Raw genomic sequence first — 72,089 nt, forward strand, 5'->3', positions numbered from 1 at the left:
GTACCGAGTCTTCCCCCATGTGCAGCGCACCCTGGAGCCGCCGGCTGGCGCGCGCGACGGGTCCGTCTCCCGTAGCGGCGCCTGTGTTCCTCTCCGGCGATGGGCTTAAATACTTGCTGCTATTGCTGACAGGGAAAGACAGGGTGAGTCACAGAGAGCTCCCGCGCCGCACTAGGGCTCCCACGCGCCGGCCATACTCTGTCTGCTCTGCCCTTTCCTAATCAGTTTCTCTAAAGGGGAGTTAACAGCAAGCTATAAGAGGAAGAGAAAAGAAAAAAAAAAAAAAACTTTTACTACTGAAAGACCCTAGTCTAATTTATACGACCAGTACCCACTATTTTGGAGGATCTCCTGTGGAGAGATGCAGGTCCCTTCAATAGGGATCTTTGTCTCTCTGACCTGAGGTAGCTTTGTCCCCCCTTTATTAGGGTTACGCAGCCCCCCTGTTAGTCTTTGTCAGGAGCTCAAGTGCTCCACGTATTGTGACTCCAGCACAATTTTTCAAACTGAGGGATGTGAAGGGGGAGGAGCCGGCTGTGCAGACAATGCTAATTTAAGATTGTGCCACACCTCCGGTTCAAGGCTTCACACCCATACTGTATAGGACTCCAGTGTCCCCTAGTGGATGAAAGAGAAAGAATGCCGATACCTGTACCTTCAAGGATCCCAAGTGCAGGCCTGCCGCAAAACCTTGAACGATGTAGAGGGAACATTACAATTCTCGCACAACTTAACACAAGTCTTCCAGATCCGGTAGTACTGCTGAGATGTAACTTCTTTTCTGGCTCGAAGCATAACCGGAATGACTGGTAGCCGCTTTAAGTCTAGATAGACAAAAGGGCCTTGCTATTAAAGATCCTCTCAAAGTGGTAGTGGCCACGGATCGTCAACAGGTTGTGAAGATCTGTGTACCAGGATCTGCGAAGCCAGTCTGGTGCCACCAGTAGCACTGTGACCCCTCTCTGTTGATCCGTTTGAGAAGACGAGGCAACAGTGGAAATGGTGGGAATAGGTATACAAAGTAATTCCAAGGAGCTGTCAGGGCATCCACTGCCTCCGCTTGCAGGTCCCTCATGTGGGAGATGTAGCCAGGGAGTTTGTGATTGCGTCTGGACGTCATGAGGTCTATCTGCGGAAGACCCTATTGGTTTACTAGTTGAAAAACTTGGTGATGGAGTACCCACTCTCCCGGATGTAGATATTGACGACTGAAGTAATCCGCCTCCCATTTTTCAACCCCTTGGAATGAACACTGCAGATACTGCCTCTGCGTGTTGTTCAGCTCACTGGAAAATGCAAGATACTAATCTAGTTGCCGCTCTGCTGCGAGTGCCTCCTTGTCGGTTTATATATATCACCGCTGTGGCATTGTCCGACTGTACACAGATTGCTTGATTCTGTAATAACGGAAGAGCCAACCGGAGAGCGTTGTAGATTGCTCGTAATTCTAGAATGTTGATAGGTAATGCAGATTCCTGAGTCCATCTTCTCTGAAATTGATGATCCAACGTCACTGCTCACCAACCTTTCAGACTAGCATCCGTGGTGAGCAGAACCCAGTCTGAAATTGTGAATAGTCTCTCTTTGGAAAGGTTGGATGACCTTGTTCACCAAACCAGAGAACTGCGAGTCTTGGGAGCCAGTTGCACCCGGCGATGGAGAAATAGGTGTGATCCCGACCACTGGGACAGAAGGTCTAGTTGGAAAGGCCTGGAATGACGGGTCCAAGACTACAAGATGGGAGGGCGGATGTGCCACCTGCTTTACCCATAACAGGGGAAAAAATAAGAATTTACTTACCGATAATTCTATTTCTCGGAGTCCGTAGTGGATGCTGGGGTTCCTGAAAGGACCATGGGGAATAGCGGCTCCGCAGGAGACAGGGCACAAAAAGTAAAGCTTTAGGATCAGGTGGTGTGCACTGGCTCCTCCCCCTATGACCCTCCTCCAAGCCTCAGTTAGGATACTGTGCCCGGACGAGCGTACACAATAAGGAAGGATTTTGAATCCCGGGTAAGACTCATACCAGCCACACCAATCACACTGTACAACCTGTGATCTGAACCCAGTTAACAGTATGATAACAGCGGAGCCTCTGAAAAGATGGCTCACAACAATAATAACCCGATTTTTGTAACTATGTACAAGTATTGCAGATAATCCGCACTTGGGATGGGCGCCCAGCATCCACTACGGACTCCGAGAAATAGAATTATCGGTAAGTAAATTCTTATTTTCTCTATCGTCCTAGTGGATGCTGGGGTTCCTGAAAGGACCATGGGGATAATACCAAAGCTCCCAAACGGGCGGGAGAGTGCGGATGACTCTGCAGCACCGAATGAGAGAACTCCAGGTCCTCCTTAGCCAGGGTATCAAATTTGTAGGATTTTACCAACGTGTTTGCCCCTGACTAAATAGCCGCTCGGCAAAGTTGTAAAGCCGAGACCCCTCGGGCAGCCGCCCAAGATAAGCCCACCTTCCTTGTGGAATGGGCATTTACATATTTTGGCTGTGGCAGGCCTGCCACAGAATGTGCAAGCTGAATTGTATTACACATCCAACTAGCAATAGTCTGCTTAGAAGCAAGAGCACCCAGTTTGTTGGGTGCATACAGGATAACAGCAAGTCAGTTTTCCTGACTCCAGCCGTCCTGGAACCTATATTTACAGGGCCCTGACAACATCTAGCAACCTGGAGTCCTCCAAGTCCCTAGTAGGCGCAAGGCACCAAAATAAGCTGGTTCAGGTGAAACACTGACACCACCTTAGGGAGAGAACTGGGGACGAGTCCGCAGCTCTGCCCTGCCCAAATGGACAACCAGATATGGGCTTTTTTGAGAAAAAAACCACCAATTTGACACTCGCCTGGTCCAGGCCAGGGCCAAGAGCATGGTCACTTTTCATGTGAGATGCTTCAAATCCACAGATTTGACTGGTTTTAAACCAATGTGATTTGAGGAATCCCAGAACTACGTTGAGATCCCACAGTGCCACTGGAGGCACAAAAGGGGGTTGTATATGCAATACTCCCTTGACAAACTTCTGGACTCCAGGAACTGAAGCCACTTCTTTCTGGAAGAAAATCGACAGGGCCGAAATTTGAACCTTAATGGACCCCAATTTGAGGCCCATAGACACTCCTGTTTGCAGGAAATGCAGGAATCGACCGAGTTGAAATTTCTTCGTGGGGCCTTTCTGGCCTCACACCACGCAACATATTTTTGCCACATGTGGTGATAATGTTGTGCGGTCACCTCCTTTCTGGCTTTGACCAGGGTAGGAATGACCTCTTCCGGAATGCCTTTTTCCCTTAGGATCCGGCGTTCCACCGCCATGCCGTCAAACGCAGCTGCGGTAAGTCTTGGAACAGACATGGTACTTGCTGAAACAAGTTCCTTCTTAGCGGCAGAGGCCATAAGTCCTCTGTGAGCATCTCTTGAAGTTCCGGGTACCAAGTCCTTCTTGGCCAATCCGGAGCCATGAGTATAGTTCTTACTCCTCTACGTCTTATAAGTCTCAGTACCTTAGGTATGAGAAGCAGAGGATGGAACACATACACCGACTGGTACATCCATGGTGTTACCAGAACGTCCACAGCTATTGCCTGAGGGTCTCTTAACCTGGCGCATACCTGTCCCGTTTTTTGTTCAGACGGGACGCCATCATGTCCACCTTTGGTATTTCCCAACGGTTTACAATCATGTGGAAAACTTCCCGATGAAGTTTCCACTCTGCCGGGTGGAGGTCGTGCCTGCTGAGGAAGTCTGCTTCCCAGTTTCCATTCCCGGAATGAAACACTGCTGACAGTGCTATCACATGATTTTCCGCCCAGCGAAAAGTCCTTGCAGTTTTTGCCATTGCCCTCCTGCTTCTTGTGCCACCCTGTCTATTTACGTGGGCGACTGCCGTGATGTTTTTCCCACTGGATCAATACCGGCTGACCTTGAAGCAGAGGTCTTGCTAAGCTTAGAGTATTATAAATTTACCCTTAGCTCCAGTATATTTATGTGGAGAAAAGTCTCCAGACTTAATCACACTCCCTGGAAATTTTTTCCTTGTGTGACTGCTCCCCAGCCTCTCGGGCTGGCCTCCGTGGTCACCAGCATCCAATCCTGAATGCCGAATCTGCGGCCCTCTAGAAGATGAGCACTCTGTAACCACCACAGGAGAGACACCCTTGTCCTTGGATATAGGGTTATCCGCTGATGCATCTGAAGATGCGATCCGGACCATTTGTCCAGCAGATCCCACTGAAAAATTCTTGCGTGAAATCTGCCGAATGGAATTGCTTCGTAGGAAGTCACCATCTTTACCAGGACCCTTGTGCAATGATGCACTGATTTTAGGAGGTTCCTGACTAGCTCGGATAACTCCCTGGCTTTCTCTTCCGGGAGAAACACCTTTTTCTGGACTGTGTCCAGAATCATCCCTAGGCACAGCAGACTTGTCGTCGGGATCAGCTGCGATTTTGGAATATTTAGAATCCACCCGTGCTGTTGTAGCAGTATCCGAGATAGTGCTACTCCGACCTCCAACTGTTCCCTGGACTTTGCCCTTATCAGGAGATCGTCCAAGTAAGGGATAATTAAGACGCCTTTTCTTCGAAGAAGAGTCATCATTTCGGCCATTACCTTGGTAAAGACCCGGGGTGCCGTGGACAATCCAAACGGCAGCGTCTGAAACTGATAGTGACAGTTCTGTACCACGAACCTGAGGTACCCTTAGTGAGAAGGGCAAATTTTGGACATGGAGGTAAGCATCCCTGATGTCTCGGGACACTATATAGTCCCCTTCTTCCTGGTTCGTTATCACTGCTCTGAGTGACTCCATCTTGATTTGAACCTTTGTAAGTGTTCAAATTTTTTTAGATTTAGAATAGGTCTCACCTAGCCTTCTGGCTTCAGTACCACAATATAATGTGGAATAATACCCCTTTTCTTGTTGTAGGAGGGGTAATTTGATTATCACCTGCTGGGAATACAGCTTGTGAATTGTTTCCCATACTGCCTCCTTGTCGGAGGGAGACCTTGGTAAACCAGACTTCAGGAGCCTGCGAAGGGGAAACGTCTCGACATTCCAATCTGTACCCCTGGGATACTACATGTAGGATCCAGGGGTCCTGTACGGTCACAGCGTCATGCTGAGAGCTTGGCAGAAGCGGTGGAACGCTTCTGTTCCTGGGAATGGGCTGCCTGCTGCAGTCTTCTTCCCTTTCCTCTATCCCTGGGCAGATATGACTCTTATAGGGACGAAAGGACTGAGGCTGAAAAGACGGTGTCTTTTTCTGCAGAGATGTGACTTAGGGTAAAAACGGTGGATTTTCCAGCAGTTGCCGTGGCCACCAGGTCCGATGGACCGACCCCAAATAACTCCTCTTCCTTTATACGGCAATACACCTTTGTGCCGTTTGGAATCTGCATCACCTGACCACTGTCGTGTCCATAAACATCTTCTGGCAGATATGGACATCGCACTTACTCTTGATGCCAGAGTGCAAATATCCCTCTGTGCATCTCGCATATATAGAAAATGCATCCTTTAAATGCTCTATAGTCAATAAAATACTGTCCCTGTCAAGGGTATCAATATTTTTAGTCAGGGAATCCGACCAAGCCACCCCAGCTCTGCACATCCAGGCTGAGGCGATCGCTGGTCGCAGTATAACACCAGTATGTGTGTATATACTTTTTATGATATTTTCCAGCCTCCTGTCAGCTGGCTCCTTGAGGACGGCCCTATCTATAGACGGTACCGCCACTTGTTTTGATAAGCGTGTGAGCGCCTTATCCACCCTAAGGGGTGTTTCCCAACGCGCCCTAACTTCTGGCGGGAAAGGGTATACCGCCCATAATTTTCTATCGGGGGGAACCCACGCATCATCACACACTTCATTTAATTTATCTGATTCAGGAAAAACTACGGTAGTTTTTTCACATCCCACATAATACCCTCTTTTGTGGTACTTGTAGTATCAGAAATATGTAACACCTCCTTCATTGCCCTTAAAGTGTGGCCCTAATAAGGAATACGTTTGTTTATTCACCGTCGACACTGGATTCAGTGTCCGTGTCTGTGTCGACCGACTAAAGTAAACGGGCGTTTTAAAACCCCTGACGGTGTTTCTGAGACGTCTGGACCGGTACTAATTGTTTGTCGGCCGTCTCATGTCGTCAACCGACCTTGCAGCGTGTTGACATTATCACGTAATTCCCTAAATAAGCCATCCATTCCGGTGTCGACTCCCTAGAGAGTGACATCACCATTACAGGCAATTGCTCCGCCTCCTCACCAACATCGTCCTCATACATGTCGACACACACGTACCGACACACAGCACACACACAGGGAATGCTCTGATAGAGGACAGGACCCACTAGCCCTTTGGAGAGACAGAGGGAGAGTTTGCCAGCACACACCAAAAACGCTATAATTATATAGGGACAACCTTATATAAGTGTTTTCCCTTATAGCATCTTTTATATATTTCTAACGCCAAATTAGTGCCCCCCCTCTCTGTTTTAACCCTGTTTCTGTAGTGCAGTGCAGGGGAGAGCCTGGGAGCCTTCCCTCCAGCCTTTCTGTGAGGGAAAATGGCGCTGTGTGCTGAGGAGATAGGCCCCGCCCCTTTTTCGGCGGGCTCGTCTCCCGCTCTTTAATGGATTCTGGCAGGGGTTAAATATCTCCATATAGCCCCCGGAGGCTATATGTGAGGTATTTTTAGCCAAAAAAGGTTTTCATTTGCCTCCCAGGGCGCCCCCCTCCCAGCGCCCTGCACCCTCAGTGACTGCCGTGTGAAGTGTGCTGAGAGGAAATGGCGCACAGCTGCAGTGCTGTGCGCTACCTTAAGAAGACTGAGGAGTCTTCTGCCGCCGATTCTGGACCTCTTCTCGTTTCAGCATCTGCAAGGGGGCCGGCGGCGAGGCTCCGGTGACCATCCAGGCTGTACCTGTGATCGTCCCTCTGGAGCTAATGTCCAGTAGCCAAAGAAGCCAATCCATCCTGCACGCAGGTGAGTTCACTTCTTCTCCCCTAAGTCCCTCGTTGCAGTGATCCTGTTGCCAGCAGGACTCACTGTAAAATAAAAAACCTAAGCTAAACTTTTCTAAGCAGCTCTTTAGGAGAGCCACCTAGATTGCACCCTTCTCGGCCGGGCACAAAAATCTAACTGAGGCTTGGAGGAGGGTCATAGGGGGAGGAGCCAGTGCACACCACCTGATCCTAAAGCTTTACTTTTTGTGCCCTGTCTCCTGCGGAGCCGCTATTCCCCATGGTCCTTTCAGGAACCCCAGCATCCACTAGGACGATAGAGAAAGATGAAAGAAGCCATAGCTTTTCTCTTTGTAGATTGTACACAAAACATCAAATGTAAATTAAACAAAAAACAAAACCTGAATGTTCACATGGTAGATTCTACATCAGGAAAATACACAAAAGACAACACAAGGAAACCAAATAATTGGTAGTAGCAACCATATATAAACATAAGTAGATTCAGGAAAGTATTGGAATCCACATTATTTCTACTATGTTTAATAAGTGGATGAGAACAGACTGATGCATTCTTAAGTTAACATGCAAACAACTCTTGAACTATATTGTACAGTTTACTTTAATATGGCCACTTAAGGTGGAATTTTACCATAATAAACTTCCCACCTGCAGTCACGTATACACACAAAAAAATAGACTGTAAAAATAACAGAAGACTGCTATTAGAATATTTTGAGCATTTTATTAAAACATTTCCATCCAATGATTACTGATTGCAAAGTGTTTGATGCGGTCGGTTGCCCTTAAGTCCTTATAAATATTTTGTCTATGTGGATTCTTTTCAAGGTTTCTGGCTCATCTTCTTCAAGGTTTTATTTAGCTGTAAAACAAAATATTTCAATGCAGAGCACAGCTTAGTTATCACGGTAATTCACAATCAAATAATGCTCAATTCAGAACTAGTTTTAATAGATTACTTCTAATGCATTAACCCCTTCAGTGGCAAGTTTTTTTTTTATTTAAAAACACCCTGGGGGGGGGGGCTTTTATATGAAAGTGGGGGAGGGTTGAGGTGCAGGAGGGGCAACTGACTGGGCAGGGCGAGTTAAATTGCCCGACGATCGCCCGCGGGGATAGCCAGCCCCAGCGCCGATTCCTGGCCGCCTTGCGGCACCCGGGAATCAGCATAATGCATTTTACTGCTAAGCCCGGCTCCCGGCCAATAGGAGTCCAGGGGGCGGGCTAAACTCCATAATAGAGTATACCGATTCCCGGGCGCCGTGCACGCTGCACGACTGTCCCTGGGACATCAGCAAGTAATATGCCCGGAAATCTTCCGGGTTTGCCAGCGCTGTCATCCCTGGCAAGCCCGGAAGATTTATGGGCATGCCACTTAAGGAGTTAAATGGTTTACAGTATATTATAATTCGGATTAATGGATACAATCAACTTCAATATACAAATTCATATTTTGAGTAACAGTTGTTTTAGGTTTATTAAAGAATATGTACAATTAGAAAACAAAAATATTTCTAAAATGGAAAACTACCTAAAATGGTCTATAAAAGCCAAAATCAGACTGTTGCACAGTATAAAACATTGCTGGAAATAAACCAAAATGACTTTGCTGGTTGCTGCGGGATGCAGGGTGCCCTAAAATTCAGCTCAGTGACATTGCAGCCGGCACTAAGTTTGTCCCTATGTAAAAGCCAGCATTTCTCTTTGGCTCAGGTAATGGTAAATACACTCCGATAGGAGGGTATTCAATTCTAAGCACTGCGCTACCGAGCAGCACTGCAGTACTTGGCTATGCACGTCAGCCATATATTGCTGACATCATAAGCTTTCATGCACACCTCCATGGGGTGGCGAGGCAAAACTTGCTTTGTGGTTGGACGCAATCTGCCATTTGAAACAGAACATCGCACGCATCACACTGAATTGAATGCCTACCACACTGGATAGACAGACAGAGACAGACAGGACAGAGACAGACAGGACAGAGACAGACAGGACATATCTCTATATCCAACAATTGTATAGCGGAAGATTTTATTTTTTAAATGTAAAAAAAAATATTCCTTCAAATAGACATTTTCATTAAATCACAACACATTTTGTATACATTCTATTTAGAGAATTACCATGTTCACTATTGTGCCTAATCTTTGTACTGTATGACAGTGAAGCATTGTTTGACCTCTTTCAAAACCAGAACATTCCACTCTTCCCTGACCTTGAGAAGAGCACGGTAAATTGACTTATTAGAAAGAGAAGACTTAACTATATGTTTGAGATCTGCTAGTTTACCTTCAACATCCTCCTGGTGTCTACAGATCTTTTTACGTAAGCATGCTGCTGCCTGAATTGCAGATCCCTAAAATACTGCATTAAGAGCACACCAATGAATGAATAGGGAAGTGTCGGCTGGATTGTTAGTTTCTAAATACATCGTGAAGCATCAACTGTTTACCTCACTGTCCTGCCTTCTAATAAGTGGAAGCTAACCCCATTGCTTTTGTCCCCCAGTCCCTCCCCTACTGCTGCTGAGAAATTTTGGTATTAAAACACCCATCTAATCAAAATAGATTACCAAGGTGAAAAACCCCCCAGACAAACAGGTGAAGGGCTGCCCACTGATTATCTGCACTCTCTACTAGACATTTGAACGACCAGGAACTACACACATAAACACAGCATTAAGTGACCAGCACAGATCTTGATATGGATTGTAACTGGATTAAAAGGGAAAAACAAAAAATCAGAATGACAAATAATTACCTCTTCAAACTTATGTATCTGCCGTATAAAGAAATCTCCATAGCGCCGAGCAACTTTGGTATCTGCGATGTGAATCATGTCCTGTAGTAAAAGAATGTGTTTGAGATTAAAAATGTAAATGCTATTTATTTCAATAAACAGATTAAGATTTATGGATTGTTCCGTCAAGCCTGTCCACTTTTGATCACCTTATCTATGTAGAAATCAACTTCTGATGCAGACTGAAACTCTCCCTCCAGTGCAGAAATACCGCTAGTCCACACCAGATTCTTCATCTTGTGCTTGAAAACAAGCAACTGGATGCGGAACTCCTGCTCTGGCATATCCAAGAATCCTGCCAGTTTAGCTACTGGCATGGTAGTGTACAATTTCAGAAAACTGCAAGCAAGAGAGAAGTTAGGAAACAAACAAATGAAAGTTATAATCTCCTAGTCGCTGGAAGGAAGTCTCACCTGCGGATGGTGGACAGCTGGGCCTGCTGTTGAACTTCATCCAGAAAGACTTTGAGCTGTTGCAGATACGGTTCCTTGTGATAGTTTGGGTGGACATTGTCATAGTTGGGTACCACTGGTGAGAGGAACTTGGGACAGGCAAAATTATAGAGCTCCTCATAGATCTGGGTTTCTCTGTTGGATACAAAAAAAAATAAAAAAAATGAATTGAGCATAATCACAAATGGTCAGAATTTAGCTGCCAACCCAAAAACAAATTGCCATAAATTCAGAAGAGAAATCGGACATCCTCCTCTACAAATACCAGTTATTGATGCAATGGCATAAGAGAATGCAAAAACCAAAATGACTGCATGACATTTAGGGGGGGGAGGGGGAGGGGAACCAGAATTATTTTAGACCTAGGTTGTCCTCAACCATCCAATGAGTTAGAACTCCTGAACTAGAGGAGGTAGAGCTGCTCCTCCTCGTCCCACACTACCATCATTAGCAATCACCCTCTTCTGCTCGTCCTTTTGATATTTGATTTTATGAAAACTTGGCTACAGAGCTCCAAATTGAATTTAAATGGTATCTACATGTCAGTACATAGTCTATAATTACTTTACTTCATTTGTAAGAATTTTTTTTTTTTTTTTTTTTTACATAAAACACCATTTTTACTGGACTATTAGGTAAATTTTGTTTTTAACAACCAGACTGAATGAAGCCAATGAATATAGGATATCTGAGCAAAGTCAGGTCTGACAAAAATGAGCACAATATGAGGATCTGGAATGAACAACAAAGGCAGATTTGAAAAATTTAAAGATTTCCAGACAGAAAGACATGGGCTTTTCCAACAAGAAAAACTTAAAACCCAGAATGCATACTGGTAAGAGGTGGAACCCAGAGAAAGACATTAGCAAATAAAGCAGTCAGAGTACAGTGCTAAAGCAGAGTACACACCTGGGCGACTTGCCCAGCATTTGCGCCGCCTGAATGGCCGATTCAGGTAAGCATACACACTTACTGATTGGCTGCTCAATGTGTCGTCCTGATATCACAACTGGACAGGCATTTGAATTTGCCCGCCCAGCTTTGACTTCAGACCTTGTTATACACAGCAGATATATCGGGCATCAGCTGTGCTGCACAGCCGATGCAATATGTCTGTGAATGACGTCGTTCACAGACACACCGGGTGCAACCAATTGCCGACTGGCTCAGATATATGTCGGTCAGATCGAATGGCCATTTTAATCGGCCAGTGTGTACCCAGCTTAACTCCACTATTACAGTCCAGGTTTTAAGGCTATACATGCTTGAATAAAAAAAAAAAAAAAAAAAAAAGGTATTTCAGAATCAGAATCAGCTTTATTGGCCAAGTGTACTCACGTACACTAGGAATTTTTTGTGGTACAGTGCATAGCCAAGCAGAAACATGAAGGGGGAATGGGGGCGTGGCTTGGCACGGAGTAGGCAGCACAGTGCTGTAGCTCCCTATTAATTCTCCTGTTTCCCATCCTTGGCGCCCGGTTCAGAGGTTGTACTAGCCTATGCTGCTGTTGGAACCCCTGGTGTACCCCCTAAGCAGTTTGGTGCTGCTGTGCGCCTTATGCCCGCTGAGATACAGCCTGAAAGGTGTGTGTGACCTGTCCCAGATATGGACGCCTCAGCCTCGTGGACCCGCGGGAGAGTGCAGCCGGCTATGTAACATCACCTCCTGGCCCTGACTGCATTAGCGGAGGTTACCTGCGGCTGTGGACTCCGGGATCTGGCCTCTTCAGCGGCGTATGCAGCTTGTCTCTGCTCCGGTTCCCCTCCGCTCACGTGACCCGTGAAGGAGCGCTGACGCTGGCACTGTGCTGGTCCCCGGAGTCTCCTGTGCCCCTGCCTCCGTCTGTGGGGACTTGGTGTGGCTGCTGGCGCTCAGAATTGGGCTCTGTGGGGCCCTGCCATTCTGCTCCCGCCGGCGCCATTTTGGAGAGGTGAGCCCTGCCTGCCGGAGCACCTCCCACCCTGTGTACATCCTCTCCTGTTTGAAAGTACTGTGTGCATCCCCTTCTCTAGCACAGGGGCTCATTTACTAGTTGGTGATGGCACTGTGGGGGTCATCTGCTTGTCTCTCCTGTTGCATGTGAAAGTACTTTAAGTCCTGGACGGAGACTGCTATTCCCATCTCACTGAGAGGCTGTAGTAATCCCTTTTACTATTAACTGTATCCTGCACGCATTGTGTCCTGCCCTGGAATACTTTTTGTGAGCATGTGTTTTCTCTATTGAGCCTCTGTCTCACCTACTATACTGCAGACTTCACTGTGTGTGACCATGCCGTTCTTTTTGTGCATCTTTAATATCCCTCTGCTATATTGGCGATTCCTGCCGGCATTGCTATGGGAAAAAGTGGTAATGCTGCCGCTGCTGCGGCGCGCTTAGAAAGATTTGCTAGAAATTCTCAAGTGCCGGCCCCCCCCGCCCACTCAGGGTGCATCCCCTGCTGATGTTATGCAATCTACTCAACAAATTCTGCAGGCCATCACTACGTCCAAACTGAGGGTGACGGACAGGATTGGTCAAGTTTAGGCTGATATTTTGCTTATTCGTCATGACATGCAGAAGTTGCGTGAACGTGTGGGTGGTGTGGAACAACGTGTGTCTGATCTTGAGGATATAACCACACCACTTAAAGATAATGTCGCTGATCTTTCCTCCCAGATGGCTGCTGTTAAAACCAAACTATCAGATATTGAAGGCCGTTTGCGAAGAAATAACAAGTTTTGAAATAACATACTTGCCTAAGGGGATCTCTGATCATTCCCCTGTTTTGTTGTTATTGGATCCTTTGTCTCCTCAGGGTGTTAAATTCTGGAAACTCAACCCGTACTGGCTGTCATTGATGGGTGATGGAGCAGACATGCTTGCTGAATGGCGGGATTTTCAGGATTTTAATGCCTCCTGTCCTACCCCTACTAACATGATGCATTTAAAGCTTCTGTCCGTGGTTCCCTTATTAAAAAGGTGGCAGCCATTAAGCGATCTAGTAGGGAGGAGGAATCCCGTCTTGAACAGACCTGTTGCCAATTAGAAGCCGATTACCTTTTGATTAAATCTCCCTCCTTGTATGCCCGTTGGGAGTTGGCCCGACGGGAATGGACGATGTTTTTGTTTGATAAATCCAAACACAGACTGCTATTTTCCAAATATTCTCTTTACTCACAGGCTGAGGTGGGGGGCAGTTATCTTGCCTTTCTTTCAAAGGAGGAGAGGGGCGGCATTTCTGTCCAACAGATTTGTGACTCTCGGGGTGCACTAAAATACTCATGCCCTGATATTAATGACGTATTCTTTACCTACTACTCCTCATTATACACTTCTAAGGTGTCCTATACCGCGGACCAGCTGTGAGATTACCTCTCCCATATACATTTGCCACGACTGTCCGCAGAATCTATTGCTTTTATGGACTCCCCGTTTACTACTGAGGAAGTGGACGCTGCCATAGCATCGTTCCCCAATAATAAGGCCCCTGGTTGTGACAGCATACACATTGAATTGTATAAAAAGTTCAAAGAATTTTATATCCCCTATTTAGTTGAGTTGTTCAATACCCTGTTTAAGTTGGGTTCTCACCCTCCCTCAATGTCTGAAGCCATTATCATTGTAATTCTTAAGCCGGGTCAAGACCCCACCACCCCGGACTCGTATCGTCCTATTTCTTTGCTTTCCACAGACGTTAAGATTTTGGCTAAAGTTTTAGCTGTCCGTCTAAATACTGTGATTACATCTATTGTCCACAGCGACCAGACGGGCTTTATGCCGGGGAAGTCTACAATACAGAATCTTCGTAGACTCTTCTGCCATTTGCAGAGGGGGGACCGTAATGGGCTGGAGGCGGCGGTGGTGTCCTTGGATGCTGCAAAGACCTTCGACTCGGTGGAGTGGGTATATTTGTGGGAAGTACTTCATAAATTTGCATTTGGTCCTAAATTTGTACGATGGGTCCAGTTGCTGTATTCTTCCCCGGCTGCTCGAGTCTCAGTCAATGGTCATGGGTTACGACCTTTTCCGCTGGAGAGGGGTACGAGGCAGGGTTGCCCGCTCTCCCCGGCCTTGTTTGCCCTCGCCATTGAAGCATTGGCCAGTTGCATACGTACGTCTACAGACATTGAGGGAATTAAGATTGGGGACCATGATGATGTTATCGCACTTTATGCTGATGACATGCTTTTATTTCTTAATGACTCTGAGAGCTAATTACTCTCCATGCTTCGGATAGTTACTCACTTTGGAACTTATTCTAGTTTACAAATAAACTGGAGTAAGTCCAGTATTTACCCCATATCTGGTGTTCTACCTGCTGTGGCGGACTCTTCCTGTCCCCTGCAAAGGACTCTCCGGTTTAAATATTTAGGAGTTTGGATATCCCCCCGTCCTCAGGATTATGTTGCACTGAATGTGGAGCCTGTGACACGATTTTAAGAAGAAAGCCCATCTGTGGAAGAAACTTCCTCTCACTGTCATGGGCCGTATTAATTTGTTTAAAATGTCTATCCAACCCAGGTATCTATACTTATTGCAACATTCTCCTGTATATATACCCAAGAAGATTTTTTCATCCATTGACAGTGTTATATCCTCTTTTATCTGGGGTGGCAGAGCACCTAGGGTTGCCATGAAAGCCTTAAGTCCAAATTGGATGGAGGACTGGGCCTCTCCAATGTGCGATTATATTACCTGGCCTCTCAACTGGTTCGCCCTTCTAGATGGCTTCTGGGTACAGGTGGAGATACACTGTTGGGGTTCTATGCCGAGTGGGTGGAGTCCCCCTTCTCCTTGCTTCAATTTCTGCTTTCTGGCACTATTCTCTCTGGCCTTCCTCCTATTCTCAGACAGGCTCAATTGCTATGGAATCTGGCACACACCTTTTTTGACTGGCACGGCATTGATGTAGATACACCCTTGTGGTTTAATGCTTCTTTCAAAGAGCTGCTTCCCTTGTCCCCAGATAATTTATGGTTGAGGGTGGGAGTTGCAACGGTTGCTCAGCTCTATGACAATGGTACACTTAAATCATTTGAACAGATACATAGTGACACTGCTGTTGCTAACTCTGCCTTCTTCCGTTATCTCCAGCTGCGTCATGCACTGCAGGCGCAATTTGGTGCAACCCCTCTAGTAGTTTCAGTGTCTCCAGTCAAAAAACTGCTTCTTACGCTGGGCCCCAGGGGATGTATATCTACGATTTATGCCGCCTTGAATGTACATGTTAATTAACATTTATTTGACCCATTGAAACTTAAATGGGAGAGTGATCTTGGTGCCCTCTCTGATGAACACTGGACACAAATCCTGGGTTCCATCTAATATACTACCCCGTGTGTTAGATACCGGCAGGTCTACTTTGATATCCTCCATAGAGTGTATCGCACTCCAGTTATGCCTCCGGTCTGATTCTTGTTGTCCGAAGTGCGGTGTAGGGGGGGTGGGATGATTTCTGGCATTTACTTTGGTCTTGCCAGAGGTTGGTTCCGTTCTGGATTGCAGTTTGGAATGACATTACCCTCACAGAACCCTCTCTCCCTATGTTGGATCCTAGACTATATCTGTTTGGGCTAGATATTGAGGAGACGCACTCCCTGGTTCTATACCACTATGTTTTATGTTTAACTAACTTGGCAAAGGTGCTGATAGCCAGGAAATGGTTCTCCCCTGAGCCGCCTAATATTTCCCACTGGAGGGCTTTGGTTAATGAGGTCTCTGGTCATGAAAGGGTGATGTTCACATCTCGGGGCACATTGGATGCCTACTTTGGAAAGTGGGATACATGGAATACGTCCATCTATGGAATGGGAATGTTGTGATGGGAGGAGGGTTGTGTGCTGTTAATACCAGATTTTGGGAGATTGTGTTTATGTTGGAGTTGTCCTGGAGATGACTCATATCTACACCTTAACTATGTTTACTTTTTGTTATGTTCATATTCATGTCATTGATAGACTGTGGCTTACTGATTTTCTGATGACTATCTGAACATGCTGCCTCTTTGCCTTAGCAGATCCATGCTTGACCTACTATGCTGTAATTTTACGTGACTTATTTTTATTTTTCCTATGTTGTGCTGACGTTCTGTTTTTTGTTTGTATGTTTGTGTTAAATCAGGAAAAAAAACCAATCAATAAAGAAATACTGAATTAAAAAAAAAAAAAAAATCACTTGAAGGGGGAATACATAGCACAAGAGGGAAAAACTTACAAAACATTACACACGAGTTCATACTGCACATTGCAACTGTACGATAGACTCGATATATTAGACATATTATATTGACTTTTTATATATTGTTCAGCTAGTGGACAGCTAGTGGGAAGAAACTTTTAATGGACCTGGTCGACTTCGCGGGAATGGACTTGTAGCGTCTGCCTGATGGAAGCGGTTCAAAACAGTTTATGACCTGGGTGCTGCATATCTTCCACGATTTTCTCCGCTCGCTTCCTGACCCTCGACTGGTATAATTCCTGGACGGGAGGGAAGTCAGCCCCAACAATCTTTTCAGCTGTCCTCATCACTCTTTGCAGCCTCCGTCTGTCACTCTCATTGGCAGCTCCATACCAGACTGATTGAGGAACATAGGACCGATTCTATGATCGCTGTGTAGAAGATGAGCAGCAGTTTCTGCGGGATGTTGAATTTCCTGAGTTGCCTCAGAAAGAACATCTGCTGCTGGGCCTTCTTTATGACAGTGCTTATGTTGGGTCCGCATTTGAAGTTGCGGGAAGTTTTTGACCCTAGGAATTTGAAGGACGCGACCCACGAAACCACACCGTCTGCTATTACGAGTGGTTGCATGGCATTGCGTTTCCTTCTGAAGTACATCACCATCTCAACTGTTCTTAGGGGGAATTAGGTCAAAGTTGTTCCTGCCACTCCACTGCATTAACCGTTCCGCTTCGCGTCTGTATGCAGATTAGTCTTTGTCCTTGATTAAGCCGATGACTGGTGTCGTGTGCAAATTTTACAGATTGCTCACCCAAGGTGCAGTCGTTGGTATATAGAGAGAAGAGCAGGGGGGGAGAGGACACATCCTTGAGGGGCCCCCATGCTGATCGTGCGCCCACTAGAAGTGAATGACCCGGCTTTCACCACCTGTTTCCTTGCTGTCAGGAAGTCGATGATCCAGAAGCATATTGATTCTGGGACCCCTAAGGAGAGGAGTTTGGCTTGCAGGATACTGGGGACGATTGTGTTGAATGCCGAACTGAAGTCAACAAATTGGACCCTCGCATAAGAGTACAGTCAGTCTATATGTTGTAAGATGTAGTGCAGCTCCAAGTTAACTGCGTCCTCAACACTCCTGTTCGCTTGGTATGCGAACTGCAAGGGGTCCAGGTGGGTGTCAGTCGCTTCTCTCTGGTGGTTCAGCACCAGCCGTTAAAACATTTTCATTGCCATAGATGTTAGTGCGATCAGCCTGTAGTCGTTTAAGTCTTTTGCAGCTGCGCTCTTTGGAATCGGGATGATTGTTGAACATTTAAAGCAGGAGGAAACCTTGCACTACTCCAGTGAGGTGTTGAAGATCTTTGAGAAGATGGGGGCGAGCTGAACAGCACAGTTCTTTAGGGCAGATGGCGATACTCCGTCCAGGCCTGTGGCTTTCCTAGGTTTGATGCTTCTGAACACTCCTTCTACCTCTTTCTGATCCACCTGAGGTGCCTGGGAGTGGAAACCAGGTTAGGGGAGCGGGTGGTCATCTTCGACTGGGACAGGGGTAGGACTGGGACAGGGGGCCTCCTTCTCAAATCTGCAGTAAAAGTTGTTTAGCTCGTCTGTCAGTTCCTGGTGCATGACGGCAGGTTTTGGGATTTACTTCTAACTGGTTATGGCTTGCATACCTCTCCAAATTGACGTGGGATCGTTGCCGAAAATAAGAATTTACTTACCGATAATTCTATTTCTCGGAGTCCGTAGTGGATGCTGGGGTTCCTGAAAGGACCATGGGGAATAGCGGCTCCGCAGGAGACAGGGCACAAAAAGTAAAGCTTTAGGATCAGGTGGTGTGCACTGGCTCCTCCCCCTATGACCCTCCTCCAAGCCTCAGTTAGGATACTGTGCCCGGACGAGCGTACACAATAAGGAAGGATTTTGAATCCCGGGTAAGACTCATACCAGCCACACCAATCACACTGTACAACCTGTGATCTGAACCCAGTTAACAGTATGATAACAGCGGAGCCTCTGAAAAGATGGCTCACAACAATAATAACCCGATTTTTGTAACTATGTACAAGTATTGCAGATAATCCGCACTTGGGATGGGCGCCCAGCATCCACTACGGACTCCGAGAAACAGAATTATCGGTAAGTAAATTCTTATTTTCTCTATCGTCCTAGTGGATGCTGGGGTTCCTGAAAGGACCATGGGGATAATACCAAAGCTCCCAAACGGGCGGGAGAGTGCGGATGACTCTGCAGCACCGAATGAGAGAACTCCAGGTCCTCCTTAGCCAGGGTATCAAATTTGTAGGATTTTACCAACGTGTTTGCCCCTGACTAAATAGCCGCTCGGCAAAGTTGTAAAGCCGAGACCCCTCGGGCAGCCGCCCAAGATAAGCCCACCTTCCTTGTGGAATGGGCATTTACATATTTTGGCTGTGGCAGGCCTGCCACAGAATGTGCAAGCTGAATTGTATTACACATCCAACTAGCAATAGTCTGCTTAGAAGCAAGAGCACCCAGTTTGTTGGGTGCATACAGGATAACAGCAAGTCAGTTTTCCTGACTCCAGCCGTCCTGGAACCTATATTTACAGGGCCCTGACAACATCTAGCAACCTGGAGTCATCCAAGTCCCTAGTAGGCGCAAGGCACCAAAATAAGCTGGTTCAGGTGAAACACTGACACCACCTTAGGGAGAGAACTGGGGACGAGTCCACAGCTCTGCCCTGTCCAAATGGACAACCAGATATGGGCTTTTTTGAGAAAAAAAAACACCAATTTGACACTCGCCTGGTCCAGGCCAGGGCCAAGAGCATGGTCACTTTTCATGTGAGATGCTTCAAATCCACAGATTTGACTGGTTTTAAACCAATGTGATTTGAGGAATCCCAGAACTACGTTGAGATCCCACAGTGCCACTGGAGGCACAAAAGGGGGTTGTATATGCAATACTCCCTTGACAAACTTCTGGACTTCAGGAACTGAAGCCACTTCTTTCTGGAAGAAAATCGACAGGGCCGAAATTTGAACCTTAATGGACCCCAATTTGAGGCCCATAGACACTCCTGTTTGCAGGAAATGCAGGAATCGACAGTTGAAATTTCTTCGTGGGGCCTTTCTGGCCTCACACCACGCAACATATTTTTGCCACATGTGGTGATAATGTTGTGCGGTCACCTCCTTTCTGGCTTTGACCAGGGTAGGAATGACCTCTTCCGGAATGCCTTTTTCCCTTAGGATCCGGCGTTCCACCACCATGCCGTCAAACGCAGCTGCGGTAAGTCTTGGAACAGACATGGTACTTGCTGAAACAAGTCCCTTCTTAGCGGCAGAGGCCATAAGTCCTCTGTGAGCATCTCTTGAAGTTCCGGGTACCAAGTCCTTCTTGGCCAATCCGGAGCCATGAGTATAGTTCTTACTCCTCTACGTCTTATAAGTCTCAGTACCTTAGGTATGAGAAGCAGAGGATGGAACACATACACCGACTGGTACATCCATGGTGTTACCAGAACGTCCACAGCTATTGCCTGAGGGTCTCTTAACGTGGCGCAATACCTGTCCCGTTTTTTGTTCAGACGGGACGCCATCATGTCCACCTTTGGTATTTCCCAACGGTTTACAATCATGTGGAAAACTTCCCGATGAAGTTTCCACTCTGCCGGGTGGAGGTCGTGCCTGCTGAGGAAGTCTGCTTCCCAGTTTCCATTCCCGGAATGAAACACTGCTGACAGTGCTATCACATGATTTTCCGCCCAGCGAAAAGTCCTTGCAGTTTTTGCCATTGCCCTCCTGCTTCTTGTGCCGCCCTGTCTATTTACGTGGGCGACTGCCGTGATGTTTTTCCCACTGGATCAATACCGGCTGACCTTGAAGCAGAGGTCTTGCTAAGCTTAGAGTATTATAAATTTACCCTTAGCTCCAGTATATTTATGTGGAGAAAAGTCTCCAGACTTGATCACACTCCCTGGAAATTTTTTCCTTGTGTGACTGCTCCCCAGCCTCTCGGGCTGGCCTCCGTGGTCACCAGCATCCAATCCTGAATGCCGAATCTGCGGCCCTCTAGAAGATGAGCACTCTGTAACCACCACAGGAGAGACACCCTTGTCCTTGGATATAGGGTTATCCGCTGATGCATCTGAAGATGCGATCCGGACCATTTGTCCAGCAGATCCCACTGAAAAATTCTTGCGTGAAATCTGCCGAATGGAATTGCTTCGTAGGAAGTCACCATCTTTACCAGGACCCTTGTGCAATGATGCACTGATTTTAGGAGGTTCCTGACTAGCTCGGATAACTCCCTGGCTTTCTCTTCCGGGAGAAACACCATTTTCTGGACTGTGTCCAGAATCATCCCTAGGCACAGCAGACTTGTCGTCGGGATCAGCTGCGATTTTGGAATATTTAGAATCCACCCGTGCTGTTGTAGCAGTATCCGAGATAGTGCTACTCCGACCTCCAACTGTTCCCTGGACTTTGCCCTTATCAGGAGATCGTCCAAGTAAGGGATAATTAAGACGCCTTTTCTTCGAAGAAGAATCATCATTTCGGCCATTACCTTGGTAAAGACCCGGGGTGCCGTGGACAATCCAAACGGCAGCGTCTGAAACTGATAGTGACAGTTCTGTACCACGAACCTCAGGTACCCTTAAGTGAGAAGGGCAAATTTTGGACATGGAGGTAAGCATCCCTGATGTCTCGAGACACTATATAGTCCCCTTCTTCCTGGTTCGTTATCACTGCTCTGAGTGACTCCATCTTGATTTGAACCTTTGTAAGTGTTCAAATTTTTTTAGATTTAGAATAGGTCTCACCTAGCCTTCTGGCTTCAGTACCACAATATAATGTGGAATAATACCCCTTTTCTTGTTGTAGGAGGGGTAATTTGATTATCACCTGCTGGGAATACAGCTTGTGAATTGTTTCCCATACTGCCTCCTTGTCGGAGGGAGACATTGGTAAACCAGACTTCAGGAGCCTGCGAAGGGGAAACGTCTCGACATTCCAATCTGTACCCCTGGGATACATGTAGGATCCAGGGGTCCTGTACGGTCCCAGCGTCATGCTGAGAGCTTGGCAGAAGCGGTGGAACGCTTCTGTTCCTGGGAATGGGCTGCCTGCTGCAGTCTTCTTCCCTTTCCTCTATCCCTGGGCAGATATGACTCTTATAGGGACGAAAGGACTGAGGCTGAAAAGACGGTGTCTTTTTCTGCAGAGATGTGACTTAGGGTAAAAACGGTGGATTTTCCAGCAGTTGCCGTGGCCACCAGGTCCGATGGACCGACCCCAAATAACTCCTCTTCCTTTATACGGCAATACACCTTTGTGCCGTTTGGAATCTGCATCACCTGACCACTGTCGTGTCCATAAACATCTTCTGGCAGATATGGACATCGCACTTACTCTTGATGCCAGAGTGCAAATATCCCTCTGTGCATCTCGCATATATAGAAAATGCATCCTTTAAATGCTCTATAGTCAATAAAATACTGTCCCTGTCAAGAGTATCAATATTTTTAGTCAGGGAATCCGACCAAGCCACCCCAGCTCTGCACATCCAGGCTGAGGCGATCGCTGGTCGCAGTATAACACCAGTATGTGTGTATATACTTTTTATGATATTTTCCAGCCTCCTGTCAGCTGGCTCCTTGAGGACGGCCCTATCTATATACGGTACCGCCACTTGTTCTGATAAGCGTGTGAGCGCCTTATCCACCCTAAGGGGTGTTTCCCAACGAGCCCTAACTTCTGGCGGGAAAGGGTATACCGCCCATATTTTCTATCGGGGGGAACCCACGCATCATCACACACTTCATTTAATTTATCTGATTCAGGAAAAACTACGGTAGTTTTTTCACATCCCACATAATACCCTCTTTTGTGGTACTTGTAGTATCAGAAATATGTAACACCTCCTTCATTGCCCTTAACGTGTGGCCCTAATAAGGAATACGTTTGTTTATTCACCGTCGACACTGGATTCAGTGTCCGTGTCTGTGTCTGTGTCGACCGACTAAAGTAAACGGGCGTTTTAAAACCCCCGACGGTGTTTCTGAGACGTCTGGACCGGTACTAATTGTTTGTCGGCCGTCTCATGTCGTCAACCGACCTTGCAGCGTGTTGACATTATCACGTGATTCCCTAAATAAGCCATCCATTCCGGTGTCGACTCCCTAGAGAGTGACATCACCATTACAGGCAATTGCTCCGCCTCCTCACCAACATCGTCCTCATACATGTCGACACACACGTACCGACACACAGCACACACACAGGGAATGCTCTGATAGAGGACAGGACCCACTAGCCCTTTGGAGAGACAGAGGGAGAGTTTGCCAGCACACACCAAAAACGCTATAATTATATAGGGACAACCTTATATAAGTGTTTTCCCTTATAGCATCTTTTATATATTTCTAACGCCAAATTAGTGCCCCCCCTCTCTGTTTTAACCCTGTTTCTGTAGTGCAGTGCAGGGGAGAGCCTGGGAGCCTTCCCTCCAGCCTTTCTGTGAGGGAAAATGGCGCTGTGTGCTGAGGAGATAGGCCCCGCCCCTTTTTCGGCGGGCTCGTCTCCCGCTCTTTAATGGATTCTGGCAGGGGTTAAATATCTCCATATAGCCCCCGGAGGCTATATGTGAGGTATTTTTAGCCAAAAAAGGTTTTCATTTGCCTCCCAGGGCGCCCCCCTCCCAGCGCCCTGCACCCTCAGTGACTGCCGTGTGAAGTGTGCTGAGAGGAAATGGCGCACAGCTGCAGTGCTGTGCGCTACCTTAAGAAGACTGAGGAGTCTTCTGCCGCCGATTCTGGACCTCTTCTCGTTTCAGCATCTGCAAGGGGGCCGGCGGCGAGGCTCCGGTGACCATCCAGGCTGTACCTGTGATCGTCCCTCTGGAGCTAATGTCCAGTAGCCAAAGAAGCCAATCCATCCTGCACGCAGGTGAGTTCACTTCTTCTCCCCTAAGTCCCTCGTTGCAGTGATCCTGTTGCCAGCAGGACTCACTGTAAAATAAAAAACCTAAGCTAAACTTTTCTAAGCAGCTCTTTAGGAGAGCCACCTAGATTGCACCCTTCTCGGCCGGGCACAAAAATCTAACTGAGGCTTGGAGGAGGGTCATAGGGGGAGGAGCCAGTGCACACCACCTGATCCTAAAGCTTTACTTTTTGTGCCCCGTCTCCTGCGGAGCCGCTATTCCCCATGGTCCTTTCAGGAACCCCAGCATCCACTAGGACGATAGAGAAAGGCTGTTAGTCAGCTTGTTGGAGAATCTGTTTTTAGCCAGCCTGATTTCGCGTGCCAGGGACTTCCAGGCCTGTTTGTACAGGGCCCTGTCCCCGCTGCTGTGTGCCTCCTCCTTGGCCCGATGAAGCTTCCTGAGCTGGGAGTTGAACAAGGCTTGTTGTTATTGAAGGTGCGGACTGTTTTTGTTGGCACACACATGTCCTCGCAGAAGCGGATGTAGGATGTCACTACATCAGCCAGGTCGTCCAGGTCGGTAGCAGAAGTTTAAAAAACCCTCCAATCTGTGCAGTCAAAACAGGCCTGAAGCGTCATTTGATACTACATTTTAAGCCATCATGGCAACACAAAATCAAACATCTTTGGAAACCAACCCCACCCATCCATATTTCTTTCCACTCTGAGGATTTCAGGTCTCCTCATGCTACATGAATAAATGCGAAGAGATAAGAATTTTACTACAGCAATATATAAACTTGGTGCATTAGGTCTAGAACACTTTCCACCTGGTTAATCAGTAGAGATTGAAATTTACTAAAATTAAGCAAATGGGACTATCCACTTGGGATGAGTGTTATTATAAAGTTTTATATATAAGTAACTTTTTTCCCTCCTCATGAGGCATTACAGACATCATTTAACTGACATGTCCCAGACACGCCCAAAAAATTAACCTAATCTCAAATACTACCATCTGTGTGTTTTGGGGACTGTATTTCAACTGTACTAATGTTTTAATGCAGCACACTAAGTAAGAAACCCTGTATGCCAGATTAAGACTACAAGTAAGGATATAACTTATATAATGATGGTAATAAATCTAAAGCATGTGAAATAAAAGCAATACTCAAATACTGTAAATTTTAACTGTGTCAAAAAGGAATCAGAAAAGGACATGAATCCTGAAAAGCACTCACCCTTTCTGCATACGCAGCATCTTGTCCCCGTATTTCTCTCTCAGCTGAGTGTGAATACTCTCATCTATACGCATAGGGTACATGGTGAGGGCAATGGCTAGCAGCCCATGCATCTGCTCATTCTGTTTATTAATCTACAAAGGGACAAATGAGGATTAGTGTTCCAGATGACAGAACAAAGTGATACATGGTGAAGGATAAATAACAGTAGGTAATTACCATTTCATACTTGTAAGTTGTCCTCTGAAACATACTCTTAGTTCTCTGGATATATAGCAAGATGTTGGCAAAGACACGAATTGCATCCTGATACCTTCGCATCATAAGGTATGCAAAACCCACATAATAGTAGGTGGTGACCTGGCATTCAGGGACTCTGGAGTACATGCTCTGCAAGAACAAGACAATTGTTACAGACGGGCTGGTGATATTTAAAATATGCAAACGGGGAGCTTTATTGGGGTGGTACACCTGTCAAACTGTAATACAGGTGTCCTAAAGCGAGCTCTGGGAGGACAGAAGGCCATGCCCCAGAGGAAGTTTCTTTCCTCCCAGTGCTCGCCTTAGGATACCTGGATTACGGTATGACAGTTGTCACGTCCCAGTCAAAATTTTGCACCTGCCAATAAGCAGCATTTAAGATGAAAAAAAAGTCTCTCTAAAAATAAAGTGTTCAAATGTAGCTTTTTTTTTTTTTTTTTTTAACAGAATAGGTATTTTTAAATATTGTAACATTTTATGATGACATGGCCAATAGGTGGTAGTGTAAAGTCTTTGTATGTGTACAATATTACCTTTTCTGCTTTTTAATCATTTTTATTGACTAAAGGCGGCATACAAAGACAATAAATATGCAACAGCGAAATAGGTAACATAATAAACAAGACTCCTTGCAAGGAAATTCCGGCGTTACAGCACTGAAAAACACCTTAATAGAACAAAGTGTAGTATAAAATCAATAAAAACAAAAATGCCAAAGTATAATCAGGAAAATAGGTAAAAGCTTGCTAGGGGTTGGCATCTGTGTTTAAAAAAGTGCACATCAATCCAGAAGAGCCAAGTTATACCAGGATGTCAATTGGAAATTGCGTTTGAGTACTTGTTTCATCTCTAGGGCCAAAGTCTGTACATAAGGAAGCCAAAAGAGCAGAATTTTTCAGCTAATCCTTCTTTATTTATGGACGCAGCCAACCAGTCCATGGTTAATAAGGGTTGGGATTACAGCATCTGTGTTCTGCCATGTGACGGGATTCCAGTGCCGGTATCTTGTGCACCGGGATCCCAACAGTTAGCATGGTAACCACATCCCAGTAAATAAGTAGGACACTCTAGGCACAAAAAACGGGATTTTAAATACCTACCGGTAAATCCCTTTCTCGTAGTCCATAAGAAATACTGGGGTTTACGTAATACGATGGGGTATAGAAGGGGTCCAAAGGAGCACGTGCACTTTAAATTTCTTCAACTGGGTGTGCTGGCTCCTCCCCTCTATGCCCCCTCCCACAGGCAGTTATAAGTAAAAATAGTGCCCAAAGGATAAAGGACATACTTGTGAGAAGGACCATAACAAGTGGAGAGATTCACACACCAGCACACCATAGCACAAAATAACCAGCAACGGCTGGAACAAAACAGCAACAGCTGAACAGAATCGGAGGAAACCGGTAGACCAACCAATAAGGCCAAGGAGACGTCAGCGCGTCTACTGCCCTCGCTTGAAGGTCCCTGGTTCTTGAGCAACACCAGGGAAGCTTCTTGTCTATCTGTGGGCAGCCCCACAAGTAAATGATCTGTTGAAACACCAGGTGGTGGAGACCCCACTTTCCCGGGTGGAGATTGTGGCAACTGAGGAAGTCCACTTCCCAGTTGTTCCCCTCCGGAGTGAAGATCGCGGACATTGCTCTTGCATATCATTCTGCCCAGGAGAATTTTTGACACCTCTCGCATGCAGGCTCTGCTTTTTGTCCCTCCTTGTCGATTTATGTAAGCCACTGCCGTGGCGATGTCCGACTGAACTTGGATCGCCCGATCCCTGAGCAGAGGAGAGGCCTGAAGCAGAGCATTGTAGATCGCCCGAAGTTCTAGAATGTTGATTGGAAGAAGGGCTTCGTGGGTTGACCACCTGCCCTGGAACTGTTCCCCTTGGAAATCAGAGGAGGCCGTAGGAATAGTCGCACCATCTCCTGAAGTGTTCTTGCTTTGACCTCTGGGAGGAACACTTTCAGGGCCACAGTAATCAACCACATTCCCAGGAACAGGAGCCGCTGAGTTGGCTCCAAGGGGGATTTCTGTAAATTGAGGATCCACCCATGGTGTGACAGAAGATGGATAGTGCGCTCTATATGAAGCAATAAAAGTTCCCTGGATCTTTCCTTTATCAAGAGATCATCCAGACAAGAGACAATATTGACCCCCTGGACCCGGAACATCATCTCCGCCATCACCTTGGTGAATACCCTCGGAACTGTGGACAGGCCGAAGGGTAGCGCCTGGAACTGGTAGTGATTGTTCAGCAGAGCCAAACTGGAGTATGCAGATAAGCGTCCTTTATATCCAGAGACCATGAACTCCCGTTCCTACAGGCTCGCAATCACTGCTCTCAAGGATTCCATCTAGAACTTGAAAACTTTGAGGTAAGGATTCAAGGATGTTAAATTCAGAATGGGCCTTACCGAACCGTCCGGTTTCGGTACCACAGACAGGTTGGAGTAGTAACCCTTTCCCTGTTGTAGCAGTGGAACTGGAACAATGACCTGGGACTGGACCAACTTTAGGATAGCCTGTTGCAGCATAACCAGTGTATCCTCCAAAGCTGGTAAGCCTGATTTGAAAAATCGTTGGGGAGGAGTGCTGTCGAACTCCAGCTTGTAGCCCTGGGAAATAAGTTCCCTTACCCAGGTATCCTGGCAGGAGCCATCCCAGATGCGTCTGAAGTGACGCAGACGAGCTCACACCTCAAGATCCCCTCGGGGTGGGGAGGCACAGTCATGCTGAGGCTTTTGTGGAAGCTGAACTGGTGCTTGGTTCCTGGGAAACAGCAGCAACTGGATTTGTTGTCTAAACTCCGGTGTCTCGTCCCGCATTGGAGGCACCTCTGGCTCTTGATCTGAATCTGGTAGTCCGAAAGGACTGGTTAGACTGCTTCGGATAGGAATGCCTAGCCGGCGGGTCCCCCGAGGAGAGAAACATGGATTTCCCTGCAGTAACCTTAGAAATCTATGTATCTAACTCAACCCCGAAGAGCCACTCCCCTGAGAAAAGGGAGAGACTCCACACTGCGCTTGGAATTCGCATCCGCAATCCACTGACGCAGTCACAAAGCTATGCGCGCCGACACTGCCATGGTAGTAGTTCTAGCATTAATAGTGCCCATCTCCTTGAGAGAGTCACACAGCACACATGCAGTGTCTTGAATGTGTTTGAGGAGGGTCACCGTAGTGACCAGGGGCATATCCCCCGAGAGGCCCTCCTGAATTTGAGTCGCCCAAATATGGATGGCATGAGACATCCAGCAACCTGCTATCACAGGTCTTTGTGACATGCCAGCTGCTGTGTAAATAGACTTCAGTGTAATTTCTATTTTCCTATCCCCAGGGTCCTTGAGCTGAAAGGACCCAGGGGCCGGCAATACCACCTTTTTAGAGAGGCGGGAGACTGAAACATCTACGGCTGGGGGTTCTTCCCAATGATTCCTACCTTCCGGTGTAAATGGGAAAGAGCGTAAAAACCTCCTTGTAACCCGATACATTTTATCAGGATTTTTCCAGGCTTGTTTAAAAACCTCATCTAGTTCCGGAGAATCAGGGAAGGAGATACTGATCTTTTTCTGCACTAGGAAGAATGACTGCAGTGCAGCAACGTCCTCCAAAGGGATTTTTAATACATCCCTGATAGCAATGAGGGGCTCAATATCCTGTGTAGAATTGAAATCTATATCACGTTCCAATTCCTCCCCCTTCTCCTGAATATCCTCATCAGAGTCTGAGAGTAGAGCAGGCAGCCCACGTTTAAGTGGCCCTGAATTACGGAGGGGAGGCTGTCTTTCATCAGCCTTAGCAGCCAGGTCTGCAACAGACTGTTGCAGTTGTTGTGTTATCTGTTTATTAGCATTGAGTTGAGATGACATGTCTGCCATCATAGTCTTTATGGCACCGAGCCAGGGTGGCTCCTGACCCTTCCCCCCCAGTCACCACACTAACTTGGGAAGACTGACTGCATTGGTCACACAATAGGGAACCAGTGGTAGAAGGGGAGAATCTGGTGTGACAAACCTTGCTTAATGCGTGTTTGACCATAATTACAGTAACACACACATACAGACAAGTACAATAACAAGCCTGCACTTACTGCGTGTGAGATGGAGACCTAGAGTGAGAGGAGGACGCCACACACCAGCCTGCCAGACTTAGGAATCTGCAGGCTGAATATATTTATATCACAGTAAAAAATAAGAATTTACTCACCGGTAATTCTATTTCTCGTAGTCCGTAGTGGATGCTGGGGACTCCGTAAGGACCATGGGGAATAGCAGCTCCGCAGGAGACTGGGCACAACCAAGAAAGATTTAGGACTACCTGGTGTGCACTGGCTCCTCCCTCTATGCCCCTCCTCCAGACCTCAGTTAGGAAACTGTGCCCGGAAGAGCTGACACAATAAGGAAAGGATTTGGAATCCCGGGTAAGACTCATACCAGCCACACCGTACAACTCGTGATACTATACCCAGTGAACAGTATGAATAACAACTGAGCCTCTCAAACAGATGGCTCCAAACAATAACCCTTTAGTTAGGCAATAACTATATACAAGTATTGCAGACAATCCGCACTTGGGATGGGCGCCCAGCATCCACTACGAGAAATAGAATTACCGGTGAGTAAATTCTTATTTTCTCTGACGTCCTAGTGGATGCTGGGGACTCCGTAAGGACCATGGGGATTATACCAAAGCTCCCAAACGGGCGGGAGAGTGCGGATGATTCTGCAGCACCGAATGAGCAAACTCAAGGTCCTCCTCAGCCAGGGTATCAAACTTGTAGAATTTAGCAAATGTGTTTGAACCCGACCAAGTAGCAGCTCGGCAAAGTTGTAAAGCAGAGACCCCTCGGGCAGCCGCCCAAGAAGAGCCCACTTTCCTCGTGGAATGGGCTTTTACAGATTTAGGATGCGGCAGTCCAGCCGCAGAATGTGCAAGTTGAATCGTACTACAGATCCAGCGAGCAATAGACTGCTTTGAAGCAGGAGCACCCAGCTTGTTGGGCGCATACAGGATAAATAGCGAGTCAGTTTTCCTGACTCCAGCCGTCCTGGAAACATAGATTTTCAGGGCCCTGACTACGTCCAGCAACTTGGAATCCTCCAAGTCCCGAGTAGCCGCAGGCACCACAATAGGTTGGTTCAAATGAAACACTGATACCACCTTAAGAAGAAATTGGGGACGAGTCCTCAATTCCGCCCTATCCATATGGAAAATCAGATAAGGGCTTTTACATGACAAAGCCGCCAATTCTGACACACGCCTGGCCGAAGCCAAGGCCAACAGCATGACCACTTTCCACGTGAGATATTTTAGTTCCACGGTTTTAAGTGGCTCAAACCAATGTGACTTAAGGAAATCAAACACCACGTTGAGATCCCAAGGTGCCACTGGAGGCACAAAAGGGGGCTGAATATGCAGCACTCCTTTAACAAACGTCTGAACTTCAGGCAGTGAAGCCAGTTCTTTTTGGAAGAAAATCGACAGAGCCGAAATCTGGACCTTAATGGAACCTAATTTTAGGCCCATAGTCACCCCTGACTGTAGGAAGTGCAGAAATCGACCCAGCTGAAATTCCTCCGTTGGGGCCCTTCTGGCCTCACACCACGCAACATATTTACGCCATATGCTGTGATAATGGTTTGCGGTCACCTCCTTCCTAGCTTTAATCAGCGTAGGGATGACATCCTCCGGAATGCCCTTTTCCTTCAGGATCCGGCGTTCAACCGCCATGCCGTCAAACGCAGTCGCGGTAAGTCTTGGAACAGACAGGGTCCCTGCTGCAGCAGGTCCCGTCTGAGCGGCAGAGGCCATGGTTCCTCTGATATCATTTCTTGAAGTTCTGGGTACCAAGCTCTTCTTGGCCAATCCGGAACAATGATTATAGTTCTTACTCTTATTATTATTATCCTCAGTACCTTGGGCATGAGAGGAAGAGGGGGGAACTAAAGCGTCCACAGCTATCGCCTGAGGGTCCCTTGACCTGGCGCAATATCTTTTTAGCTTTTTGTTGAGGCGGGACGCCATCATGTCCACCTGTGGCCTTTCCCACCGGTGTACAACCATTTGGAAGACTTCTGGATGAAGTCCCCACTCTCCCGGGCGGAGGTCGTGTCTGCTGAGAAAGTCTGCTTCCCAGTTGTCCACTCCGGGAATGAACACTGCTGACAGTGCTAACACATGATTTTCCCCTTGTGGCTTCTGCTATCGCCATCCTGCTTCTTGTGCCGCCCTGTCGGTTTACATGGGCGACCGCCGTGATGTTGTCTGACTGGAGCAGCACCGGCTGGTGTTGAAGCAGGGGTCTTGCCTGACTTAGGGCATTGTAAATGGCCCTTAGTTCCAGAATATTTATGTGTAGGGAAGTCTCCTGACTCGACCATTGTCCCTGGAAGTTTCTTCCCTGTGTGACTGCCCCCCAACCTCGAAGGCTGGCATCCGTGGTCACCAGGATCCAGTCCTGTATGCCGAATCTGCGGCCCTCTAGAAGATGAGCACTCTGCAGCCACCACAGCAGCGACACCCTGGCCCTTGGAGACAGGGTTATCAGCCGATGCATCTGAAGATGCGATCCGGACCACTTGTCCAACAGATCCCACTGAAAGATCCTTGCATGGAACCTTCCGAATGGAATTGCTTCGTAAGAAGCCACCATCTTTCCCAGGACTCGCATGCAGTGGTGCACCGACACCTGTTTTGGTTTTAGGAGGTTTCTGACTAGAGATGACAACTCCTTGGCCTTCTCCTCCGGGAGAAACACTTTTTTCTGTTCCGTGTCCAGAACCATCCCCAGGAACAGTAGACGCGTCGTAGGAACCAGCTGCGACTTTGGACTATTCAGAATACAGCCGTGCTGTTGTAGCACTTCCCGAGATAGTGCTATTCCGACGTACAACTGCTCCCTGGACCTCGCCTTTATAAGGAGATCGTCCAAGTGTGGGATAATTATAACTCCCTTTTTTCGAAGGAGTATCATCATTTCGGCCATTACCTTGGTAAACACCCTCGGTGCCGGGGACAGACCAACGGCATCGTCTGGAATTGGTAATGACAGTCCTGTACCACAATTTTGAGGTACTCCTGGTGAGGAGGGTAAATGGGAACATGCAGGTAAGCATCCTTGATGTCCAGTGATACCATGTAATCCCCTTCGTCCAGGCTTGCAATAACCGCCCTGAGCGATTCCATTTTGAACTTGAACCTTCGTATATAAATGTTCAAGGATTTCAATTTTAGAATGGGTCTCACCGAACCGTCTGGTTTCGGTACCACAAACATAGTGGAATAGTAACCCCGTCCCTGTTGAAGGAGGGGTACCTTGATTATCACCTGCTGGAAGTACAGCTTGTGAATTGCCGCCAGTACTACCACCCCTCGAGGGCAGCAGGCAAGGCTGATTTGAGGTAACAGCGAGGGGGAGTCGCCTCGAACTCCAGCTTGTATCCCTGTGATACCACTTGCAGAACCCAGGGATCCACCTGTGAGCGAGCCCACTGGTCGCTGAAGTTCCCGAGACGCGCCCCCACCGCACCTGGCTCCACCTGTGGAGCCCCAGCGTCATGCGGTGGACTCAGATGAAGCGGGGGAAGATTTTTGATCCTGGGAACTGGCTGTCTGGTGCAGCTTTTTCCCTCTTCCCTTGTCTCTGTGCAGAAAGGAAGCGCCTTTGACCCGCTCGCTTTTCTGAAGCCGAAAGGACTGTATCTGATAATACGGGGCTTTCTTAGGCTGTGATGAAACCTGAGGTAAAAAAAATTTCTTCCCAGCTGTTGCTGTGGATACGAGGTCCCAGAGACCATCCTCAAACAATTCCTCACCTTCATAAGGCAGAATCTCCATGTGCCTTTTAAAGCCAGCATCACCTGTCCACTGCCAGGTCCCTAATACCCTCCTGGCAAAATGGACATTGCATTAATTTTGGATGCCAGCCGGCAAATATCCCTCTGTGCATCCCTCATATATAAGACGACGTCTTTAATATGCTCTATGGTTAGCAAAATAGTATCCCTGTCTAGGGTATCAATATTATCTGACAGGGTATCAGACCACGCTGCAGCAGCACTCTCCATGCTGAGGCAATTGCAGGTCTCAGTATAGTACCTGAGTGTGTATATACAGACTTCAGGATAGCCTCCTGCTTTTTATCAGCAGGCTCCTTCAAAGTGGCCGTATCCTAAGACGGCAGTGCCACCTTTTTTGACAAACGTGCGAGCGCCTTATCCACCCTAGGGAATATCTCCCCACGTGACCTATCCTCTGGCGGGAAAGGGTACGTCATCAGTAACTTTTTAGAAATTACCAGTTTCTTATCGGGGGAACCCACGCTTCATTCACTCATCTGATGGGGGAACAAAACACTGCCTGCTTTTTCTCCCCAAACATAAAACCCCCCTTTTTTTTTTTTTTTGTGGTACTATGGGTTAATGTCAGAAATGTGTAACACATTTTTCATTGCCGAGATCATGCAACGGATGTTCCTAGTGGATTGTGTATATGTCTCAACCTCGTCGACACTGGAGTCAGACTCCGTGTCGACATCTGTATCTGCCATCTGAGGTAGCGGGCGTTTTTGAGCCCCTGATGGCCTTTGAGACGCCTGGGCAGGCGCGGGCTGAGAAGCCGGCTGTCCCATAGCTGTTACGTCATCCAGCCTTTTACATAAGGAGTAGACACTGTCGGTTAATACCTTCCACTTATCCATCCACTCTGGTGTCGGCCCCACAGGGGGCGACATCACATTTATAGGCCTCTGCTCCGCCTCCACATATCCTCCTCAAACATGTCGACACAGCCGTACCGACACACCGCACACACACAGGGAATGCTCTGACTGAGGACAGGACCCCACAAAGTCTTTTGGGGAGACAGAGAGAGAGTATGCCAGCACACACCAGAGCGCTATATAATGCAGGGATTAACACTATAACTGTGATTTTTCCCAATAGCTGCTTGTATACACAATATTGCGCCTAAATTTAGTGCCCCCCCTCTCTTTTTAACCCTTTGAGCCTGAAAACTACAGGGGAGAGCCTGGGGAGCTGTCTTCCAGCTGCACTGTGAAGAAAAAATGGCGCCAGTGTGCTGGAGATAGCCCCGCCCCTTTTTCGGCTGACTTTTCTCCCGCTTTTTTTATGGATTCTGGCAGGGGTATTTTACACATATATAGACTATATGACTATACATTGTGTAGATTTGCCAGCCAAGGTGTTTAATATTGCTGCTCAGGGCGCCCCCCCCCCAGCGCCCTGCACCCGTCAGTGACCGGAGTGTGAGGTGTGCATGAGGAGCAATGGCGCACAGCTGCAATGCTGTGCGCTACCTTGGTGAAGACCGAAGTCTTCTGCCGCCGATTTCCAGGACCGCTTCTTGCTTCTGGCTCTGTAAGGGGGACGGCGGCGCGGCTCCGGGACCGAACGATCGAGGTCGGGTCCTGTGTTCGATCCCTCTGGAGCTAATGGTGTCCAGTAGCCTAAGAAGCCCAAACTATCTCCAGTCAGGTAGGTTCGCTTCTTCTCCCCTTAGTCCCTCGTAGCAGTGAGTCTGTTGCCAGCAGATCTCACTGAAAATAAAAAACCTAAAATATACTTTCTTTTCTAGGAGCTCAGGAGAGCCCCTAGTGTACATCCAGCTCAGCCGGGCACAAGATTCTAACTGAGGTCTGGAGGAGGGTCATAGTGGGAGGAGCCAGTGCACACCAGGTAGTCCTAAAGCTTTCTTTAGTTGTGCCCAGTCTCCTGCGGAGCCGCTATTCCCCATGGTCCTTACGGAGTTCCCAGCATCCACTAGGACGTCAGAGAAATATAATATAAAATATATATATATATATATATATATATATATATATATATATATATATATATATATATATATATATATACACACATATATATACACATACATATACACACACATACATAAGCACCCATATTGCTGCGCCTTCCCGTTTTGCACCCTGAACATTTCAGCAGTGAAGGAAGGACCAGCGTCTCCCTGAGAAGAAAAAATGGCGCTGAGCAGTGTGCTGGTGAGGCAAGGAATAAGCCCCGCCACCGTAATGGCGCGCTTCTGTCCCGCTCATAAATAATTTCGCTGGCGGGGTAAGGACAGTGCCCAGGCACTAATGTCCACTTTATTGCCAGCCTTTGTGTGAGGATTTATACTGCCCAGGGTGCCCCCCCCCCCCCCCCCCCAGCGCCTTCCGTTGCGCAGTACCTCAGAAAAGCAGTCACTGAAGAGAAGTCTTCTGTTCTTCTGCTACTCACCTGTCTTCTGACTTCTGGCTCTGTAAGGGGGTGACGGCAGGCTGCGGGAGTGAGCATCACGATCACCCCCCTCAGGAGCTAATGGTATCCGGTAGCCAGAAGCAGAGCCCTTGAACTCACTAGAAGTAGGTCATAACTTCTCTCCCCTAAGTCCCACGAAGCAGGGAGACTGTTGCCAGCAGCCTCCATGAAAATAAAAAACCTAACATAAGTCTTTTCAGAGAAACTCAGTAGAGCTCCCCTGTAGTGTGTCCAGTCTCTCTGGGCACAATTCTAAAACTTGAGTCTGGAGGAGGGGAATAGAGGGAGGAGCCAGTTCACACCCTTTGAAAGTCTTAAAGTGCCCATGTCTCCTGCGGATCCCGTCTATACCCCATGGTTCTGAACGTGACCCCAGCATCCTCTAGGAGGTATGAGAAAATAAAGATTAAAAGAAACTGAAGACAAATCCTCTGGAGCTCCCAGAGTGTGCATCCTTCTCCTGAGGGCATTTTTTTCTAAACTACCTGTGGGAGGGAGCATAGAGGAGAGGAGCCAGCACACCTAGTTGAAGAAATTTAAAGTGCACCAGCTCCTTTGGACCCCTTCTATACCCCATCGTATTAAGTAAACCCCAGTATCCCTTATGGATGCCAGAGAAAAAGCGAGGGTAGGGGTTGTGGATTCAATCCACTGGAGAGTTGTTTTCTTAGTGGCACCAGCTAATTTATCTAGAAGCAGTTTGACACCCTTAGGGACAATACATGAAACCTATGGGGGGAATTTTCCCAACACACCCAACAATATTTACTTTTCTCTAACGTCCTAGTGGATGCTGGGGACTCCGTAAGGACCATGGGGAATAGACGGGCTCCGCAGGAGACTGGGCACTCTAAAGAAAGATTCAGTAATATCTGGTGTGCACTGGCTCCTCCCTCTATGCCCCTCCTCTAGACCTCAGTTAGAATCTGTGCCCGGCCAGAGCTGAGTGCTCCTAGTGGGCTCTCCTGAGCTTGCTAGATAATAAAGAAAGTATTTTGTCAGGTTTTTTATTTTCAGAGAGTTTCTGCTGGCAACAGACTCTCTGCTACGTGGGACTGAGGGGAGAGAAGCAAACCTACTCATTGCAGCTAAGTTGCGCTTCTTAGGCTACTGGACACCATTAGCTCCAGAGGGATCGAACACAGGTACCTAACCTTGATCGTCCGTTCCCGGAGCCGCGCCGCCGTCCCCCTCACAGAGCCAGAAGTACAGAAGCAGCAGAAGCAAGAAGACCGAAATCGGCGGCAGAAGACTCCTGTCTTCACTTAAGGTAGCGCACAGCACTGCAGCTGTGCACCATTGCTCCCGCAGCACACCCACACACTCCGGTCACTGTAGGGTGCAGGGCGCAGGGGGGGGGGGGGGGGGGGGGAGCCCTGGGCAGCAATTAAGATACCTGATGGCAAAAGTATACATATATACAGTCAGGCACTGTATATATGTGCGAGCCCACGCCATTTTTACACATGAGAAGCGGGACAGAAGCCCGCCGCTGAGGGGGCGGGGCCTTCTTCCTCAGCACACCAGCGCCATTTTCTCTTCACAGCTCCGCTGAAGAGACGCTCCCCAAGCTCTCCCCTGCAGTATACAGGTGCAATAGAGGGTAAAAAAGAGAGGGGGGGGCACATAAATTTAGGCGCAGAGATATATAAAAACAGCAGCTACTTGGTAAACACTAAGGTACAGTGTAATCCCTGGGTTATATAGCGCTGGGGTGTGTGCTGGCATACTCTCTCTCTGTCTCCCCAAAAGCCTTTGTGGGGTCCTGTCCTCAGTCAGAGCGTTCCCTGTATGTGTGCGGCGTGTCGGTACGCCTGTGTCGACATGTTTGATGAGGAAGGATACGTGGAGGCAGAACAAGTGCAAATAGATGTGGTGTCGCCCCCGACGGGGCCGACACCTGATTGGATGGATATGTGGAAGGTGTTAAATGATAATGTAAGCTCCTTACATAACAGATTGGATAAAGCTGTAGCCTTGGGACAGTCGGGGTCTCAACCCATGCCTGCTCCCACAGCGCTGAGGCAGTCGGTCTCAAAAGCGCCCAATATCCCAGTTAGTTGACACAGACGTCGACACGGAATCTGATTCCAGTGTCGATGACGATGATGCAAAGTTGCAGCCAAAAATGACTAAGCCATCCGCTACATGATTGTGGCAATGAAGGATGTGTTGCACATTTCTGAGGAAAATCCTGTCCCTGACAAGAGGATTTATATGTAGGGGGAGAAAAAGCAAGTGGCGGCTTTTCCCCCGTCACATGAATTGAATGAATTATGTGAAAAAGCGTGGGATTCCCCTGATAGGAAGGTAGTAATTTCCAAGAGATTGCTGATGGCGTATCCTTTCCCGCCAACGGACAGGTTACGCTGGGAATCCTCCCCCAGGGTAGACAAGGCGTTGACACGCTTATCTAAGAAGGTGGCCCTGCCGTCTCAGGATACGGCCGCCCTAAAGGATCCTGCGGATAGAAAGCAGGAAGCTATCCTGCAGTCTGTTTACACACATTCTGGTACGCTGCTGAGGCCAGCAATTATAAGGGTGAGGAATTGTTTGGGGACGGTCTCTCAGACCTAGTTTCCATAGCTACGGCTGGGAAGTCGAATTTCTTGCCTTGTGTCCCGCTACAGCCTAAGAAAGCACCGTATTACCAAATGCAGTCCTTTCGTTCGCAAAAGAGCAAGAAAGTCAGAGGTGCATCCTTTCTTGCCAGATGCAGGGGTAGAGGATAGACGCTGCACCACGCAACTAGTTCCCAGGAACAAAAGTCCTCCCCGGCTTCCACTAAATCCACCGCATGACGCTGGGGCTCCACAGGCGGAGCCAGGAGCCGTGGGGGCGCGTCTCCGACATTTCAGCCACCAGTGGGTTCGCTCACGGGTGGATCCTTGGGCTATACATGTTGTGTCTCAGGGATACAAACTGGAATTCGAGGTGACGCCCCCTCACCGTTACCTAAAATCGGCCTTGCCAGCTTCCCCCATGGAAAGGGAGGTAGTGCTGGCAGCAATTCACAAGTTATACCTCCAGCAGGTGGTTGTAAAGGTTCCTCTCCTTCAACAGGGAAGGGGTTACTATTCCACTATGTTTGTAGTACCGAAACCGGACGGTTCGGTCAGACCAATCTTGAATTTAAAATCCCTGAACATTTATCTGAAGAAATTCAAGTTCAAAATGGAATCGCTCAGAGCGGTCATTGCAAGCCTGGAAGAGGGGGATTTTATGGTGTCTCTGGACATCAAGGATGCTTACTTGCATGTCCCCATTTATCCACCTCATCAGGAGTACCTCAGATTTGTGGTACAGGACTGTCATTACCAATTCCAGACGTTGCCGTTTGGGCTCTCCACGGCACCGAGAATAATTTACCAAGGTAATGGCGGAAATGATGGTGCTCCTGAGAAAGCAAGGAGTCACAATTATCCCATACTTGGACGATCTCCTCAAAGGCGAGGTCCAGAGAGCAGTTGCTGATCAGCGTAGCACACTCTCAGGAAGTGTTGCAACAGCACGGTTGGATTCTGACTATCCCAAAATCGCAGCTGATTCCTACGACGCGTCTGCCCTTTCTGGGCATGATTCTGGACACAGACCAGAAGAAGGTTTTTCTCCCGGCGAAGAAGGCTCAGGAGCTCGTGACTAGTCAGAGACCTCTTAAAACCGAAACAGATGTCGGTGCATCACTGCACGCGAGTCCTGGGAAAGATGGTGGCATCATACGAAGCCATTCCCTTCGGCAGGTTCCATGCGAGGATCTTTCAGTGGGATCTGTTGGACAAGTGGTCCGGATCGCATCTTCAGATGCATCGGCTGATCACCCTGTCCCCCAGGGCTAGGGTGTCTCTTCTGTGGTGGCTGCAGAGTGCTCACCTTCTCGAGGGCCGCAGGTTCGGCATACAGGACTGGGTCCTGGTGACCACGGATGCGAGCCTCCGAGGATGGGGGGCAGTCACTCAGGGAAGAAACTTCCAAGGGTTGTGGTCAAGTCAGGAGGCTTGTCTGAACATAAATATCCTGGAACTAAGGGCCATATACAACGCCCTGAGTCAAGCGGAGCCTCTGCTTCGCAACCAACCGGTGCCGATTCAGTCAGACAACATCACCGCAGTGGCTCATGTAAACCGCCAGGGCGGCACAAGAAGCAGAGTGGCGATGGCGGAAGCCACCAGGATTCTTCGTTGGGCGGAGAATCACGTGCAAGCACTGCCAGCAGTGTTCATTCCGGGAGTGGACAACTGGGAAGCAGACTTCCTCAGCAGGCACGACCTCCACCCGGGAGAGTGGGGACTTCATCAAGATGTCTTCACGCAGATTGCAAGTCGGTGGGAACTGCCACAGGTGGACATGATGGCGTCCAGCCTTAACAAAAAGCTAAAAAGGTATTGCGCCAGGTCAAGGGACCCTCAGGCGATAGCTGTGGACGCACTGGTAACACCGTGGGTGTTCCAGTCGGTCTATGTGTTTCCTCCTCTTCCTCTCATACCCAAGGTACTGAGAATCGTAAGGAAGAGTGAAAACAATACTCATTGTTCCGGACTGGCCAAGAAGGACTTGGTATCCGGAACTGCAAGAAATGCTCACAGAGGAACCATGGCCTCTGCCTCTCAGACAGGACCTGTTGCAACAGGGGCCCTGTCTGTTCCAAGACTTACCGCGGCTGCGTTTGACGGCATGGCGGTTGAACGCCGAATCCTAGCAGAAAAGGGCATTCCGGATGAAGTTATTCCTACGCTGATAAAGGCTAGGAAGGACGTGACAGCAAAGCATTATCACCGTATATGGCGAAAATATGTTGCTTGGTGTGAGGCCAGGAAGGCCCCTACAGAGGAATTCCAGCTGGGTCGATTCCTGTACTTCCTACAGTCAGGTGTGACTATGGGCCTAAAATTAGGGTCCATAAAGATCCAGATTTCGGCCCTATCCATCTTCTTTCAAAAAGAACTGGCTTCACTGCCTGAGGTTCAGACGTTTGTTAAGGGAGTGCTGCATATTCAGCCCCCTTTTGTGCCACCAGTGGCACCTTGGGATCTTAACGTGGTGTTGGATATCCTGAAATCCCACTGGTTTGAGCCACTTAAGACCGTGGAACTAAAGTATCTCACGTGGAAAGTGGTCATGCTGTTGGCTTTAGCTTCAGCTAGGCGTGTGTCAGAATTGGCGGCTTTGTCATGTAAAAGCCCCTATCTGGTTTTCCATATGGACAGGGCAGAATTGCGGACTCGTCCGCAGTTTCTGCCAAAGGTGGTGTCATCTTTTCATTTGAACCAACCTATTGTGGTGCCTGCGGCTACTCGTGACTTGGAGGACTCCAAGTTGCTGGACGTAGTCCGGGCTTTGAAGATTTATGTAACCAGTACGGCTGGAGTCAGGAAGACTGACTCGCTGTTTATCCTGTATGCATCCAACAAGCTGGGTGCTCCTGCTTCAAAGCAAACTATTGCTCGCTGGATCTGTAACACGATTCAGCAGGCTCATTCTGCGGCGGGATTGCCGCAGCCGAAATCAGTGAAAGCCCATTCCACAAGGAAAGTGGGCTCTCCTTGGGCGGCTGCCCGAGGGGTCTCGGCATTACAGCTTTGCCGAGCTGCTACTTGGTCGGGTTCAAACACTTTTGCAAAATTCTACGGTTTGATACCCTGGCTGAGGAGGACCTTGTGTTTGCTCAGTCGGTGCTGCAGAGTCATCCGCACTCTCCCGCCCGTTTGGGAGCTTTGGTATAATCCCCATGGTCCTTACGGAGTCCCCAACATCCACTAGGACGTTAGAGAAAATAAGAATTTACTCACCGGTAATTCTATTTCTCGTAGTCCGTAGTGGATGCTGGGCGCCCGTCCCAAGTGCGGACTTTCTAGCATCGGTTGAGTGAGGCTCAGTTGTTGTTCATACTGTTAACTGGGTAAGTTTATCACAAGTTGTACAGTGTGATTGGTGTGACTGGTATGAGTCTTACCCTGGATTCCAAAATCCTTTCCTTGTAATGTCAGCTCTTCCGGGCACGGTTTCCTTAACTGAGGTCTGGAGGAGGGGCATAGAGGGAGGAGCCAGTGCACACCAGATAGTACTGAATCTTTCTTTAGAGTGCCCAGTCTCCTGCGGAGCCCGTCTATTCCCCATGGTCCTTACGGAGTCCCCAGCATCCACTACGGACTATGAGAAATAGAATTACCGGTGAGTAAATTCTTATTTTAACATGGCAGGATAATCTAGATTAATGAAATAAGCATAAATAATATGCTTTTATGCAGGGAATTACTTCATGGCAGTCAACAGAAACTACATCAATTGTATAAATATAAATTTCAAGATGGCTGATACCTTCTTGTTGAGCTCTATGTTCTCCAACACCTTAATGGCCTGGTAGTAGTCCCCAAGCAGTGAGTGTAGACGCAGCAGCCCAACCAAGCTGAAGTACCCAAGCATTTTGTAGAGCGAGTGTCTCCCATACTCTCCAGCTACACTTTCAGGGTCACCTGGGAACACAAAACTATCAGAAAACTCTCCACAACCTACAGAAAATATTGTGCCATTAAATAAGTACAGCAATTCTGTAGTCAACCTTATGAATCTAAAATATACAAAGTAATGACGCAACTGACATCAGGAGAGAAGATCAGACTGTTCCATAGAAATAGAAAGCCAGAGTTATTTTTTATATTTTACGAGACAAATTCAGTCAACATGACAGGTGGAATTACAAATCGCATCACAGATGCAAGAAAGTATTTTGTTAAATCGGATAGAGTTTTACCAGTCACATTACCACATATTTTCTGTTACAAGAGGATCCTATATGAAAAGCACAATGCAGCTTGCTCACCTCCACTGGTGTAAACTTCCAGCTGGCGGTTAATGTTGGACTTGTCCACTAGAGAATGCAAGACATTGAGAACACTGTGCACGTTCCAGATCTTGGGGTTAGAGCGCAGGAACTCAATTTCCTCCTCTGTCTTCTTTGCAGTCTTACACCGATATTGACTAAATGATTGAAACTAAAGTAAAAATAGAAGGACGACGTCAAAAACAGCACGCATTACAAACGGAATAATATTGGACTTAGAAGGACAGTAAACTCCGCCACTAGCGTTATTACAAATATCTTTCATAAGGCTCTAAAAAGCATCTGCAGCACCTTATAAAGGACAAGCATAAGAATATATATATAAGTACAGTATGCAACCAGTAGCCACAGCGACAGTACAAAGCAAAGTCAAAATAATACTGTAACACCACATGGTAGGTGGGAGACAGTGGCATACAAGACATAAAATTACAATTACAAGCAGAGTAGGAAAACTATACATACGTACGAGCATTCATCTTTTACCTGGTATATGAATTCATCAATAATGTCCCACAGCCACTGGTTAGGCAACTCCAAGGGGGCTGGTCCATCCGCATCTACAAAAAGAAAACATTACAAAAAAAAACTCCCCAAAAACAAAACATTAAAACAAAGGAAAAATACAAATCTGTCACATAGTACATCTGAGCCCAGACTTACTGAGAATGTAGTTAAAGAGGTTGCAATAGTTGTAATAAGACTCAAACCGCTGCTCCAATGTGGGTCCTCCCTACAGAGAAAAACATATATGAGTTCCTAGGACTACACTACCAGACATACACAGCCCAGGAGCAGCCAGTTCCCCAAATCACAAGCAGAACGGATACTTACACTGACTTTGGCGTATATGTGTCTGTAATACAGCTCTTTATAAAGAATTAAGAACACTGCATCTGAAAGAGTGGAAAAAGTTAAAATAGTCATGGTTAAGATTTGCCATCAATCAGATGTATAGAATAAGAGGTTTAAAAAAATAAATAAACCCAAAATAAAGTGTTATTTGTACGTATAAATGGAGATTATGAATAATTGTCAGAATATGTAAAGAAAAAGAATCAAAGTTGCAGAAGTAGCACAACATTTTTTCACATTTCCAGTGAAAACGTCAATTCCTTGAATTGGGTCATGGATGATGATGATGCTCAACTGTTGCAGAACAGTTTTACGCTAATAATTGTACATCACTACACCATTTATGAGACTACCAGTTACCAGCCCATACAAAATGACAGAACAACATAACAATAATGTCAGTGACAACAGTTGTGCGTGCCCAAATGCAGCAATACCTGAATTGCTCCATTGAACCCCATCTAGTGGCCGCTGGCACGCAAAACACTTGAATTCCCCCCAAAGCGGTGAAAAGCAGCGCTAGCCTTTTATTATATAGGATGACCTGTAAATATGTAAGATCACACTTGTAAAGGTTAGTACTATTCGGAATTTCAAGACAGATCATTTGTCCCATTTGAGCCACTGCAGGCACAACTTCTTCTGCGTTGTCCTGAGAGTCTATGGACACATCAAGCTGCAGTACTGTGGTAGTGGAAAAAACTAATTGCATCACCTCACCCTTACCATTGCCAACTTGCGGGGCGATCGCTTCTGCTTCAGGCCAAGGGCAATTCTTGAAGAAACGCTCAGTTAACTTTGCCCAACTGTAATGCGAACACAAAGTCACTATAAAAATATCAGATCATTAAAAAAAAAAAATGCACATTACCAAAGGATAGAATGATTCGGACAGGATTGTTCCAGTAGAAGCAGCACCATATACAAGTTTTTGCTCTCTGCTTGTTCAGGCCTAACCCCTTTGTAAATGTTAATAAGATTTTACTTACCGATAAATCTATTTCTCGTAGTCCGTAGTGGATGCTGGGGACTCCGTCAGGACCATGGGGATTAGCGGCTCCGCAGGAGACAGGGCACAAAACTAAAGCTTTAGGATCAGGTGGTGTGTACTGGCTCCTCCCCCTATGACCCTCCTCCAAGCCTCAGTTAGGATACTGTGCCCGGACGAGCGTACACAATAAGGAAGGATATTGAATCCCGGGTAAGACTCATACCAGCCACACCAATCACACCGTATAACTTGTGATCTAAACCCAGTTAACAGTATGACAAACGTAGGAGCCTCTGAACAGACGGCTCACAACAACAACAACCCGATTTTTTTGTAACAATAACTATGTACAAGTATTGCAGACAATCCGCACTTGGGATGGGCGCCCAGCATCCACTACGGACTACGAGAAATAGATTTATCGGTAAGTAAAATCTTATTTTCTCTGACGTCCTAAGTGGATGCTGGGGACTCCGTCAGGACCATGGGGATTATACCAAAGCTCCCAAACGGGCGGGAGAGTGCGGATGACTCTGCAGCACCGAGTGAGAGAACTCCAGGTCCTCCTCAGCCAGGGTGTGCCCCTGACCAAGTAACAGCTCGGCAAAGTTGTAAAGCCGAGACCCCTCGGGCAGTCGCCCAAGATGAGCCCCCCTTCCTTGTGGAATGGGCATTTATATATTTTGGCTGTGGCAGTCCTGCCACAGAAATGTGCAAGCTGAATTGTACTACACATTCAACTAGCAATCGTCTGCTTAGAAGCAAGAGCACCCAGTTTTTTGGGTGCATACAGGATAACAGCAAGTCAGTTTTCCTGACTCCAGCCGTCCTGGAAATCTATATTTTCAGGGCCCTGACAACATCTAGCAACTTGGAGTCCTCCAAGTCTCTAGTAGCTGCAGGTACCACAATAAGCTGGTTCAGATGAAACGCTGACACCACCTTAGGGAGAAACTGGGGACGAGTCCGCAGCTCTGCCCTGTCCGAATGGACAATCAGATATGGGCTTTTGTGAGACAAAGCCGCCAATTCTGACACTCGCCTGGCCGAGGCCAGGGCCAACATCATGGTCACTTTCCATGTGAGATATTTCAAATCCACAGATTTGAGCGGTTTAAACCAACGTGATTTGAGGAATCCCAGGACTACGTTGAGATCCCACAGTGCCACTGGAGGCACAAAAGGGGGTTGTATATGCAGTACTCCCTTGTCAATTTTCTGGACTTCAGGAACTGAAGCCAATTCTTTCTGGAAGAAAATCGACAGGGCCGAAATTTGAACCTTAATGGACCCCAATTTGAGGCCCATAGACACTCCCGTTTGCAGGAAATGCAGGAATCGACCGAGTTGAAATTTCTTCGTGGGTCCTTCCTGGCCTCACACCACGCAACATATTTTCGCCACATGTGGTGATAATGTTGTGCGGTCACCTCCTTCCTGGCTTTGACCAGGGTAGGAATGACCTCTTCCGGAATGCCTTTTTTCCCTTAGGATCCGGCGTTCAACCGCCATGCCGTCAAACGCACCCGCGGTAAGTCTTGGAACAGACATGGTACTTGCTGAAGCAAGTCCCTTCTTATCGGCAGAGGCCCTGAGTCCTCTGTGAGCATCTCATGAAGTTCCGGGTACCAAGTCCTTCTTGGCCCATCCGGAGCCACGAGTATAGTTCTTACTCCTCTACGTCTTATAATTCTCAGTACCTTTGGTATGAGAAGCAGAGGAGGGAACACATACACCGACTGGTACACCCATGGTGTTACCAGAACGTCCACAGCTATTTCCTGAGGGTCTCTTGACCTGGCGCAATACCTGTCCAGTTTTTTGTTCAGGCGGGACGCCATCATGTCCACCTTTGGTCTTTCCCAACGGTGCACAATCATGTGGAAACAACTTCTCGATGAAGTCCCCACTCTCCCAGGTGGAGGTCGTGCTGAGGAAGTCTGCTTCCCAGTTGTCCACTCCCGGAATGAAAACTGCTGACAGTGCTATCACATGATTTTCCGCCCAGCGAAGAATCCTTGCAGTTTCTGCCATTGTCCTCCTGCTTCTTGTGCCGCCCTGTCTGTTTACGTGGGCGACTGCCGTGATGTTGTCCCACTGGATCAATACCGGCTGACCTTGAAGCAGAGGTCTTGCTAAGCTTAGAGCATTGTAAATTGCTCTTAGCTCCAGTATATTTATGCGGAGAGAAGTCCCCAGACTTGATCACACTCCCTGGAAATTTTTTCCCTGTGTGACTGCTCCCCAGCCTTTCAAGCTGGAATCCGTGGTCACCAGGACCCAGTCCTGAATGCATAACTGTGGCACTTTAGTAGATGAGCACTCTGCAGCCACCACAGAAGAGACACCCTTGTCCTTGGAGACAGGGTTATCCGCGGATGCATCTGAAGATGCGATCCGGACCATTTGTCCAGCAGATCCCACTGAAAAGTTCTTGCGTGAAATCTGCCGAATGGAATCGCTTCGTAAGAAGCCACCATTTTTCCCAGGACCCTTGTGCAATGATGCACTGACACTTTTCCTGGTTTTTGGAGGTTCCTGACTAGCTCGGATAACTCCCTGGCTTTCTCCTCCGGGAGAAACACCTTTTTCTGGACTGTGTCCAGAATCATCCCTAGGGACAGCAGACGTGTCGTCGGAGACAGCTGCGATTTTGGAATATTTAGAATCCACCCGTGCTGTCTTAGAACTACTTGAGATAGTGCTACTCAGACCTCCAACTGTTCTCTGGACCTTGCCCTTATCAGGAGATCGTCCAAGTAAGGGATAATTAAGACGCCTTTTCTTTGAAGAAGAATCATCATTTCGGCCATTACCTTGGTAAAGACCCGGGGTGCCGTGGACAATCCAAACGGCAGCGTCTGAAACTGATAGTGACAGTTTTGTACCACGAACCTGAGGTACCCTTTGTGAGAAGGGCAAATTTGGACATGGAGGTAAGCATCCTTGATGTCCAGGGACACCATATAGTCCCCTTCTTCCTGGTTCGCTATCACTGCTCTGAGTGACTCCATTTAGAATAGGTCTCACCGAACCGTCTGGCTTCAGTACCACAATATAGTGTGGAATAATACCCCTTTACTTGTAGTAGGAGGGGTACTTTGATTATCACCTGCTGGGAATACAGCTTGTGAATTGTTTCCAATACTGCCTCCCTGTCGGAGGTAGACGTTGGTAAGCAAACTTCAGGAACCTGCGAGGGGAAGACGTCTCGAATTTCCAATCTGTACCCCTGGGATACTACTTGTAGGATCCAGGGGTCCACTTGCGAGTGAGCCCACTGCGTGCTGAAACTCTTGAGACGACCCCCCACTGCACCTGTTTGTACGGCCCCAGCGTCATGCTGAGGACTTGGCAGAAGCGGTGGAAGGCTTCTGTTCCTGGGAATGGGCTGCCTGCTGCAGTCTTCTTCCCTTACCTCTATCCCTGGGCAGATATTATGGGGACGAAAGGACTGAGGCTGAAAAGACTATGTCTTTTTCTGCTGAGATGTGACTTGGGGTAAAAAAGGTGGATTTTCTAGCTGTTGCCGTGGCCACCAGGTCCGATGGACCGACCCCAAATAACTCCTCCCCTTTATACGGCAATACTTCCATGTGCCGTTTGGAATCTGCATCACCTGACCACTGTCGTGTCCATAAACATCGTCTGGCAGATATGGACATCGCACTTACTCTTGATGCCAGAGTTTCGCATATATAGAAATGCATCTTTTAAATGCTCTATATAGTCAATAAAATACTGTCCCTGTCAAGGGTATCAATATTTCCAGTCAGGGAATCCGACCAAGCCACCCCAGCGCTGCCCATCCAGGCTGAGGCGATCGCTGGTCGCAGTATAACACCAGTATGTGTGTATATACTTTTTAGGATATTTTCCAACCTCCTATCAGTTGGCTCCTTGAGGGCGTCCGTATCTGGAGACGGTAACGCCACTTGTTTTTATAAGCGTGTGAGCGCCTTATCCACCCTAAGGTGTGTTTCCCAACGCGCCATAACTTCTGGCGGGAAAGGGTATACCGCCAATAATTTTCTATCGGGGGAAACCCACGCATCATCACACACTTCATTTAATTTATCTGATTCAGGAAAAACCACATGTAGTTTTTTCACACTCCACATAATACCCTTTTTTGTGGTACTTGTAGTATCAGAAATATGTAACATCTCCTTCATTGCCCTTAACAAGTAACGTGTGGCCCTAAAGGAAAATACGTTTGTTTCTTCACCGTCGACACTGGAGTCAGTGTCCGTGTCTGTGTCGACCGACTGAGGTAAAAGGACGTTTTAACGCCCCTGACGGTGTTTTAGACGCCTGGACAGGTACTAATTGGTTTGCCGGCCGTCTCATGTCGTCAACCGACCTTGCAGCGTGTTGACATTATCACGTAATTCCTTAAATAAGCCATCCATTCCGGTGTCGACTCCCTAGAGAGTGACATCACCATTACCGGCAATTGCTCCGCCTCCTCACCAACATCGTCCTCATACATGTCGACACACAAGTACCGACACACAGCACACACACAGGGAATGCTCTGATAGAGGACAGGACCCCACTAGCCCTTTGGGGAGACAGAGGGAGAGTTTGCCAGCACACACCAAAAACGCTATATTATACAGGGACAACCTTTATATAAGTGTTTTTCCCTTATAGCATTTTAATATATATATACATATCGCCAAATAAGTGCCCCCCCTCTCTGTTTTAACCCTGTTTCTGTAGTGTAGTGCAGGGGAGAGCCTGGGAGCCTTCCCACCAGCCTTTCTGTGAGGGAAAATGGCGCTGTGTGCTGAGGAGAACAGGCCCCGCCCCCTTTTCGGCGGGCTTCTTCTCCCGTTTTTCTGAGACCTGGCAGGGGTTAAATACATCCATATAGCCTCCAGGGGCTATATGTGATGTATTTTTAGCCAGAATAAGGTATTATACATTGTTGCCCAGGGCGCCCCCAGCAACGCCCTGCACCCTCCGTGACCGTTGGTGTGAAGTGTGTGACAACAATGGCGCACAGCTGCAGTGCTGTGCGCTACCTTCATGAAGACTGAAAAGCCTTCTGCCGCCGGTTTCTGGACCTTCAATCTTCAGCATCTGCAAGGGGGATCGGCGGCGCGGCTCCGGGACGAACCCCAGGGTGAGACCTGTGTTCCGACTCCCTCTGGAGCTAATGGTGTCCAGTAGCCTAAGAAGCCAATCCATCCTGCACGCAGGTGAGTTGAACTTCTCTCCCCTAAGTCCCTCGATGCAGTGAGCCTGTTGCCAGCAGGACTCACTGAAAATAAGAAACCTAAAAACTTTTTCTAAGCAGCTCCTTAAGAGAGCCACCTAGATTGCACCCTGCTCGGACGGGCAAAAAAACCTAACTGAGGCTTGGAGGAGGGTCATAGGGGGAGGAGCCAGTACACCACCTGATCCTAAAGCTTTAGTTTTGTGCCCTGTCTCCTGCGGAGCCGCTAATCCCCATGGTCCTGACGGAGTCCCCAGCATCCACTTAGGACGTCAGAGAAAAATGCATTTAAAGAACACTAGAATGTAAGAATGTAGTACACATTTATTACACGTTAATGTGCGATTACATGTGTAATAGATGGCATTAGTAAAAGCACCAGTGCATGTGTGTGACTGAGCCCCTAATGCTGCATGGATGAAGATTACTTTTTTTTTTGCACAACTATAAATCCTCATATACATCGATGTCAATTCTAATGAATGTTCTTAAATTTATCAACTGTGTTTTGATGCAAACAGTCCAAAATCATAATGTAAGGGAATATACCCCCTAGTAACAGTGTGCTTTATGTCAGTTTCAACAACACATGCAGCTTTAGGTTTTTTTTTTTTTTTTTTGCCATATGAAAGCTTATAAACCGGTTATTCAATGTGCATCTAATGCTGTTACAAAAGAGGACAAAGTACAAGGTTTTGTCTTGTTTTTCAACTCCATATACACAAGCCATAGAGCAGCAGAAACATTAATGGCATTAAAAAATAAAAATCTGAACTTCTCCCAAAAATAAAATACACAAGCAATATCTTGATCCTATAAAATATATATGTAACATAATTACAAACATGACAGACAATGGGGCAGATTCAATTCACGACCATTGGTAGCCTGCCTTGCGTAAATATCTGCCAGTTATGGCAGATTCCTTTCGCACCTCCATAGGCTGCAAGCACACTGTCTTCTGGATTTATTGCACAAAACCGCTGTAACTTCAGCACTTAATCTATACAGTTGTGTTAGCACAATAGTCAGACTTTACTTCCACCTGCGCTCATCTGAGGCGGCTCCGTCATAGACGAGCGTTCCCGGCGTAACTAGGCGATCCGTCAATTGAATGGGGAGTGTAAGAGTCACATACGCGGTGGCAGGCCCGCACGGGTGGGCACACCACGGCACAGATGGAGCCACGATTAGCATGACTCCATCTGTAGATAAGTTATTCTCTGCAATAAAACTGCACACTTACTTTGTGGAATATGCAACACAGCCAGGGTCAAAGCAGTAGCAGCAGAACACCTCAAACTCTTACCTGTTTTCATAGATATCTTGGATCTCATAAACCTTCTGGTCAATGACATCACTGGACACTCTGCTGGCTTGTAGCTCATATACTTTCTGGTCAATTAAATCAGACACAGTCTTGTGGAAGTACTGAATGAAGTTCTTGATCACCTCAGGGATGACCTGATACGTCTGCTGCTCATACTGGCGTTCGTATGCTAGGTCCTGCTTAGGGTCACCTGTGACACAAAAAGGGACAAACTTTGAAGAATAGCCAATGTTTATATAAATAGAAGTTCTACAAGGCAAGATATCTTATTAGACAAACTTCATAACTATGCCCTGAAAAAGAGAAAATTTAAGACTATATAATTATAATTAAGTTACCATATTACAATGTAGCCACTTTTGCACTGCCAAATATTTATTTCCATTACCTGTTGGTAGTATCAAACCTTATAAAGCGTAGACAAGTGGAGATCAGATTCTAGCTAGCATTTATCAAGTACAGCACATTTTATAAAATTAGGTAGAAGCTGACTGGTTGCTATGGGCAACTTCTACAACTCTTTAAAGAGTTTGATACATATAAGTCACATCCAGCTACATGGGCTATGATAGTCTATGCAATGTGATTACTAGTGCGATCACTTCGTTTCTGGATCCTGGTGCGCCACTGTGCATGCACAATTTGCTGATCTGGAGAATCCCTCTTCTGGACCTTTTGTTGTAATGTAGCCCATAGACTAAATGACCAACGCAATCTATGATGGCATTAGCTGCTGGGGCTTCGCTTTGCTTGGTAAATCGACAGCATAGCAGCCCTCATAGAAACCTTTGGGCTGCTTAAATGCTGGGGATACTTAACATTATTTATTAACTGTGCCCCAGTGTGCCACGCTACACCTTGTACCACCTCCTACGTGCCATGTGCACACCAAACTGTTGTGTCAATCTACACTATGGGGGTTATTCAGAGTAGTAAGCAAACCAAAAATGTAAGCAACTGGGCAAAACCATGGGGGTAATTCGGACTGGATCGCTGCAGCGGCAATTACTTTGTGGAGTGGGCACGCGCACCCCAGGAGCCCAGTGAGAATTCATCAGCATCTCACTGGTGCAATCATCTTTGCCTAATTGACAGGCAGAGGCAATCGCAGGGCGGGAGGGGGCGTGCCAACGACGTTAGAACGCTGTTGGCAGGGCCCGGTCCGGACAACTGGGGCGTATCCGGACCACGGTGGCTGCGTGACGTCACACGCAACCGCTGCGACCCGGGACGCTGTGAGTAGCTGCCTGCCAGCGCACAGGAGCTGTGCTGGCAGGGAGATACTCATCAGGTACAAAAGCAAGCCACCGTGCGATGCTTTTGTACCTGTGCGGCGAGGAAGGGGGGGGCGTAGTGTGTGTGTTTGTAGGGGGTTTTTTAGCCCTGTGCTGGGCGTCACACCGCATGCCTGTGAAACTGATCGCAATTATCCCCCATGTGCACTGCAGTGTGCAAAGAAAGTTAGATTTGGGTGGGGTGTGTTCAATCTGAAATCTAAATTGCAGTGTAAAAATAAAGCAGTCAGTATTTACCATGCAATGTAACCCACCCAAATCTAACTCTCTCTACACGTGTTACATCTGCCCCACCTGCAGTGCAACATGATGTTGCCCAATTGCTAACAACTCTAAATAACCCCCTAAGTACTGCATTCTGAGTGCAGTGCAGACACTACCTTATTGTATACCAAACTACACCATATACTGCCTTCTGAGAGCGATGAGCACACGAAACCTAGTTATTAACAGAGCCCACTCTTAACACTGGCTGGGGTGTATTTATCACCTGTATTACACACCAGAGGATGCCTCAACCTTATTGGGAACTCATCGATGTGCAGTCACATCCTGGCAGCTACTTGAAAGAGGCACTTAAGTCTAAATTTACGAAGTGATTGCTTTGGTCTGGAACTTTAAGGCAGCAATAATATGAAGTGTAAAACATATCGCAGTGTGCACTTATTATGGTCACTTTAAATTTCCAGGTGAAGGCCACAGTTTCAGACATTTAGTCCCTAGTGTTGCGTCCCCATGTGATGATTACCAGTGAAGCATATCTGATCATATTATCTTCAGAACAAACAACAAACAACTGTCTACAAGGAAGCTGCAACAAAGTCAACATAACAAATAAAGCTTAAGAAAGCCAATTATTTCCCTTTCATAGGAACAGTAATCTCAGAGTAATGGGAATATTATTTTGTCAGCATGGACTGGCTAATTCAATAAAAGTAAATAAAACATAAAAGGCCTACATACGAAAAATAAACCAGCTAACTAAACCTAGTGGAGGCCTTAAATATTAACCATAAAGTGCCTATAACACTATTTCCTAGTGAATGTATAGGCTGTAAACTCAGATTTGTTAAGTCCACAAACAACCTGACATCAAGTAAACACTATTTATTGTATTGTTTCCATGTTTAAGACATTTAATATTAGAAATAGATTCAGGATGATTAATCTTTGCCCAGGTGAAGCTTACACCCTTATTTCCCTATTACACTAATGCAAACTCTATGACCAATTTAGTCTTAACAAATGACATTCCAAACATTATTAATAAGAATTTTTGTAACTAGAGATGTTTTATGTTGATGCTTATGTTCTATACTTCTGGGTGCACCGAAACTGGAAGAAAAACCTCATTAGTTGCTTGAAATGCCATTAGACTTTATTACCCATGACTTAAGTAGGAGGTTTCCTAACCAACTACTGCAGAACTTTTCAAGGATTAAAGAAAATAGGATCCAGAACCTCTTCACTCTATACCATTGCTTCCTTCATTTACCTGCTATAGTATGGTTCAAGTGTTTACTCTGATCAAGAACGTTGATGTTTGTAATTGTGTGTGTGTCATTAAATATCACCTGTACAGATAATGCACTGTACAGTTCTTCCACTTTATTCCAAGGAAATTTAGAGGAAGATCAATTATGGACAAAGTGTGACTGCTGTTCTGAGCACTCAAATATACCACGAAAAAGCTGGTAGAGAGTCTATGGGCGGGATTCAATTCTTTTCACCCCTTTCCACACTTGTTCCGTTTCTGCCCTCAGGGACGTTGTATCATTATTTCAGCTTGCTACCCCCGTAGTAGCAAGGCACCCAACCCTTTACACAGTAAACCTGATTACTATGGGCGCAATATGCGCGATAACGGAGATCATTTTAGAAAGGAAATTGGGCGTGATATATCATTTGAATCTCACCCTATGTGTGCAATTTATTAACTTATGAAAGTTTGTTACTATATTACACTATTGTTGTCGTCTTTTTTAATTTTTTATGGACTGGATACTACACCAAAAAAAACTTCAAAAGTTTCACAGTAAAAATATAAAAGTTTTCTCTTTCCCTTTTTGGTATTGATGCCATCTTAAGTGGTGTGCACATTTGTTACAACACCTTTGAACACTACGTACTTTAAACTTTATTGCAGCCTGCAACACTATCTTTAGATGTTAAAAGGGTTATCAGGGTAACAATATACGCACAGCTGTCACCATTGGAGCTAGTGCTGTGGCTGCTAGTGTACCTCCAATATTTCTGCCGTCATGTCTGTACATAGCATTTTAAATTGATATGGTGGATGTAATGCAGTGGTTCACAAACTCGAGTCACTGCACCCTAGGGCATAGGTCTGCAAACTCGGTCCTCATTACCCCACACAGTGCATGTTTTGCAGGTAACCCAGCAGGTGCACAGGTATATTAATTACTCACAGACACATTTTAAAAGGTCCACAGGTGGAGTTAATTATTTCACTTGTGATTCTGCTAGGACACCTGCAAAACATGCACTGTGTGGGGTAATGAGGACCGAGTTTGCAGACCTATGCCCTAGGGCAGGCATTCCCAACAGCAGTCCTCAAGGCATACCAACAGTGCAGGTTTTAGTGATATCCAGGCTTTAGCACAGATGGTTAAATCAAAATAACTGAGGTACAAATTAAGTCACCTGTGTTCAAGCCTGGACATCACTAAAACGGGTGTGGATCATCAAGTCGACAGTATCTAGGTCGACAATGTTTAGGTCGACCACTATAGGTTGACAGTCACTAGGTCGACATGGATGGAAGGTCGACAGGGTTTCTAGGTCAACAGATCTCTAGGTCGGCATGAGGGTTTGTTTTTTTGTTGTTGTTTTCTTCGTAAAGTGTCCAGGAACCCCAATTAGTGCACCGTGTCGCTTCGCTCGCCGTGCTTCGGGCAAGGTGCCTCGCTTGGCACAGATTACCATTCCAATTGTAGTCCACGTGGATCGTTAAGTATGAAAAAGTTAAAAAAAAAGATAAAATGTGAAAAACTCATGTTGACCTTTTGACCTGTCAACCTAGCATGTCGACCTAGAAACCCTGTCGACCTTCCATCCATGTTGACCTATAGTGGTCGACCTTCAGACCGGAACCCCACTAAAATCAGGACTGTTAGTGAGGACCGCCCTAGGGTATCAGAATTTTTTTCACGGCTCTCCTATGACAAGTTTCTTATTAAGATATACAGAATAAAATATGAAATTAAGTAAAATGTGTTTACATGTCACCCTTAGGTTCAGTTATGTGGTGAGGGACAGGATTCACTTCTGTTTGTCCACATACTTTATGATTGGATGCCACAACCACTGGTTTCGTCTATTACATTGACCGTAAATAATTTTCATTGGACCTGAACCACCAACCCAGGACACTCCTGCAAGTGTCCCGCGGCACCCTAGGCACACAATTTGATAACCACTGATATAATGTGAAAACCCCAATAATTATATAAAAGTGTGTCCCATACTGGTCACACCCGGGGCGATGGTACAGTACACCTACCTGTGTGCCCGTCAAACTCCGCTTGGTAACTGTATGGATCATAAGGGGTCTGCAGAGAAAGGAGTAACAGCATTAGACATCAGGCTATACAGGCACAGCACAGGGAGCACGGCCACTCTGGGTAGACTACACACAGCCCCCATGTGATATGTACTATTCCCCATTACACGCAGGCAATGTATGCGAGCTCTATTCTACACACAGCAGCAGCACTACGTGCGCGGACTCACATCATAGTCCTCGTAAGACATGATCACTGTCCCGCACACAGTAACCGGCAGCCGCAGCGCTCACAGGATGGGAGAGAGAGACACTTCCGGCACCGTGCGATGGTGTCGCTTCCGGCGTCAAGCTCGCCCAATCACATGCGTCATCACAAAGTCAAATGCACGCGGTATTTTGTTATTCCACATTTGATTGGTCTTAGATAGAAAACCGCGCTAGTTCCGCTAGCAGCACATGGTGGAGCTCATCATCAACATCACATTATACTCAGCAGCACTTGAGATAGGTGCTGAGTGCTTTTTGTTTGGACCTGCAAGTCTCAGGGCAGGTAGCATCTACCCTCAGGGCAGACGTTCTGCACATCCAAGTTGGGAACTGCAACCTCCCCATGTGCTGCCAGCGTGCCACGTATCCTCACCACACTTACAGGGCAGCTCTGTGCTTGCTTGGGAGCACCCGTGTGTATGTATCACACGTATCTCTTATTTGGAGCGTCACATACACTGTATTAGGTGTTGTGTACACACTATAAGAGGATAGATATTGGAAAATAATTTGTGGTCACTGAAGGACACTGGGGGGTAGATGTATGACCCTTCGTTATGGGGGAGAAGCGGAATATGTACTGATACTGCTTCTCCATTTATGACTGTGGTGGTGTGTGCTACATAACGGGTGCATACCCATACTGGCATAGTATCTACAAGATAGCACGCTGATATGCAGGGCAGTGTATGACATGCCGACGCCTGCAGCTATCAATATCGACACGACAGCTGTAGGTGTTGTTGCCCATACACCACAGTAGGGACAGCACTGTCCCTGGCTGTGGTGGCTCCTGGATGCCCAAGGGAGAATTTACATCAGCACAATGCTAATGCATAGTGGGTGTTGACTCCCCTCTCTGGCAGCTGATTTGTTAATGCATCTCAACGCTAGTGGTTCCCGGTGTAGCGGGAAGAGCCATTCCTGCATAATATGTGCCGGTATCATACAACTACCCCTATGTATTTCTCATACATCCTAGAGGATGCTGGGTCACATCAAGAACCATGGGGTATAGACGGGATCCGCAGGAGACATGGGCACTTTGAGACTTTCAAAGGGTGTGAACTGGCTCCTCCCTCTATGCCCCTCCTCCAGACCCCGGTTTAGAATCTGTGCCCAGTGAGACTGGATACACTCTGAGGAGCTCTACTGAGTTTCTCTGAAAAAGACTTATGTTAGGTTTTTTTATTTTCAGGGAGAACTGCTGGCAACAGTCTCCCTGCTTCGTGGGACTTTGGGGAGAGAAGTCAGACCTACTTCTGTGAGTTTAAAGGCTCTGCTTCTTTGGTTACAGGACACCATTAGCTCCTGAGGGTCTGATCGCTAGGTATGCCTAGATGCTCTTTCCCAGAGCCCGCCGTCACCCCCCTTGCAGAGCTAGAAGACAGGTGAGTAGAAGAAGAAAAGAAGACTTCAGTGACGGCTTCTGAGGTACCGCAGCGCTCGCACGCTGCGCGCCATGCTCCCACACACAGCGGCACTGCAGGGTGGGGGGCGCCCTGGGCAGCATATATGACCTCTGTAAGTAACTGGCAAGAGCGGACATAGTGCCAGGGCACTGTCCGGACCCCTGCCAGTATAAAAATTTATTTGAAAAGAGTGGATCTGAAGCGCGCCATTACGGGGGCGGAGCTTAGCCCTCACAGCACACAGCCCGGTGCCATTTTCTCTACACAAGGCTGCAGAGACGCTGGTCCTTCCTCACACTGCTGCATAAGTATCAGGGTGAAAAACGGGGTTGGGGGGCACAGTTATTTTGGTGCATTATATGTTAATTATAAAATCGCTGCAGGTCCGGGGCATTTTCAGTGGTGTTTCAGACCGGGATTGAGCGCTGGGGTGTGAGCTGGCAATAACTCCCTCTGTGTCCCTCTGACAGGCTTTACTGTGGGTCTGTCCCCTATAGGCCCAGTGTGTCTGTGTGTGTTGGGTGCACGTGTGTTGGCATGTCTGAGGCGGAGTGCTCTTCCCAGGAGGAGACTATGTTAGGGACACAAACGGCTGTGGGAGTGACCCTGTCGGCACCGCCGACACCTGATTGGGTGAATGTTTTGGGTGCTTTGAATGCTAATGTGGCTCTGATAAATAAGAGATTGGATAAATCTGAGTCTCAGAACCAGGCATGGAAAAAATCTGTAGAGGATGTGTTGTTACAACTCCAGACCCCCTCGGGGTCACAAAAAAGTTAATTTGCCCAGCTGGCAGACACGGATACGGACACTGGCTCAAGTGTCGACTGTAGTGATGCCAGATTAGATCCAAAACTGGCAAAGAGCATTCAGTACATGATTGTGGCAATAAAATACGTATTACATATCACTGAGGACCCTACTGTTCCTGATACTAGGGTCTGTATGTATAAAGGAAAGAAACCTGAGGTAACGTTTCCTCCCTCTCATGAACTGAACACGCTTTGTGAAAAGGTTTGGGAAAATCCTGACAAAAAGTTTCTGATTCCCAAAAGGATTCAAGTGGCGTATCCGTTTCCCTCTGGGGATAGGGAAAAATGGGAGCCACCCCCCCATTGTGGACAAAGCTCTATCACGGCTGTCCAAAAAGGTGGCTCTTCCGTCCCCTGACACGGCAGCCCTAAAGGATCCTGCGGATTGTAGGCAGGAAAATACATTGAAATCCATTTATGTCACCACGGGTACGCTACTCAGACCAGCCATTGCATCTGCGTGTGTGAGTAGCGCTATCGAAAAATGGGCAGATAACTTGTCATCTGAAATAGATGCCCTGGATAGGGATAGCATTCTTTTGACACTAGGTTATATCAGGGACGCTGCAGTCTACCTAAAGGAAGCTGCGAGGGATATTGGCCTCTTGGGATCAAGGGCCAATGCCATGGCAGTCTCAGCTAGGAGACCATTGTGGATTCATCAATGGAATGCTGATGCTGACTCTAAGAAAGCTATGGAGTCTCTACCGTATAAAGGTGGTGTATTGTTTGGTGACGGCCTCGCTGATTTGGTATCTACGGCTACCGCGGGTAAGTCATCATTTTTACCTTATGTGCCTCCACCACAAAAGAAAGCACACCACTATCAGATGCAATCCTTTTCGGCCCAATAAATATAGAAAAGGCCGAGGGTCTTCCATCCTTGCTGCTAGAGGAAAGGGAAAAGGTAAACGATCACTGGCTGTGGCCGGTTCCCAGGAGCAGAAGTCCTCCCCGGCTTCTGCCAAATCCCACCACATGACGCTGGGGCTCCTCTGCGGGAGTCCGCACCGGTGGGGGCACGTCTCAAGCTCTTCAGTCAGTTTTGGGCTCGTTCGGCCCTGGACCCATGGGTTTTAGAAATAGTGTCCCAGGGGTACAAACTGGAGTTTCAAGACGTTCCCCCTCACCGATTTTTCAAATCGGCCTTACCAGCTTCTCTTCCGCACAGGGAAGTGGTATGCGCCGCAATACAAAAATTGTGTCACAATCAAGTCATTGTCAGGGTTCCCCCGTCGCAACAGGGAGAAGGCTTTTATTCGAGCCTGTTCGTGGTCCCGAAGCCAGACGGCTCAGTCAGACCAATCCTGAACCTCAAATTCCTAAATTTCTACCTAAGAAAATTGAAATTCAAGATGGAATCTCTCCGGGCAGTGATCTCCAGTCTGGAGGAGGGGGATTTTATGGTGTCGGTAGACATAAAGGATGCCTACTTACATGTTCCCATTTATCCTCCACATCAGGCTTACCTGAGGTTTGCAATTCAGGATTGTCATTACCAATTTCAGACGTTGCCGTTTGGTCTGTCCACGGCTCCGAGGATTTTCACCAAAGTAATGGCCGAAATGATGGTTCTCCTGCGTAAGCAAGGAGTCACAATTATCCCGTACTTGGGCGAGATCCAGGGACCAATTACTGCAGAACATTACGCTTTCCCTGACAATTCTGCAGCAACATGGTTGGCTCCTAAACTTGCCAAAATCACAGTTGGTTCCGACGAGATGGCTGTCGTTTTTGGGAATGATTCTGGACACAGAATTACAGAGAGTTTTTCTTCCAGTGGAAAAGGCTCTGGAAATTCAGAACCTGGTCAAAAAATTCTGAAACCAGCAAAAGTATCGATCTATCAATGCACTTGGTTGCTGGGGAAGATGGTGGCGGCCTACGAGGCCATTCAGTTTGGCAGATTCCATGCCAGAGTGTTTCAGTGGCACCTGTTGGACAAGTGGTCCGGGTCCCATCTGCACATGCACCGAAGGATAATCCTGTCTTCCAAGACTAGAATCTCACTCCTGTCAGTGGCTGCAGAGCTCTCACCTCCTAGAGGGACGCAGGTTCGGGATCCAGGACTGGATCTTAGTGACCACGGATGCGAGTCTCCAAGGCTGGGGGGCAGTCACACAGGGGGAAAGCTTCCAGGGAAGATGGTCAAGCCAGGAAATTTGTCTACACATAAACATTCTGGAGTTAAGGGCCATTTACAACTGCCTTCTGCAAGCGGAACATCTTCGCAATCGGCCCGTCTTGATTCAGTTGGACAACATAACAGCAGTAGCGTACATAAACCGCCAGGGCGGAACAAAGAGCAGAGCGGCAATGGCAGAGGCCACAAAGGTTCTCTGCTCGGCGGAAAGGCATACAAGCACTCTGTCAGCGATCTTCATTCCAGGAGTGGACAACTGGGAAGCAGACTTCCTCAGCAGGCACGACCTCCACCCGGGAGAGTGGGGACTTCATCAAGAGGTCTATGCAGAAGTGACAAGTCTTTGGGGAATTCCTCAAATAGACATGATGGCGTCTCGCCTCAACAAGAAACTTCAGAGATATTGTTCCAGGTCGAGAGACCCTCAAGCAATAGTAGTGGACGCCCTAGTGACACCGTGGGTGTTTCCTCCGCTAAAGATCATAAGAAGAACAAAGGTTCAAGCGATCCTCATTGTTCCAGACTGGCCAAGGAGGGCTTGGTATCCAGATCTTCAGGAATTACTTATAGGAGATCCCTGGCCTCTTCCTCTGAGGGAGGATCTGTTACAGCAGGGGCCGTGCATGTTTCAAGACTTACCGCGACTTCGTTTGGCGGTTGAACGCCGGATCCTAGCCCGAAAGGGTATTCCCAAGGAAGTCATCCCCACTCTTATTCAGGCCAGGAAAGTAGTAACGTCTAAACATTACCAGCGTATTTGGAGAAAATACGTGTCTTGGTGTGAATCCAGGAAGGCTCCTACGGAAGAATTTCAGTTAGGATGTTTTCTCCATTTTCTACAAGCTGGTGTGGATGCAGGCCTAAAGTTGGGCTCAATTAAAGTACAAATTTCAGCCTTATCAGTTTTCTTCCAAAAACAATTGGCCTCCCTTCCAGAAGTTCAGACTTTTGTGAAAGGCGTGTTGTACATCCAACCTCCCTTTGTGCCCCCAGTGGCACCGTGGGATCTTAACGTGGTGTTGCAATTCCTTCAATCTCATTGGTTTGAACCTTTACAGAAGGTAGAGTTGAAATTCCTCACTTGGAAAGTGGTCATGCTGTTGGCCTTGGCATCCGCAAGGCGGGTGTCTGAATTAGCGGCCTTGTCTCACAAGAGCCCTTATTTGATCTTCCATGAAGATAGAGCAGAGTTGAGGACTCGTCAGCAATTTCTGCCGAAAGTGGTTTCGTCGTTCCACTTGAACCAACCTATTGTGGTGCCAAAGGCTACTGACGTCTTGCTGGAATCGAAGTTTCTCGATGTAGTCCGAGCTTTGAAAATATATGTCGCCAGAACGGCTCAGTTTAGGAAAACGGAGACTCTGTTTGTCCTGTATGCTCACAACAAGATTGGGGCTCCTGCTTCCAAGCAGACTATTGCGCGCTGGATCTGTCATACGATTCAGCATGCTCATTCTACGGCGGGATTGCCATTACCGAAATCGGTGAAGGCCCATTCTACCAGAAAGGTAGGCTTGTCCTGGGTGGCTGCCCGGGGGTCTCGGCATTACAACTTTGCAGAGCGGCTACTTCGTCGGGTTCACACACCTTTGCGAAGTTCTAGAAGTTTGATACGCTGGCTGATGAGGACCTCATGTTTGGTCAATCGGTGCTGCAGAGTCATCCACACTCTCCGCCCTATTCAAGAGCTTTGGTATAACCCCATGGTTCTTGATGTGACCCCAGCATCCTCTAGGACGTATGAGAAATTAGGATTTTAATACCTACCGGTAAATCCTTTTCTCTTAGTCCGTAGAGGATGCTAGGTGCCCGTCCCAGTGCGTACTGTATCTTCAGTTTTTTGTTACGTTTCAACACATGTTGTGTTACATTATTAGTAAGCCTGTTGCTGACGTTGTTCATGCCATTGACTTGCGTTACGTTGAATGCCATGTTGTACGGCGTGCTTGAGGTGTGAGCTGGTATGTATCTCACCTTAGTTTAACAATAAATCCTTTTCCTCGAAATGTCCGGCTCCCTGGGCACACTTCCTATAACTGGGGTCTGGAGGAGGGGCATAGAGGGAGGAGCCAGTTCACACCCTTTGAAAGTCTTAAAGTGCCCATGTCTCCTGCGGATCCCATCTATACCCCATAGTTCTTGATGTGACCCCAGCATCCTCTACGGACTAAGAGAAAAGGATTTACCGGTAGGTATTAAAATCCTATTTTTTTAATCTGGTCCCACAGTCTTTTCAAACTTTGTGTATGGGGAAAACATCTTTTTTTACCCTACGGGGTACATTCAATAAGAGTCGGGTCCATTCCGACATGCAGTCGTCGGAATGGACCCGACAACCCCTATTCAAAAAAGCGTCCAAATCCGACTGTTGGATTTGGCCGTTCCCTGTTTCCTGACCTGCTGCTGCTGTCAGCGATGCGGGTGCGCTGACAGCAGCGGCAGAGGGAGCTGTCAGCGGCGCCGGGGGTGAGGGGGGAGTGGTCAGCGGCGCCGGGGGTGAGGGGGCAGCGGTCAACGGCGTGAGGGGGCAGCGGCGCCGGAGGTGAGGAGATGTCTCTGGCGCCGGGGGAAGGAGAGAGCAGCGGACAGGGGAGGAGACGGGAGAGCAGTGGCTGCAGCAGCGGAGGCTCACGGCAGCGTCCACCTGGCTCCAGCAAGCGGGACGCCACTTGCTGGAGCCGGGTGGACGCTGCCGCTGGGTCCCTGCTCTCCCCGCTGCTCCCCCGTCTCCTGGGCCTATATTTAATAATAATCCGAGTTTGTCCGATTTGTGTTTTTTTTTTCTAAGTCCCAACACGGGAATTCGCTAATCACAAATCTCAGCAGTGTTTGGGCTATTCGTAATGGTTTTAACGGCAAAGTTCAGAAATACAAATGAATAGACCATCGGTCAAACGCGGCTGTTATTTCATACAACACGGGTATTCACTATTCATTCGTATTTGGGTGTTAGTCTCTGAATGCTCAAGTGCGGGTATATTTTTTTGCGATTCATTAAAAAAAGTAGCAAAAAAATAGACCTGCTTTTTCCAGGTGAGTTTGGATAATCATGCACGGATCAGTGAGATCTGTGCATGGTTATCTATGGGAAAGGGTCTGTTTACTGTAAAAACTGAAAAAAAAATTGCGTGGGGTCCCCCCTCCTAAGCATAACCAGCCTCGGGCTCTTTGAGCCGGTCCTGATTGTAAAAATATGGGGGAAAAATTGACAGGGGTTCCCCATAATTAAACAACCAGCACCGGGCTCTGCGCCTGGTCCTGGTGCAAAAAATACGGGGGACAAAAAGCGTAGGGGTCCCCCGTATTTTTTGAACCAGCACCGGGCTCCACTATTCAGAGTCATAATGCCACAGCCGGGGGACACTTTTATCTTGGTCCCTGCGGCCCTGGCATTAAATCACTAATTAGTCACCCCTGACCGGGGTACCCTGGAGGAGTGGGAACCCCTTAAATCAAGGGGTCCCCCCCTCCAGCCACCCAAGGGCCAGGGGTGAAGCCCAAGGCTGCCCCCCCCCCATCCAAGGGCTGCAGATGGGCTGATAGCCATAGTGTAAAAAAAAAAGAATATTGTTTTTTGTAGCAAGCTGGTACCTGGAGAACCACAAGTACCATGCGGTGGAAAAACGGGCCCGCTGGTACCTGTAGTTCTACTACAAATAAAATACTCAAAAAACAACAACAACACACACCGTCACAGTAAAACTTTATTACATACATGCACACCTACATACACACATACTTACCTATGTTCACACAAGGCTCGGTCCACTTCTCCAAGTAGAATCCATGGGGTACCTGTAAATAAAATTATACTCACACAATCCAGTGTAGCTCTGTCCTCTGTGTAATCCATGTACTTGGCAAAAAAACAAACCGAAAAACCCGATCCACGCACTGAAAGAGGTCCCATGTGTCAAAGTTGAAAGATATTGCAGTACACACATCAAGTACAAACTACACACAGATAGCCACCGTGCGCGTACTTATTCTGCCGTGCGTGCACATATCCGCAATTTGCGCATGGTCGCTCCTGCGGTCCTGCACATTAGCGCGTGGTATGGGTATTTACGGTAGAGTTTGTGAACGCATGGAAAGCTATCAAAACACATTACATATTTAATCCAAATAGTGAACAATATACCCATAGCCTCTCTGCACCACATCAGAAAGTAACAGCAGTTTAAATGGTTTCAGAACAAAGGGATTCACCTTTACAGGATAGGAGAGGATAGACTAAGGTTATAAGGTGGTGTTTGGTATCCAGCTGTAGGGTATTTTAAGGGTAACATTCCGGTGTTGGTCTGCAGAAGAACGCATGTTCCTGCGAATAGTTATATGCAGGAGCAGAATAGAGAAATAAACTGTATTTACTGTACATTATGCGGCGGGAATCCAGAGGAGACCACCCACAAGAGCAGTTGGAACAGACATCGCCAACCATTCAAACCGACCTATGACCTCTCCTGTACTGTAAATGACCATCCCTGTGTCCAATGGACAAAGAGATTACAGTATCCATTGTGTTAGGTTTTGGAAGAATTGTATAAAGAGAGCCTGCTGCAGGCCTGGTCAGACACAAGACTCACAAAGTTATCTATCAGATGACTGAGGACCAGACTGGGTAGCGCGGCAAATCCAATCACGTATGTACCATTGACTAGCCATTATTCTGTTATATTGTATTGTAATATATATATATTGTAACCCCCTTTCAGTAATAATACTCTGTGGTGTCGGAACCCAGCATCTTAAATAGCAAACTGGTGTCGTGTCTTCCTTTCCCTGCTAAGGTTTAAAGTGTATTATTATCGCATTGCATAGCTGTTAAGGGTTTGCGGTGTATCTCTGGGTGTGTACGCGTTGTGTGTACTTTGTACCGTCAGCGTGGCGTTTGTGCGCAAAGTCCGTACACAGTACGGGACTCTTTACGCTAACAGCGTAAAGAGTACGCAGAGTGTGTATTAAGTATAGCGGCCGCAGCGGCTCCATGGTAAAGTGTATTTCTCTGACGTCCTAGTGGATGCTGGGGACTCCGTAAGGGCCATGGGGAATAGCGGCTCCGCAGGAGACTGGGCACAAAAGTAAAGCTTTAGAACTACCTGGTGTGCACTGGCTCCTCCCCCTATGACCCTACTCCAAGCCTCAGTTAGATTTTTGTGCCCGAACGAGAAGGGTGCACACTAGGTGGCTCTCCTGAGCTGCTTAGTGAAAAGTTTAGTTTTAGGTTTTTTATGTTCAGTGAGACCTGCTGGCAACAGGCTCACTGCATCGAGGGACTAAGGGGAGAAGAAGCGAACTCACCTGCGTGCAGAGTGGATTGGGCTTCTTAGGCTACTGGACATTAGCTCCAGAGGGACCGATCACAGGCCCAGCCATGGATAGGTCCCAGAGCCGCGCCGCCGGCCCCCTTACAGAGCCAGAAGACAGAAGAGGTCCGGAAAATCGGCGGCAGAAGACGTCCTGTCTTCAACAAGGTAGCGCACAGCACTGCAGCTGTGCGCCATTGCTCTCAGCACACTTCACACTCCGGTCACTGAGGGTGCAGGGCGCTGGGGGGGGGGCGCCCTGAGACGCAATAAAAACACCTTGGATGGCAAAAAATGCATCACATATAGCTCCTGGGCTATATGGATGAATTTAACCCCTGCCAGAATACACAGAAAAATGGGAGATAAGGCAGCCGAGAAGGGGGCGGAGCCTATCTCCTCAGCACACTGGCGCCATTTTCCCTCACAGCTCCGTTGGAGGGAAGCTCCCTGGCTCTCCCCTGCAGTCACTACACTACAGAAAGGGTTAAAAAAGAGAGGGGGGCACTAATTACGCGCAGTATTAAAAATACAGCAGCTATAAGGGGAGAAACACTTATATAAGGTTATCCCTGTATATATATAGCGCTCTGGTGTGTGCTGGCAAATTCTCCCTCTGTCTCCCCAAAGGGCTAGTGGGGTCCTGTCCTCTATCAGAGCATTCCCTGTGTGTGTGCTGTGTGTCGGTACGTTTGTGTTGACATGTATGAGGAGAAAAATGATGTGGAGACGGAGCAGATTGCCTGTAATAGTGATGTCACCCCCTAGGGGGTCGACACCTGAGTGGATGAACTGTTGGAAGGAATTACGTGACAGTGTCAGCTCTGTATAAAAGACAGTGGTTGACATGAGACAGCCGGCTACTCAGCTTGTGCCTGTCCAGACGTCTCATAGGCCGTCAGGGGCTCTAAAGCGCCCGTTACCTCAGATGGCAGATATAGACGCCGACACGGATACTGACTCCAGTGTCGACGGTGAAGAGACAAATGTGACTTCCAGTAGGGCCACACGTTACATGATTGAGGCAATGAAAAATGTTTTACACATTTCTGATAATACGAGTACCACCAAAAAGGGGTATTATGTTCGGTGAGGAAAAACTACCTGTAGTTTTCCTGAATCTGAGAAATTAAATGAGGTGTGTGATGATGCGTGGGTTTCCCCCGATAACAACTGATAATTTCTAAAATGTTATTGGCATTATATCCTTTCCCGCCTGAGGTTAGGGTGCGTTGGGAAACACCCCCTAGGGTGGATAAAGCGCTCACACGCTTGTAAGAACAAGGGCTCTACCCTCTCCTGAGATGGCTGCCCTTAAGGATCCTGCTGATAGAAAGCAGGAGGGTATCCTAAAATGTATTTACACACATACTGGTGTTATACTGCGACCAGCAATCGCCTCAGCCTGGATGTGCAGTGCTGGGTTGGCGTGGTCGGATTCCCTGACTGAAAATATTGATACCCTAGATAGGGACAGTATATTATTGCCTATAGAGCATTTAAAAGATGCATTTCTATATATGCGTGATGCACAGCGGAATATTTGCCGACTGGCATCAAGTCTAAGTGCGTTGTCCATTTCTGCCAGTAGAGGGTTATGGACACGACAGTGGTCAGGTGATGCGGATTCCAAACGGCATTTGGAAGTATTGCCTTATTAAGGGGAGGAGTTATTTGGGGTCGGTCTTTCAGACCTGGTGGCCACGGCAACAGCTGGGAAATCCACGTTTGTACCCCAGGTCGCCTCTCAACATAAGAAGACGCCGTATTATCAGGCGCAGTCCTTTCGTGGGCAAGCGGGCAAAAGGTTCCTCATTTCTGCCCCGTGACAGAGGGAGAGGAAAAAGGCTGCAGAAATCAGCCAGTTCCCAGGAACAGAAGCCCTCTCCCGCCTCTGCCAAGCCCTCAGTATGACGCTGGGGCTTTACAAGCAGAATCACGGTGGGGGCCCGTCTCAATGAATTTCAGCGCGCAGTGGGCTCACTCGCAATTAGACCCCTGGATCCTTCAGGTGATATCTCAGGGGTACAAATTGGAATTCGAGACGTCTCCCCTCGCCGTTTCCTAAAGTCGGCTTTACCGATGTCTCCCTCTGACAGGGAGGCAGTTTTGGAAGCCATTCACAAGCTATATTCCCAGCAGGTGATAATCAAGGTACCCCTCCTGCAACAGGGAACGGGGTATTATTCCACACTGTTGTGGTACCGAAGCCGGACGGCTCGGTGAGACCGATTCTAAATCTAAAATCTTGAACACTTACATACGGAGGTTCAAATTCAAGATTGAGTCACTCAGAGCAGTGATTGCGAACCTGGAAGAAGGGGACTACATGATGTCTCGGGACATCAAGGATGCTTACCTTCATGTCCCAATTTACCCTTCTCACCAAGGGTACCTCAGGTTTGTGGTACAGAACTGTCACTATCAGTTTCAGACGCTGCCGTATGGATGGTCCACGGCACCCCGGGTCTTTACCAAGGTAATGGCCGAAATGATGATACTCTTTCGAAGGAAGGGAATTTTAGTTATCCCTTACTTGGACGATTCCCTGATAAGGGTAAGATCCAGGGAACAGTTGGAGGTCGGTGTAGCACTATCTCAGGTAGTGTTGCGGCAGCACAATTGGATTCTCAATATTCCAAAATCGCAGCTGATTCCGACGACTCGTCTTCTGTTCCTAGGGATGATCCTGGACACAGTCCAGAAAAAGGTGTTTCTCCCGGAGGAGAAAGTCAGGGAGTTATCCGAGCTAGTCGGGAACCTCCTATAACCGAGCCAAGTCTCAGTACATCAATGAAAGGGTTCTGGGGAAAATGGTGGCTTCCTACGAAGCAATCCCATTCGGCAGATTCCACGCAAGAACTTTCCAGTGGGACCTGCTGGACAAATGGTCCGGGTCGCATCTTCAGATGCATCAGCGGATAACCCTGTCACCAAGCACAAGGGTGTCTCTCCTGTGGTGGTTGCAGAGTGCTCATCTTCTAGAGGGCCGCAGATTTGACATTCAGGACTGGGTCCTGGTGACCACGGATGCCAGCCTGCGAGGCTGGGGAGCAGTCACACAGGGAAGGAATTTCCAGAGCTTATGGTCAAGCCTGGAGACATCACTTCACATAAATATCCTGAAGCTAAGGGCCATTTACAATGCTCTAAGCTCAGCAAGACCTCTGCTTCAAGGTCACCCGGAGTTGATCCATTCGGACAACATCACGGCAGTCACCCACGTAAACAGACAGGGTGACACAAAAAGCAGGAGGGCAAGGCAGAAGCTGCAAGGATTCTTCGCTGGGCGGAAAATCATGTGATAGCACTGTCAGCAGTATTCATTCCGGGAGTGGACAACTGGGAAGCAGACTTCCTCAGCAGACACGACCCCCACCCGGGAGAGTGGGGACTTCACCCAGAAGTCTTCCACATGTTTATAAAACTCGACAAGTATTGCGCCAGGTCAAGGGACCCTCAGGCAATAGCTGTAGACGCTCTGGTAACACAGTGGGTGTACCAGTCAGTGTATGTGTTCCCTCCTCTGCCTCTCATACCCAAGGTACTGAGAATTATAAGATGGAGAGGAGTAAGCACTATATTCGTGGCTCCGGATTGGCCAAGAAGGACTTGGTAACCGGAACTTCAAGAGATGCTCACGGAGGATCCGTGGCCTCTACCTCTAAGAAGGGACCTGCTCCAGCAAGGACCCTGTCTGTTCCAAGACTTACCGCGGCTGCGTTTGACGGCATGGCGGTTGAACGCCGGATCCTGAAGGAGAAAGCCATTCCGGATGAAGTCATTCCTATCCTGATCAAAGCCAGGAAAGATATAACCGCAAAACATTATCACCGCATTTGGCGAAAATATGTTGCGTGGTGCGAGGCCAGTAAGGCCCCGACGGAGGAATTTTCAACTAGGTCGATTCCTACATTTCCTGCAAACAGGAGTGTCTATGGGCCTGAAATGGGGGTCCATTAAGGTTCAAATTTCGGCCCTGTCAATTTTCTTCCAAAAAGAACTAGCTTCAGTCCCTGAAGTTCAGACGTTTGTGAAAGGGGTACTGTATATACAGCCTCCTTTTGTGCCTCCAGTGGCACCTTGGGATCTAAATGTAGTTTTTGGGTTCCAAAAGTCACATTGGTTTGAACCACTTAAATATGTGGAGTTAAAATATCTCACATGGAAAGTGGTCATGCTGTTGGCCCTAGCCTGGGCCAGGTGCGTGTCAGAATTGGCGGCTTTATCCTGTAAAAGCCCTCATCTGATTTTCCATTCGGACAGGGCGGAATTGAGGACTTGTCCTCAGTTTCTCCCTAAGGTGGTTTTCAGCGTTTCACCTGAATCAACCTATTGTGGTGCCTGCGGCTACTAGGGACTTGGAGGACTCCAAGTTGCTAGACGTTGTCAGGGCCCTGGAAATATAGGTTTCCAGGACGGCTGGAGTCAGAAAATCTGACTCGTTTATTCTGTATGCACCCAACAAGCTGGGTGCTCCTGCTTCTAAGCAGACTATTGCTCGTTGGATTTGTAGTACAATTCAGCTTGCACATTCTGTGGCAGGCCTGCCACAGCCAAAATCTGTAAAAGCCCATTCCACAAGGAAGGTGGGCTCATCTTGGGCGGCTGCCCGAGGGGTCTCGGCTTTACAACTTTGCCGAGCAGCTACTTGGTCAGGAGCAAATACGTTTGTAAAATTCTACAAATTTGATACCCTGGCTGAGGAGGACCTGGAGTTCTCTCATTTGGTGCTGCAGAGTCATCCGCACTCTCCCGCCCGTTTGGGAGCTTTGGTATAATCCCCATGGTCCTTACGGAGTCCCCAGCATCCACTAGGACGTCAGAGAAAATAAGAATTTACTTACCGATAATTCTATTTCTCGTAGTCCGTAGTGGATGCTGGGCGCCCATCCCAAGTGCGGATTGTCTGCAATACTGGTACATAGTTATTGTTACCAAAAAATCGGGTTATTGCTGTAGTTAGCCATCTTTTCTAGAGGCTCCTCTGTTATCATGCTGTTAACTGGGATTAGATCACAAGTTATATGGTGTGATTGGTGTGGCTGGTATGAGTCTTACCCGGGATTCAAAATCCTTCCTTATTGTGTACGCTCGTCCGGGCACAGTATCCTAACTGAGGCTTGGAGGAGGGTCATAGGGGGAGGAGCCAGTGCACACCAGGTAGTTCTAAAGCTTTACTTTTGTGCCCAGTCTCCTGCGGAGCCGCTATTCCCCATGGTCCTTATGGAGTCCCCAGCATCCACTACGGACTACGAGAAATAGAATTATCGGTAAGTAAATTCTTATTTTAAAGTGTGTTTAAGGTATAGCTTTTCATTCCTGTATATAAATCATCATTCTCAATTGGGGGCTCCATCAGGGATTCCACATACTCACAGCCTAACAGGTAACAGCAGACTTAATCTATCAGCAAAAGGGTGGACAGAAAGTATCCTACGTAACCTTTTCTTGGTCGGTGGATACACTAAAAACCCTACTTGTGTGCTGATTAGATGACGTCTGCTCTGTATGGTTTGTAGAGATGCTGGTAGAACCCGTAAAGTAAACAGGAAAAAAGCTATTTAAAAATCTGTGAATTTTTTTTGGCGCCAAAAGCGTACACAACAAAAGGCACCCATACCCTTTGTATACCCTCTCACATTGTTGCCATAAGAGTCAAATTGTTAGATTCATTTAGATCTGTGTGAAACCGGTTACATTTTGTTGCTATATAGTTAAAACTAAAATAAATGTTTAAGGAAGTAAGTGTAAAGAACAAACGCAGTCTGGCCTGGTTGTAAAGGTTTATACAGAAAGAAACTGTGTTGTGTTAAGTGAGCGATTATAGTTAGTATTGCTCACATTTATAGAAGTTGTGGGATTTGTATTATTGCGGATGTACGGTTTTGTACACGTGTCTCGGACAAAGTACAGGACTGCGCACGCAGCGTAAGAGACACGCACGGTCGCGTGTTTACGCAAAGTGCGTAAGAGTACGGGCGCTAAGTACAAATTACACAATAGTTCATTTAGTTTAAAGCTGGGACAGTAGCCACGCTACAATAGCACAAAACTTCCCGGTTTCTAAAGCAGATTAATATAAAAAATTAAAAAAAAGATTTTTAGTATAAAAACATTTTTTTTTTAAATTGCCTCTGGGGTAAAGCTGCCAACCTGAATGAATCCAAATTTTCTGTACAGAAAAACAAAGTGTATTTGAGTGAGCGAACGTAGGAGTCAGTGGATATTTGAACCCCGGGAAATAGGGATCCCGTTGTGTGGTACATCAAGTGAGTGGAGGCTTGGTGGCGTGAGGCGGCTGACTCACGTTAGTATAGGGTTTAATACGCAAATCGTGAGGTGATTTGCAAAGGAGCGTGATAGTGCATTAGTATTGCGAAGTATTGAAGTAAAAAGGTTTTTGTATTACGCTCCGGGCTGAGGGTCACAGTTTGCACATTGACCCGTGGTTGTACGGCAGATAGGTAACAAGTACCTATACGCTGTGCAATTGGACCGCGCGTTTGTGGGTGCGATATATACAGCGCAACTTGATACCCCTTTTTACGAACTTTTGCGTAAAATCGCGGTATCATTAGCGCTGTGTGGAGCATACGCAAGCGTGATTTGTGTATAAGTGTATAGGGAGTTTTCGCTGGTCTCTCTCAGGAAAATCTTCTGCGGTGTATATTCACTGGAATAGGTAAGTCACTCCTAAACACTTTCAGTGAATAGAAACCAGATAGGGGTCTCACTGGGTTCACGGTGGTCACTATTGGAGTGAGTCGTGGTACTCAGCGGAGAAGGAGTGGGTGAAAGTGCTCTAAGAACTTTCACCGTCTATTCGTATTGTGCATTGGGGATTGCGTAAAAAGGAAAAAGTCCTCGATGGGATCCAATTGCACAAGCGGTGGACGTTTTGTAGCCAGGGTTCAGGTTCAAGTGCCGCGGCCCAAGGGGTCAGCGAGGTTTGTTATGTGTGGTAAATATGGATCACACACTG

The 72,089-nt window shown here is 47.4% G+C and overlaps 1 protein-coding gene across 2 annotated transcripts; it reads right to left on the reverse strand.

Moving 5' to 3' along the window:
- Positions 1-7,711: 7,711 nt before the first annotated feature.
- EIF3L (eukaryotic translation initiation factor 3 subunit L) lies at positions 7,712-55,511 on the reverse strand. 2 transcript variants are annotated; one of them, XM_063940567.1, is made up of 15 exons: positions 55,392-55,511; positions 55,162-55,210; positions 50,323-50,533; positions 43,525-43,604; positions 42,778-42,839; positions 42,607-42,676; positions 42,430-42,503; positions 41,923-42,094; positions 41,421-41,575; positions 24,788-24,958; positions 24,569-24,702; positions 10,223-10,396; positions 9,959-10,148; positions 9,771-9,851; positions 7,712-7,869 (listed from the first exon to the last, which is right to left on the reverse strand). In XM_063940567.1, the coding sequence occupies exons 1-15, from the start codon at positions 55,410-55,412 to the stop codon at positions 7,831-7,833; spliced, it is 1,683 nt and encodes a 560-aa protein (XP_063796637.1). In that variant the 5' UTR covers positions 55,413-55,511; the 3' UTR covers positions 7,712-7,830. The 2 variants fall into 2 exon arrangements, with proteins under 2 accessions (XP_063796637.1, XP_063796638.1); XM_063940568.1 differs by lacking the exons at positions 43,525-43,604; positions 55,162-55,210; positions 55,392-55,511 and having other exon boundaries at positions 50,323-50,498.
- Between the last annotated feature and the right edge of the window lie 16,578 nt (positions 55,512-72,089).

The sequence above is a fragment of the Pseudophryne corroboree genome, chromosome 9, assembly GCF_028390025.1.
Source record: "Pseudophryne corroboree isolate aPseCor3 chromosome 9, aPseCor3.hap2, whole genome shotgun sequence".
Lineage (NCBI taxonomy): Eukaryota > Metazoa > Chordata > Amphibia > Anura > Myobatrachidae > Pseudophryne > Pseudophryne corroboree.

What these genes read in the sequence shown, in the direction of transcription:
- EIF3L (XM_063940567.1), bottom strand. Translation starts at nt 55,412, where the DNA reads ATGTCTTACGAGGACTATGAT. An exon ending in CGCCCCGCAAGTTGGCAATG is followed by an intron (nt 42,840 to 43,524) that starts GTAAGGGTGAGG and finishes CCACTCTTTCAG; the next exon opens with ATGCAGTGTTCTTAATTCTT. An exon ending in GGAAGTTTACACCAGTGGAG is followed by an intron (nt 41,576 to 41,922) that starts GTGAGCAAGCTG and finishes TTGTGTTCCCAG; the next exon opens with GTGACCCTGAAAGTGTAGCT.